Source organism: Ranitomeya imitator, chromosome 4 (assembly GCF_032444005.1).
Source record: "Ranitomeya imitator isolate aRanImi1 chromosome 4, aRanImi1.pri, whole genome shotgun sequence".
Taxonomy (NCBI): domain Eukaryota; kingdom Metazoa; phylum Chordata; class Amphibia; order Anura; family Dendrobatidae; genus Ranitomeya; species Ranitomeya imitator.
In genome coordinates this window covers 629,887,572-629,959,660 of record NC_091285.1, presented here as the reverse complement: position 1 = coordinate 629,959,660, position 72,089 = coordinate 629,887,572, and the positions used below count along the sequence as shown (strand labels likewise).

At 46.3% G+C, this 72,089-nt stretch overlaps 2 protein-coding genes across 3 annotated transcripts; both read left to right on the top strand.

Annotated features, from left to right (window-relative positions):
* Positions 1 to 22,187: 22,187 nt before the first annotated feature.
* Positions 22,188 to 45,274, top strand: TMED4 (transmembrane p24 trafficking protein 4). Of its 2 annotated transcripts, XR_011320851.1 has the most exons (6): positions 22,188 to 22,408; positions 34,927 to 35,027; positions 37,069 to 37,194; positions 38,404 to 38,550; positions 42,512 to 43,933; positions 44,260 to 45,274. XR_011320851.1 is itself a non-coding variant. In XM_069766704.1 (5 exons), exons 1-5 carry the CDS (start codon positions 22,246 to 22,248, stop codon positions 42,659 to 42,661), a joined length of 687 nt encoding a protein of 228 aa, XP_069622805.1. In that variant the 5' UTR covers positions 22,188 to 22,245; the 3' UTR covers positions 42,662 to 45,274. The 2 variants fall into 2 exon arrangements, 1 of the variants encoding a protein (XP_069622805.1); XM_069766704.1 differs by having other exon boundaries at positions 42,512 to 45,274.
* A 4,294-nt stretch (positions 45,275 to 49,568) lies between these two features.
* DDX56 (DEAD-box helicase 56) lies at positions 49,569 to 69,099 on the top strand. Its single transcript, XM_069766702.1, has 14 exons — positions 49,569 to 49,688; positions 53,803 to 53,964; positions 54,048 to 54,202; positions 54,289 to 54,459; positions 54,590 to 54,680; positions 55,218 to 55,459; positions 56,325 to 56,456; positions 57,421 to 57,534; positions 57,625 to 57,719; positions 62,230 to 62,306; positions 62,843 to 62,932; positions 65,160 to 65,265; positions 67,410 to 67,504; positions 68,826 to 69,099. Exons 1-14 carry the CDS (start codon positions 49,638 to 49,640, stop codon positions 68,910 to 68,912), a joined length of 1,668 nt encoding a protein of 555 aa, XP_069622803.1. The 5' UTR covers positions 49,569 to 49,637; the 3' UTR covers positions 68,913 to 69,099.
* Positions 69,100 to 72,089: the final 2,990 nt, after the last annotated feature.

Here is a 72,089-nt window from a genome sequence, read left to right as displayed (position 1 = left end):
GGCGTAGTACTTCTCGCATGTGCAAGTACCAAATGCACTGCGCTGCTGTAGAAAAAGAGCGTGCTCGTCGCTATTCAGCGGTTTCTCAGTGGGCGCGGCCATCTTCCTGAGGCCGCGCGTGCGCAAATGGAGTCCCCTGCTTCCCGGGGCTTCAGGAAAATGGCCGCGGGATGCCGCGCGTGCGCAGATGGACATCGCGGCAGCCATTTTCTTGAAGCCGAGGTCTGCTCTCCTTGGTGTCCTGCTGGCTAGGGAGGGGCTGGTGAGGACCCAGCGGTCATGGTGCACATTGGCACAAATGACAAAGTTAGAGGTAGTTGGAAGGTCCTTAAAGATGATTTGAGGGAATTAGGCTGCAAGCTGAAAGCAAGGACCTCCAACGTGGTATTTTCCAAAATACTGCCTGTACCACGTGCCACGCCAGAGAGGCAACGGGAGATTAGTGAGGTTAATAAGTGGCTCAAGAATTGGTGTAGGAAGGAGGGGTTTGGGTTCCTTCAGAACTGGGCCGACTTCTCAGTTGGCTACAGGCTCTACGCTAGGGACGGGCTGCACCTCAATGGGGAGGGTGCAGCTGTGCTGGGGGAGAAAATGGCTAGAAGGTTGGAGGAGTGTTTAAACTAGGAATTGGGGGGGAGGGTATTCGTTTTATAGGAGGGGAAGATAGTGCAGATAGAGACCTGGGCACAAATAAGGAAGTTGGGGGTGGCGGTGGCATGGGGGGTGGGGTTAGAACAGTTAATAATTTAAGAAAGAATAGAGGTGCAGAGAGATACATAAAATGTATGTATACTAATGCCAGAAGCCTTGCCAACAAAATGGACGAATTAGAACTAATGTTGTTGGAGCATAATTATGACATGGTGGGGATATCTGAAACATGGCTGGACGAGAGCCATGACTGGGCTGTTAACTTGCAGGGCTATAGCCTGTTCAGAAATGACCGTACAGATAAGCGAGGGGGAGGGGTGTGTCTGTATGTAAAATCATCCTTAAAACCCATCCTGCGTGATAATATAGGTGAATTTAATGAAAATGTAGAATCCCTGTGGGTGTAGATAAGGGGAGGGGGAAAAAAATAATAAATTACTGATAGGGGTTTGTTATAAATCTCCAAAAATAATGGAAGCAATGGAGAATATCCTCGTAAAGCAAATAGATGTAGCTGCAACTCAAGGGGAAGTAATTATTATGGGGGACTTCAACTACCCTGAAATAGATTGGGGAACATAAACCTGCAGTTCCAGCAAAGGTAATCGGTTTTTGACAACTATGAGAGACAATTACCTTTCACAACTGGTTCAGGACCCAACAAGAAGGGGGGCACTGCTAGACCTAATATTAACCAACAGGCCAGACCGCATAGCAAATATAAGGGTTGGGGGTCACTTGGGAAATAGCGATCACAAAATAATAAGTTTTCATGTATCCTTTAAAAAGATGTGTAATAGAGGGGTTACAAGGACACTAAACTTCAGGAGGGCAAATTTCTAACGGATGAGAGAGGATCTTGGTGCAATTAACTGGGATGATATCCTGAGACACAAAAATACACAAAGAAAATGGGAGACATTTATTAGCATCCTGGATAGGACCTGTGCACAGTATATACAGTATGGGAATAAACATACTAGAAATAGGAGGAAACCAATATGGCTAAATAGAGCTGTAAGGGGCGCAATAAGTGACAAAAAGAAAGCATTTAGAGAATTAAAGGAAGTAGGTAGTGAGGAGGCATTAAATAAATACAAAAAATTAAATAAATTCTGTAAAAAGAAAATCAAGGCAGCAAAGATTGAGACAGAGAGACTCATTGCCAGAGAGAGTAAAAATAATCCTAAAATATTCTTTAGCTACATAAATAGTAAGAAACTAAAAAATGATAGTGTTGCCCCCCTTAAAAATAGTCTGGGTGAAATGGTGGATGAGGATGAGGAAAAAGCCAATATGCTAAATGACTTTTTTTCATCAGTATTTACACAAGAGAATCCCATGGCAGACAAAATGACTAGTGATATAAATTCCCAATTAAATGTCACCTGCTCAACCCAGCAGGAAGTGCGGCGGCGTCTAAAAATCACTAAAATTGACAAATCTCCAGGCCCGGATGGGATACACCCTCGAGTACTGCAGGAATTAAGTACAGTCATTGATAGACCATTATTTTTAATCTTTAAAGACTCCATAATAACAGGGTCTGTACCACAGGATGTATAGCAAATGTGGTGCCAATATTCAAAAAGGGGACAAAAACTGAACTCGGAAATTATAGGCCAGTAAGCTTAACCTCTACTGTGGGTAAAATCCTGGAGGGCATTCTAAGGGACGCTATACTGGAGTATCTGAAGAGGAATAACCTCATGACCCAGTATCAGCATGGGTTTACTAGGGACCGTTCATGTCAGACTAATTTGATCAGTTTCTATGAAGAGGTAAGTTCCGGATTGGACCAAGGAACCCAGTGGATGTAGTGTATATGGACTTTTCAAAAGCTTTTGATATGGTGCCACACAAAAGGTTGATACATAAAATGAGAATAATGGGGATAGGGGAAAATATGTGCAAGTGGGTTGAGAGCTGGCTCAGGGATAGGAAACAAAGGGTGGTTATTAATGGAGCACACTCGGACTGGGTTGCGGTTAGCAGTGGGGTACCACAGGGGTCAGTATTGGGCCCTCTTCTTTTTAACATATTTATTAATGACCTTGTAGGGGGCATTCAGAGTAGAATTTCAATATTTCCAGATGACACTAAACTCTGCAGGGTAATCAATACAGAGGAGGAGAATTTTATATTACAGGATGATTTATGTAAACTAGAAGCTTGGGCTGATAAATGGCAAATGAGGGCTTTAATGGGGATAAATGTAAGGTCATGCACTTGGGTAGAAGTAATAAGATGTATAATTATGTGCTTAATTCTAAAACTCTGGGCAAAACCATCAATGAAAAAGACCTGGGTGTATGGGTGGATGACAAACTCATATTCAGTGGCCAGTGTCAGGCAGCTGCTACAAAGGCAAATAAAATAATGGGATGCATTAAAAGAGGCATAGATGCTCATGAGGAGAACATAATTTTACCTCTATACAAGTCACTAGTTCGACCACACTTAGAATACTGTGCACAGTTCTGGTGTCCGGTGTATAAGAAAGACATAGCTGAACTAGAGCGGGTGCAGAGAAGAGCGACCAAGGTTATTAGAGGACTGGGGGATCTGCAATACCAAGATAGGTTATTACACTTGGGGCTATTTAGTTTGGAAAAACGAAGACTAAGGGGTGATCTTATTTTAATGTATAAATATATGAGGGGACAGTACAAAGACCTTTCTGATGATCTTTTTAATCATAGACCTGAAACCGGGACAAGGGGGCATCCTCTGCGTTTGGAGGAAAAAAGGTTTAAGCATAATAACAGACGCGGATTCTTTACTGTAAGAGCAGTGAGACTATGGAACTCTCTGCCGTATGATGTTGTAATGAGCGATTCATTACTTAAATTTAAGAGGGGACTGGATGCCTTTCTGGAAAAGTATAATGTTACAGGATATATATACTAGATTCCTCGATAGGGCGTTGATCCAGGGAACTAGTCTGATTGCCGTATGTGGAGTCGGGAAGGAATTTTTTTCCCCAATGTGGAGCTTACTCTTTGCCACATGGGTTTTTTTTTGCCTTCCTCTGGATCAACATGTTAGGGCATGTTAGGTTAGGCTATGGGTTGAACTAGATGGACTTATAGTCTTCCTTCAACCTTTAATAATAACTATAATAACTACTGTGGGGGGCTCTCATACATTATACGTACATCTGTGGGGGTCCTCATCAAGTGTGGGAGCCATTATACAGCATGGGAGCTAATGTGGGGGCCATTATACAGTCGGGGGCTTACTGTGGAAGCGTTTATACAATGTGGAAGCTAGTTCAAAGGCCATTATACAGTTTGGGAGCTAGTGTGGAGGATCATTATACTGGATTTTGGGGGAACAGTAGGGACATCATACAATGCTTAAAGGTGCTGTAGACCCATCATACTGTGTATAATGGAGCTGTAGGCCCTTCATTCTGTGTACAATGGAGATGTGGGCCCACCATACTGTGTATGAGGGAGCTGTGGGGGCATCATACTCTATATAAAGGCGCTGTGGTTCAACCATTCTGTGTATAGAGAAGATGTGGGGTATGATACTGTGTATAGCAGAGATGTGGGCCCATCATACTGTGTACAATGGAGCTGTGGGCCCATCATATGTGTATGGGGGAGCTGTGGGGACATCATACTCTACATAAAGATTCAGTGGACATTGTTAAATGTTACGTGGGCACTTAAGAATTATTGTTATGGGGCCCTTAGAGTATTGTGGCTGTTAAAGGGCCAAAATGTGAACACTTTTCTAGGGCATTTGCACACGGCATTAATATTTTCTAGGGTGCAATTTTGCCATCTAGAGGGCACAAATGTGGCAATGTAAGGGGCAAAGTGGTCGGCATTACTACTGTATGTGGGACAGTAAGGGGACTACTGGAAATGCGCAATAATAAATACACATATGGCAGCAGCAGCAGCGGCTCAGTATTGGGGTATCAGTAGGATGAGGCATTTGTGCAGGTTGGGAATAGATGGGGACGGTGCTGGAAATGAGAGAATTCAAACGTGTCTTAGCTGTAATCTCTGTAGACGAGTAGTGGCTGCAGAAGTTGTCATGTCGCTCTGAGAGAGATGGAAAAGACGAGAAAAGTGAACGACTCCATCAGAAAGAACGTCACTTGTAAGTTACTATATATAACTATACTGAAATCACTTGTTTTACTCTTCGTCACGACAGCACCCCACATGAGAGAGAGGGATCCGCCCATAGGAACAGGAAACCTACAGAATAAAAGGAGGCGGTCCCCTCTCCTCCTCAGTTTAGGTTTCCTGTTCCTATGGGAATCCCAGGACGTACCTACAGAAGATCCCTGGGCCATGCACCCGCCTGCATCAGTCTCTGTAAGGAACGGCAGGGGCTGCGGTTCCAGTAGCAGCGGCGGGGGAGCCACTGTGTTCAGCCTCCCCCCTCGTCTGATCGATGGCCATGGTCCGGGTTCGGTGCCGCTGGTCCGCCCGGCTCCATGAGGACGCGCGCGCTCAAGCGGCCGGCTAAATGAAGCAGCCGCCGCATGGAGAGATGAGCGGCGCGTCTAACCCGGAAGTCGCTGGAGCACTTCCGGGTTCGGGCCGGGGAGGCAGGAGATTTGACGCCATATTCAAAAGCTGCAGCGCTACTGTCGGACGGTGTGTGGATGTGAGTATGGCTTCACCGGCCGACGAAACGCACCTTGTGGTACCAGAGCGCTCTCCTAGTAAGGAGAAAAGCGCCAGGAGCAGCACTAAAGATGGGGGTCGACAGGAGCGATCTTCCACCAAACAAAAAGGTCCCTCAAAGAATCCGCCTCCAGATCCGGTACCTGTCAGCTTCTCTGGGTGAGTTTAAAGACTTCTCTACCTATATGCTGATGTATGTTCCTCCTACAGTTAGGGCCAGAAATATTTGGACAGTGACACAATTTTCGCGAGTTGGGCTCTGCATGCCACCACATTGGATTTGAAATGAAACCTCTACAACAGAATTCAAGTGCAGATTGTAACGTTTAATTTGAAGCGTTGAACAAAAATATCTGATAGAAAATGTAGGAATTGTACACATTTCTTTACAAACACTCCACATTTTAGGAGGTCAAAAGTAATTGGACAAATAAACATAACCCAAACAAAATATTTTTATTTTCAATATTTTGTTGCAAATCCTTTGGAGGCAATCACTGCCTTAAGTCTGGAACCCATGGACATCACCAAACGCTGGGTTTCCTCCTTAATGCTTTGCCAGGCCTTTACAGCCGCAGCCTTCAGGTCTTGCTTGTTTGTGGGTCTTTCCGTCTTAAGTCTGGATTTGAGCAAGTGAAATGCATGCTCAATTGGGTTTAGATCTGGAGATTGACTTGGCCATTGCAGAATGTTCCACTTTTTGGCACTCATGAACTCCTGGGTAGCTTTGGCTGTATGCTTGGGGTCATTGTCCATCTGTACTATGAAGCGCCGTCCAATCAACTTTGCAGCATTTGGCTGAATCTGGGCTGAAAGTATATCCCGGTACACTTCAGAATTCATCCGGCTACTCTTGTCTGCTCTCATGTCATCAATAAACACAAGTGACCCAGTGCCATTGAAAGCCATGCATGCCCATGCCATCACGTTGCCTCCACCATGTTTTACAGAGGATGTGGTGTGCCTTGGATCATGTGCCGTTCCCTTTCTTCTCCAAACTTTTTTCTTCCCATCATTCTGGTACAGGTTGATCTTTGTCTCATCTGTCCATAGAATACTTTTCCAGAACTGAGCTGGCTTCTTGAGGTGTTTTTCTGCAAATTTAACTCTGGCCTGTCTATTTTTGGTATTGATGAATGGTTTGCATCTAGATGTGAACCCTTTGTATTTACTGACATGGAGTTTTCTCTTTACTGTTGACTTAGAGACAGATACACCTACTTCACTGAGAGTGTTCTGGACTTCAGTTGATGTTGTGAACGGGTTCTTCTTCACCAAATTAAGTATGATGCGATCATCCACCACTGTTGTCATCCGTGGACGCCCAGGCCTTTTTGAGTTCCCAAGCTCACCAGTCAATTCCTTTTTTCTCAGAATGTACCCAACTGTTGATTTTGCTACTCCAAGCATGTCTGCTATCTCTCTGATGGATTTTTTCTTTTTTTTCAGCCTCAGGATGTTCTGCTTCACCTCAATTGAGAGTTCCTTTGACCGCATGTTGTCTGCTCACAGCAACAGCTTCCAAATGCAAAACCACACACCTGGAATCCACCCCTGACCTTTTAACTACTTCACTGATTACAGGTTAACGAGGGAGACGCCTTCAGAGTTAATTGCAGCCCTTAGAGTCCATTGTCCAATTACTTTTGGTCCCTTGAAAAAGAGGACGCTATGCATTACAGAGCTATGATTCCTAAACCCTTTCTCCGATTTGGATGTGGAAACTATCATATTGCAGCTGGGAGTGTGCACTTTCAGCCCATATAACATATATAATTTTATTTCTGAACATGTTTTTGTAAACAGCTAAAATAACAAAACTTGTGTCACTGTCCAAATATTTCTGGCCCTAACTGTATGTCCCCTTCCTTTAGTCCAGGAAAAAGGCACACAAATCCAAGCACAAAGAATGTGCTTTATGTATACAGCCCCTACCAGATTCCTATATGAAGAAGTTATGCTCAGATTGCATCATACTGACCTTACGTCAAGAAAACATTATGACTCCATCTGACGTTAGAGCCATGATTCGGGAAGAGATGCAGGGACTGACGCAGGCTAGTAGCACTAGTTCCCGCCAACCTAGCAAGTCCCCATCTCCGGAAAATCCAGAATCAGATGAGATGCATAAGTCCTCAGATGAGTCAGAATCTCAGCCAAGTTCATCCGAAGATGAAGGAGGGTTATGTCTGCCTAACAGCAGCGTGGACAACTTGGTGAAAGCAGTCAGAAACACGATGGGGTGTCCGGATGAAAAAGGGAAAAAGTCAGCTCAGGACATTATGTTCACGGGGTTAGGACAAAGGAAACGTAGGTCCTTCCCCGTTGTTACCACTGTAAAAGAGTTAATTAAAAAGGAGTGGGACAAACAGAGCGCAAGAGGATTTTTACCATCATCCTCTAAAAGGCGATATCCCTTTAGTGACGAGGAGCTGAATACTTGGTCAAAAGTGCCAAAAGTAGATGCAGCCGTAGCCTCAACCTCGAAGCAATCGGTCTTGCCTGTGGAGGATTCAGGGATGCTAACTGACCCATTGGACCGTAAAGCAGAGGCCTTGCTTAAAAAATCTTGGGAGGCCAATACAGGGGCATTCCGACCAGCCATCTCTGCTACCTGTACGGCGAGATCGCTGCTGGTTTGGATGGAACAACTGGAGGAGCAGATCAAAGGTAGAACTGCAAGAGACTCCATTCTACCAAAGATCCCTCTAATGAAGGAGGCTGTAGCATTCCTGGCAGACGCCTGAGTAGATTCGCTACGCCTAGCAGCCAGGTCAGCCGGCTTAATAAATACAGCCCGGCGAGCACTCTGGTTGAAGAACTGGAAAGGGGACGCACAAGCAAAGGCAAAGCTTTGTGCGCTCCCCTGCCAGGGTGAGTTCCTTTTCGGAAAGACTCTGGATGAGATCTTAAATAAAGCAGGAGAACGGAAGAAGGGTTTTCCTAATCAATATCTTCCGTCTTACAGGAGAGCATTCAAGAGACGACCCTTTTCCAGGAAACCGTTTGAGCAAAGGGATCGCTGGGAAGCGAAAGACCCTAAGCAAAAAGGAGCTCTGTTTACCGGATCTTACAAATCAAAACGTGGCAAGTACCGCTAACCTTGAAGTGGGCGGCAGGTTAAAATTTTTTCTATCCAAGTGGGAACATATAACATCCAGCCGTTGGATTCTGGACATTATAAGAGATGGTCTAAAATTAGAATTTTTTAGAATCCCTTGGGATTCTTTTATAATAACATCACCAAAGGGACAAGAACAACAAGAGGCTCTAGAGTCCGAGATCATATCTCTTCTATCTAAAAAAGTGTTGGTGGAGGTTCCCCAAGATCAAAAAGGAAAGGGATTCTACTCCCCTTTGTTTTTGATCAAAAAACCAGATGGTTCATTCAGAACCATCATAAATCTCAAAAAATTAAATTCCTTTTTATATAATCGGACTTTTAAAATGGAATCTATTAGTTCTGCCATCAAGCTCTTGTTTCCTAGGTGTGTCATGGCCGGAATAGACCTAAAAGATGCCTACTATCATCTTCCCATACATGCCGAACACCAGCAGTACCTAAGGGTAGCGGTCATCCTGGCAGGACAGGTTCGTCACTTTCAGTATGTAGCAATGCCCTTTGGGCTTTCTATGGCTCCCCGCATCTTTACAAAGGTGATCCTGGAAGTGATGGCTCACTTACGCCAGCAGAACACTCTCATAATACCCTACCTGGATGATTTTCTTGTTATCGGAAATTCCATATCCCAATGTGAAATGCGGTTATCTAATGCGATCTCATCCTTGCAGGATCTAGGTTGGATCGTGAATTACGAAAAATCCAGGTTGAATCCAGACACCATCCAGATATTTCTGGGAATTCAACTAGATTCAGTAAGTCAGAGAAGTTTTCTGCCACAGTCAAAGAGAATAATTATACAATCAAAGGTGTCAGAGGCAATGTCAAAACCCTGCATGACCCTGAGAAAGGCCATGTCCTTACTAGGATCACTGTCCTCATGTATACCAGCTGTGCTGTGGGCTCAATATCATACCCGTCAATTGCAGTATGAAATATTATCACCATGGATGATAAATCCCTCTAAAACAATTATCACTGACGCCAGCCCTGTGGGTTGGGGCGCACATATGGAAGATAGTCTGATCCAAGACACCTGGAATCAGGCAGAGCTGGTGTGTTCTTCAAATTGGAAAGAGTTAAAAGCAGTAGAATATGCCCTAAGTCATTTTCTTCCACAGGTTCAGGGAATGCATGTGAGAGTTCTGTCGGACAATTCCACCACAGTGGCGTACATAAACCGTCAGGGAGGTACGCGATCAGGAACCCTGATGAACGTAGCAGCAAACATCCTCCAGTTGGCAGAGTTTCATCTTCCATCCTTAACAGCCCTGCACATCAAGGGGGCAGAAAACACCAAGGCGGACTACCTCAGTCGAAACAGGCTACGACAAGGGGAATGGTCGTTAAACAAGGACATATTCAACATGATAACAAAAGCATGGGGCGTACCCCAAATAGATCTGTTCGCCACAAGAGACAACAGACAGGTAAAGAGATTTGCTTCCCTGAACCTCATGGATCACCCAGACATGTTGGACTCTCTTCACCATCCTTGGAGCTTCAAGCTAGCGTACGCCTTCCCTCCAATGTCTCTGATACCTCTAGTGATCAGGAAGATCAGGAGGGACCAAGCCAGAGTAATCCTGATTGCGCCCTTCTGGCCAAAAAGACCATGGTTCTCATGTCTCCAGAGCATGTCTCTATGCGATCCATGGATCCTTCCTTTACACAAGGAACTGCTGTCTCAGGGCCCATTTTTCCACCCGCAAGTGAAAGGTCTTCACTTGACGGCGTGGAATTTGAGAGGCAGTTATTAAAGTCAAGAGGGTTCTCAGAACAACTGATTAACACCCTGATGTTGAGTAGGAAAAGATCTACCACCCTATTATACAGTAGGGTATGGAAAAAGTTCTTAGATTTTCATACAAGACCATTCTCTAGGCAGATTCCGATAGTTCCGATTCCTACAAAAAGGTAGAGAATTAGGTTTATCGGTGAACACCCTAAAGGTTCAAGTCTCAGCTTTAGGAGCCTTGTATGGAGACAACATAGCAGCTAACAAGTGGGTCTCCAGGTTTATCAAATCCTGTGAACGTTCCAATCCGGTCCATATTCCCCGTCTACCTCCGTGGGATTTGAATTTAGTCTTAGAAGCCTTAACTGACTCCCCATTTGAGCCACTAGATGCCATACCTCTAAAGGTCCTAACATACAAAGTCGCCTTATTGGTAGCCCTAACCTCAGCTAGAAGGGTTAGTGACATTCAGGCCCTATCGGTAGACCCACCTTTCTTAATGGTATTTCAGGATAGAATTGTCCTAAAACCTGATCCCTCATACCTCCCTAAGGTAGCATCCATCTATCACAGATCTCAGGAAATAATTCTGCCTTCCTTTTTTGATACACCTGTAACCCCAGAACAACATAAGTTGCACACCTTAGATGTCAGAAGAGCCATCCTGACGTATTTAGAGAGGTCTCAGACATGGAGGCAGAGTAGGGCTCTGCTTGTCTCCTTTCAGGGCCGCAAGAAGGGACATGGGATCACAAAAGCTACCATTTCTCGATGGATCAGAGAAGCTATCTGTCTGGCCTACACATCGAGAGGCGAAATCCCGCCAGTGGGGATAAAAGCGCATTCCACGCGGGCCATGGCTTCCTCTTGGGCGGAACATGCGGATGTACCGATCCATATGATATGTAAGGCCACAAGCTGGTCCACACCTTCTACCTTTTACAACCATTACAGACTTGACCTTTCTGCTTCCTCTGATTTGACCTTTGGTAGAGCTGTTCTTAGTACAATAGTCCCACCAAAATAATGAATCTCTGAAAATCTCTCATGTGGGGTGCTGTCGTGACGAAGAGTAAAAAGCCGGATTACGTACCGGTAATGCTCTTTTAATGAGTCCACGACAGCACCCATGTATTACCCTCCCTAAATTCTGCACAGTTCTTTCCTTTAAGTTCAAAAAAGTAATGGTTGTATAGGGTTAAGAATTTTATGTTACTGAATAAGAATGAATACTAACACTTTGCGGTTCCCTTTTTATACTCTGTAAACTAAACTGAGGAGGAGAGGGGACCGCCTCCTTTTATTCTGTAGGTTTCCTGTTCCTATGGGCGGATCCCTCTCTCTCATGTGGGGTGCTGTCGTGGACTCATTAAAAGAGCATTACCGGTACGTAATCCGGCTTATCTTCCGCAAGACTGGTATCTACCACTACATGTTGCCATTTGGAGGTAATATCAGTGCACCACAATAGTTGTAATCAGGGTTACCGGTTAGGGGACCACTCAAATGTTTTGCCCCTCCCCCCCCCCCCGAGCTAAACCCCAAGCTACATCTCTGCTACATGCATATTAATCACCATCTTCATGCCTTGATAGGTCAGAGAGGGGCCACTCTCTACCATTGTAGAATACCACAGCAGCAGCCTGTGGTTCCACAGAATATCCAGACTCTGCTCCACAGTGAACATGATGCAGGGCTTTGCTGTGAGTAACCACTGGGCTGGTTTCACATTTGCGGTTGTGTCCGCAGCGTTCATGCCGCATTTTTCCTCATGCGTCTTGTATTCCTATCTTTAACATTAGGGACGCAGGTGCATGGGATTGGATGCGTTTTGTCGCGTTTGACGAAGCATTTCGTTGTCTGCGGCTTGGTGCGGTAAACGCTACATGTTGTAATTTCAGAGGCGTGAATTTGCCACCTCGAAACGTATGCGGTTGTTAGTGGAAGGAATGCAGCGAAAAAACGCATTACAGTCTCTGAGAACGCATGCGTTCGCAAGCACATGCGTTTGTTTGCGTTTGTGAATGCATGCGTTTGACCACAGGAAAACCTGTCTAGACACTGATTAGCCACCCCCCACATACAAACTGATAAAAGGAGGGAGTGGTAATTTGCAGGTCACTACTCAGCAGACTGGGAAGAAGATCAGACGCTGGGAAGAACCTGTGAGGAATCTCCACTTTGGACTATGTGAGTATAAAAGCCAATGTCTGTATTTTCTTTTTTCTCTCTATATATGTCCTAATAATTTTTGTGTCTTCTTTCTTGCTGCATGCATCAGAATGTTGTTGTCGTCGTCTTCTTCTGAGGCTTGGGCCTGAACAAGGTGGAAATGACAATGAAGTGACAGTTCAATGGTTGGGCTGCTCGTTAGCCATTATGTGATTGTTGGAGAACCACACAGGCTTTGACAACCTCATGGACTATCTCCATTTTTAGATTAATGGCTGTCCCAAGATTGCGCCATTTTGAGACAACGCTGGAGAGAAGAAATTAATGGCGGCTTCAGCACCACGCTGGGGGGACAGCGCTTACTATAGCGCTGTCTCCTGCACGGCACACGGACTGCACACGGACAGCATCCGTGTGCGGTACGTGTTTTACACGGGCCCATTGACTTTAATGGGTCCGTGTAATACGTGCGCTCCCACGAACACTCACATGTCTCCGTGTTTTCCAAACGGATACACGGTCTGTAAAAACATGCTGACATGTGCAGAGACACATTGATTTTAATGTGTCTACGTGAGTCAGTGTCTCCGGTACGTGAGGAAACTGTCACCTCACGTACCGGAGCCACTGACGTGTGAAACCGGCCTTAGGCTATATTCACACTTAGCGGTTTTTACCGCGGAACCGCCGCGATTTTGATGCTGCGGGTCCGCAGCAGTTTCCATAGCGTTTACAGTAACATGTAAACCCTATGGAAACCGCAAACCGCTGTGCACATGCTGCGGGAAAAACCGTGCGGGAACGCAGCGGTTTACAACCCGCAGCATGTCACTTCTTTGTGCAGAATCGCTGCGATTCTGCACCCATAGGAATACATTGAACCGCTTACTTCCCGCATGGGGCTGTGCCCACGTTGCGGGAAGTAAGCGGATAATGTGCGGGTGGTACCCGGGGTGGAGGAGAGGAGACTCTCCTCCAGGCCCTGGGAACCATATTTGGGGTTAAAAAATAAAAAATCTGGTTATACTCACCCTCTGATGTCCGGAGCTCCTGGGCGCTGCACGCGGCCGTCCGGTCAGAGTTGCTGTGCGACCAGGACCTGCGGTGACGTCGCGGTCACATGACCGTGACGTCACGAAGGGTCCTTCTCCCACAGCATCTTAGGAACCGGACCGCCGGGTGCAGCGCCCAGGAGATCCGGACATCAGAGGGTGAGTATAACCAATTTTTATTATTTTTAACATTACTATTGATGCTGCATATTGCTGCATATGCAGCATCAATAGTATAGGCGGAAACCCGCAGCGGAAAACGCGGAACAAACCGCGATAAATCTGCAGGGAAAACCGCAGTTGTTTTGCCCTGCAGATTTATCAAATCCGCTGCGGGAGAACCCGCAGGGACCCGACGCAAGGTGTGAACATAGCCTTAGTGTGGGGTATAAAATCCTGATGACAGGTTTTCAGCTTTAGGCTATGTGCACACGTTGCGGATTTTCCCGCGGATCCGCAGCGTCTTTGACACTGCGGATCTGCAGCAGTTTTCCATGTGTTTTACAGTAGCATGTAAACCTATGGAAAACCAAATCCGCTGTGCACATGCTGCGGAAAAAAATGTGTGGAAACGCAGCGGTGTTTTAGCCGCATGTCAATTCGGATCTGCAGCTTTTCTGCACCCATTGACTTGCATTGAGTCAGGCACATCCGCAGCAAAACCGCAGATGCAAAAAAGATCTGCGGATGAAACACTGCAGATCGGGAGGAGGGAAGTGTATGGGCTGAGACTGTGTGCGTGTCTGTGTGCAGACGGGGTCTGCGTGTCTGTGTATGTGTGGGGTCGGCGGGGTTGTCTGTGGGTCTGCGGGCTATCTGAGGGTGTGCGGGTGTCTGCCGGGGGTGGGTGTGTGGGGCTGTCCGGGGGTCTGCGGTGCTGTGTGTGTGTGTGCGCGCAGGCATCATCCGATGGGACTACTACTAGTCCCATCCAGCTATGCCTGCTACAGTGAAAGTGATTGACACATTAGCCAATGATGGGACAGTAGTAGTCCCATCATCCGGCTAATGTGTTGAATGTAAAAAAAACAAACAAAAAACACATACACACATATACAGTACATATAATATACAATACATACAGCACATGCAACATACAGTGCAGCGCCCCAGAGACCTGGCCGTTGCAGTAACGTCGCTCTGCCACTAAGGGGAGTGATGGTACGTCTGATGGCACTAAAGGAGTTCATCTGACCAGGTATCACAAGCACACATTACACTTCACACTCCGGCCACTAGGGGAGCAAAAGGTTTTACTTATTAGGCCCCTCCTATTTTCCTATTTTGGAATATAGCGTATTCCTTCATCAGGGATGGACCGTCTTGAGTTTCCTCTGCCTATATAGCCCAGGGAAGGCATGTGACCACACTATCTATTAAAGGCGAACAATTCAATTTCACTGTTTAAACCCTTTGGTATTAGGGTGTCCAGTTCAAATATCATTTTGGTTTCCTCCCTGGACATTTGTTGAATATAATTCCCCCTTCGCCAGCTTTTGTGTACAACCTTGAGACCTGCAATAGAAGTACCACTGGTTGTACCGGTATGATAGATGGAAAAATGCTTTGACAGCGGCTGCCCTTGGAATTTCTTATGAATATTCCTTAAATGTTCATTGATCCTTACTTGAAGGGGTCGCTTTGTTCGGCCTATATTTTATTACAAGGGCACTTTATAGAATAAATGACCCCTACTGTATTGCATGATATGCAGTCTTTTATTTGCCATTCCATATCTCTATTGCGGAGTGAGAACTGTTTTTTTGTTTTCAATAGTCTGCAAGGTTTACATCTCATGCAAGGAAAAAAAACGTGATTCTTAGACATAGAGGGATATTTATTCGGGCCATAAACATGTGGAACCGTAGGGGCTATTCTGTTCCCCAAACTATTGGCCTTTCTATAGATGAATAGAGGGTGCTCAGGAAGTTTGTCACCCATGACTTTATCCTCCTTGAGAATGTCCCAATGCCTCTTTACTATTTTTCTAAGGAGATAGGTATTGGCATTATATTGTGTGATGATAGGGACTGTTTCTAGTGATGACTGCCTATCCCTTTTCTTCTCTTGGAGTAAGTCAGATCTCGGTATCCCCTCTACTATTTCTTTCACTCTAGATAGAGAATCCGGGAATAACCTTTATACGTAAATTTTTTAGTAAGGATCTCCGCTTCACGATTAAAGTCTTGGGCTTGAGAGCAATTTCTATGTGCCCGAATTAGCTGACTTTTTGGGACATTCAATAGCCACTTGGGGAGATGGCAGCTGTTTGAAGAAATATAGTTGCTCGCATCTGTTGGTTTGTGAAATGTTCTAGTATGAATTCTCCCATTTTCAATAAAAATGTTCAAGTCTAAAAAATTTATAGATTTAGTACTGGTGGTTCCAGAGAATTTTAAAAAATATGACTTTTTTATTTAAATTATTGATAAAATCTGATAATAAATTTGGACCACCAGACCAGATAAAAACAATATCATCAATGAAGCGTTGCCAGAGTACCAGGTTCGCAACCAGGGGTCCACCGCCATATATAGATTAGCGTAACCCGGTGCGAACCTGGTACCTATAGCAGTCCCCCACTGCTGGAAGTAGTAGTTCGCTTCATATTTAAAATAGTTGTGGGTCAATATAAAATGACTAGACAGTGTGGGCACTTTTTAAATTCCTTTTACAAATAAACCACCCATATACAAGTTCTGGGAGGCTGAGGAGTACGAGGATCCAGCGCAGATAATTCATTTTGTTATTATAGTTATAGATACAGGAGAGTGGCACTGTATATTTTTTCTGCTGCAGGACTCGGAGGATCTGAAGAGCTACTGGTGCTTTTATCTTAAACTTTTAACTTTGCAGTAAGTAATAAAAATGCAAACATTCTCTCTCATTATTCTGGCATTTGGCAAATGTTAATATTTATGGTAATCCTAATTGACCTAAAACGGGAAAGGTTTATTGATTTAATGTCAGATACTGAGAAAAACACGCAGAAGTGTCTTTTTATACAGGGTATGTAAACTTCTAGTTTCAACTGCCGGGGGGAAAAGGGGAGAGGTGAGTATTTGTTTATTTTTTTATGAATTTGGCACTTTATGGGGCCCATTATACTGTATAGAGGACTATGTGATACCTATAGTATAATACTGTATGGAAGGCTATGTTTTGCCCATAATACTGTTTGGAGAACTATGTAGTACCCATAATATTGTATGGAGGACTATGTGCTGCCCATAATACTGTATTGGGTCCCCATAATACTGTTTATAGAACTATGTGGTGACCATTATACTGTATGGAGAACTATATGGTGCCAATTATACTGTATGGAGAACTATATGGTGCCAATTATACTGTATGGAGAACTATATGGTGCCAATTATACTGTATGGAGAACTATGTGGTTCCCATTATACTGTATGGAGAACTATATGGTGCCAATTATACTGTATGGAGAACTATATGGTGCCAATTATACTGTATGGAGAACTATGTGGTGCCCATTATACTGTATGGAGAACTATATGGTGCCAATTATACTGTATGGAGAACTATATGGTGCCAATTATACTGTATGGAGAACTATGTGGTGCCCATTATACTGTATGGAGAACTATATGGTGCCAATTATACTGTATGGAGAACTATATGGTGCCAATTATACTGTATGGAGAACTATGTGGTGCCCATTATACTGTATGGAGAACTATATGGTGCCAATTATACTGTATGGAGAACTATGTGGTGCCCATTATACTGTATGGAGAACTATGTGGTGCCCATTATACTGTATGGAGAACTATATGGTGCCAATTATACTGTATGGAGAACTATGTGGTTCCCATTATACTGTATGGAGAACTATATGGTGCCAATTATACTGTATGGAGAACTATGTGGTGCCCATTATACTGTATGGAGAACTATATGGTGCCCATTATACTGTATGGAGAACTATGTGGTGCCCATTATACTGTATGGAGAACTATGTGGTGCCCATTATACTGTATGGAGAACTATGTGGTGCCCATTATACTGTATGGAGAACTATGTGGTGCCCATTATACTGTATGGAGAACTATGTGGTGCCCATTATACTGTATGGAGAACTGTGTGATACCTATAATACTGTATGGAGGACTATGTGGTGCCCATAATACTGTTTGGAGATCTATCCATTTATTTATTTTTGTTGGGTGGGGAGGGCGCAAATAGAACTTCTGCTATAGAGCCCCATGATTTCTAAGTACGCCCCTACCTCTGTGTAGTGTGTTTGACATTCTTGCTAACCAATAAATAAGAAAAATTACTTACCGTATATACTTGTGACCGCTCAACGCTGGAAGAAGCTATCAGCGCCTGGAGAGTCCATCAGGGAAGCTGCCAGGGACTGCACTGGGAGCAGGTGAGTATAATGGGGAGGGTGAGCAGCATTGCACGATATTCACCTGTCCTCGTTCCGCCGGGCGCTGCTCCGTCTTCCACGTCCTCTGTAGTGACGCTCAGGTCAGAGGGCGCGATGACATGGCTAGTGCACGCCCTCTGCCTGAACGTCAGTGCAGAGGATGCGGAAGACAGAGCGGTGCCCGGCAGTGGAACGAGGACAGGTGAATACTGCAAGTGCCGAGTGCCTGAGTGATGAGAGATGAGTATGTCATTTTTTTTTAATCGCAGCAACAGCATATGGGGCAAATATCTCTATGGAGCATCTTATGGGGCCATAATCAACATTTGTGCAGCATTATATGGGGCAAATATCTCTATGGAGTATCTTATGGGCCCTTATTAACCTTTATGCAGCACTGTATGGGGCAAATGTGTCTATGGAGCATTTTATGGGGCCCATCATAAACTTTATGGAGCATTATATGCACATGAACATTTCCTCTCTGAACCCTGCTCACACAGGTAATATACAGGTGATCAGCTTTTTAAATACATCAGATAGGGATTGCATACATCAGTTAGGACTGCTCTATATGGGTATACCTTGATGTTTGGTGGAGCAGCTTAGTACACATTTTTTGCAAAAAAACGTATCAACCAAATACTCTGTTTTTTACATCTTTTTACTAGCACTTGCGGATTACTGTGATTTTTTTTTAAACTGAGTGTTTTTGGTTTTACCATGCTCTTTTGTGTCTTCAATATGAATATACAAAAACACTTAATCTACTGATGTCTCAATTAATTTTACTATTATTGGTATCTATTTTTATTTTTGAAATTTACCAGTAGCTGCTGCATTTTCCACCCTAGGCTTATACTCAAGTCATTAAGTTTTCCCAGTTTTCTGTGGCAAAGTTCGGGGTCTTGGCTTATACTTGAGTATATACGGTATCTTGAGAGGAATTTTAAGAGCAACTAAAGTGCAAAGTTTCTTGTTTGTACAAGCACTTTGCAACTTTAGCCATCTATGTACTGTTACAATGTTCCTGAGCTGCTTTACATGTATTTCCATACCATTCCATGACCACTAGATGTCTCCTCTGTGTAAAGGATTTATTTACCATATATTGATTTCAGCAGGTCAAAGTTTGCATCTTACTGCAGTTTTCAGGAATTCTGACCCAGTGGTACATATTTATGAAAGAGTAAAAAAAAAGATAGCTCATTACAAAAAAAGGATCTCATTAGAAAATACGTTTGCGCATTTTGAAAACATATTTGCAAATTTCCAGATCTCTCGCTTTCTCATTACTGCTCTGTGTAAATAGTCAACATCACCGCCTGGTGCTAGCACTAACAGCTCACTGTTACCAATCCCCCTGTCCAAGGGTTGTGTCCCTACACACTGACACTGTCCAACCATCACTGACAGTATCAGATTCTGTAGGGATTCAGCCTATTGTCAAGGGGAGGTGCAATGGTGTAGTTAGAGTCAGGTGGGCCCCGATGCAAGATTTTATCTGGCCCCCCCCCCCCATGTTAGTAAGATGTATGGGCCCTCCCTTGTAGCATTCTAAATCCTATACAGACATACAAGTTGCACCTCCTGCCCCATTATGGAGTAATGTCCCCCATCCTGATTATATATATATATATATATATATATATATATATATTTGTGGTAGGTTGACTCACACAGCAGCTCTCAGAGCTATGCACTGGAGCGCTTGGTGTTAAAGTTTGTGGCGTGCTTATTGCTTCATAAACCACAAAGCAAAATAGTAACTCAAAGCACCCTTTTCTGGCACAAGTGGAGCTCCAGCCTGTAGACTTCCTTGTCTCCAAACACATAGCAGAGAAAAAATAACATGCGACTGAGACCAAGCTTTCTGACACTTGGCAGCAAATTTCTCTCTAGAATCCCTTGATAGTCTTGAGATTTCATTGTACCCTGCACAGATTCTAGACACCCTGTGCCAGATGCAGCAAGGCAGCCCCAGAACATAACAGAGCCTCCTCCATGTTTCCCAGTAGGGACAGTGTTCTTTTCTTGATATGCTTAATTTTTCCATCAGTGAACATAGAGCTGATGTGCCTTGCCAAAAAGTTCCATTTTTGTCTCATCTGTTCATAGGACATTCAACCAGAAGCTTTGTGGCTTGTCAACATGTAGTTTGGCAAATTCCAGTCTGGCTTTTTTATGATTTTTTTTTCCAACAATGGTGTCCTCCTTGGTCGTCTCCCATGAAGTCCACTTTGGCTCATACAACGATGGATGGTGCGATCTGACACTGATGTTCCTTGAGCTTCAAGTTCATCTTTAATCTGTTTAGAAGTTTTTCTGGGCTCTTTTGTTACCATTCGTATTATCCGTCTCTTTGATTTGTCATCAATTTTCATCCTGCGGTCACGTCCAGGGAGGTTGGCTACAGTCCCATGGATCTTAAATTTCTGAATACTATGTGCAACTGTAGTCACAGGAACATCAAGCTGCTTGGAGATGGTCTAATAACTTTTACCTTTAACATGTTTGTCTATAATTTTCTTTCTAATCTCCTGAGACAACTCTTTCCTTCGCTTCCGCTGGTCCATGCTGAGTGTTATACACCCCATGTCACCACACAGCACAGTGAGTATCTGTAGCCCTATATACAGGCCACTCACTGATTCCAAGATTGTAGACACCTGTGATGCTAATTAGTGGACACACCGCTATTTAACATGTCCATTTGGTCACATTATTTTCAGGGGCACCATCATTTCTGTCCAGGCCTATTTCATGAGTTTTTTTTTTTTTTTTACATTCTGTGGAAGCATGGCTGAAAAGCAATGTCTGACTTTCATTTGATCATTTTCATAGATCTTTTATTTATTATTACTTTTGTCAGATTCAAGCTATTTCTGTGACCGTTGTAGGTTTTTCTGTCATTAAACGAGGGGTACCAACAATTTTGACCATATGTAACAGCTCACTTATTTACCCCTTCACGGTCAGGAATTTTTTTGCACTTTTATTTTTTTCCTTCCATTCTTCCAAAAGCCATAACTTTTTTATTTTTCTGTCATCCTAACGAGAGCTTGTTTTCATGGAATAAATTGTAGTTTTACCAGTTTTAATAGGTTGTTTTTTTAGTTTCCTTGGCTGCCTCGACCCTTCAATCACTTGATTGTATATAATATGCGGCAATACTACAGCCTTGCAGTACACGGTTAAATTGCGGTTCTATTGTGAAGTTCATTTGCAGGCTGGACTTCATAGAAGGAACAACATAGCAGCCATGGGACACTTCAGCAGACCCTTCGATGCCATTGTAACCCATCAGCAAACTCGGACTCCAGCGGCAACAAAGGCGCGGACGGACAGACACGGTGATGTCATCGCGCCGGAGCATGCACAGGATGTCAGTCACGATGCTCCACTGGGACCGGCTGTTCTGGAGGCCGCAGTAAAGAGAACGACCTAATGAATAGAGAGCGGTGGTGCAGGGAGACTGTGTCCTTCTGATGTACCGCGCAGTTGTGTTCTGTGCCCGCCGATACAGTATAGGATGGCAATTGCTCTGTGTGGACCCCTCAAGAGTACAGAACCCTGAGTGGGCGACCCCTCTTCCCCAGGTCCAGCGCTGAGTTTCTGCCGCTGATCCCGGTATCTGATATCGCCTGCAGCGCTGACATCACATCGACAACGCTGCATCCAATCAGTGAGTTCAGCGGCTTTTGAACAGATTGTGCCATCGACTTGGGCAAAGCCAGTTACTCACTGATTGGCTGCAGCGTTGTCGTGATGTCAGGGAGCTGGAAGTGGCGGCGAAGACTCAGTGTTTGACTGGGGGAGGGTGAGTAAAGAGCAGGGGACAAACACACAGATAGCTCCCCTCTGTGAGTCAGTAGTAATGGAAGGGGCTTGCTGTCTAGCTCAGTTCATTAGCTCAGCCAGCCCCCTTCTACGTATGAGGACATACATGGGGTCTTATATTGTAGCCAGCGGCTCAGTTTTCAGAAATCAGGTACTTTAGTAAGCCTTAATCACAATTATACACCTGTTTTATGTCGCCATCACTATTTTGGCACATGGGAATATATATTGTATTATATATTGTGTAATAATAATTATGAGCAGCAGTAAAAATGGCTGTTGCAGTAAAACTTCCACCTCCTACACTGCTCTGCACCATCATTAAGTAGCTGTATTAAAATGTTCTGCTTTTAATTAGAAATGTTCAGAAATGAGCAAAAACCTGCGCGCAGTGACGTCACTCAGTCGGATGGAAGATGGCGGCTCTGAGGTGACGTTGCCCTCCAGCCAGTGGTGACGTTGCCATAGTCCGGAACCAAGCCTCGCTTTCAGCATTGCTTAACCCCGCCCTTAGACAGCTTACAGCCAATCAGCAGCCGAAGATGCTTTCCGGACGGAGGCGTGACACGCAGGAGGCAACAGTGAGCGCACAGCCCAGTCCTATCACTACTGTCATGTCTCCCCGCGCCCCGGGTTGTGGGACCCTCAGACCCCAGCTAGTCCCGCTGCTCGTGCTGCTGCTGCACCTCGGCCTGGCCCGGGGCCTCTATTTTCACATCGGGGAGACGGAGAAACGATGCTTCATTGAGGAGATCCCGGATGAGACCATGGTGATAGGTGAGAGCGGCAGGTGCGGCTTGTGCTGAGCGCTGGTTAATACAGGGTTAAAAGCCCTGACAGGTGCCTGCAGTGTTGCTGTGGCAACGATTTTATATTTTTGTGGTAACAGTTGTAACAAACTCCGCTGCTATGGAAACAGATTTAAAAGTTTTTTGACTTTAAAGAGACAGTAACCGAAATGCTGCTGCTTGCTCCAGCTATGCGGGCGTTATGTAACACTAGATGGTGGCCCGATTCTAACGCATCGGGTATTCTAGAATATGTATGTAGTTTATTTATGAAGATTTTAGAATAATACATTGAATACACAGGATTCGGCCGGCCACGACCAATTAGCGAAGCGTGGTTCAAATCCCGCGCCAATTCGCGGCCGTACTGCGCCTGTCACTGATTGTTCGCGGCCAGCCACATAGTATATAGCACAGCCACGCAGTATATAACAGCCCACGTAGTAAATAGCACAGCCACGTAGTATATAACAGCCCACGTAGTATATAGCCCAGCCCACATAGTATATAACACAGCCCACGTAGTAAATAGCACAGCCACGTAGTATATAACAGCCCACGTAGTAAATAGCACAGCCACGTAGTATATAACAGCCCACGTAGTATATAGCCCAGCCCACATAGTATATAACACAGCCCACGTAGTAAATAGCACAGCCACGTAGTATATAACAGCCCACGTAGTATATTGCCCAGCCACGTAGTATATAACAGCCCACGTAGTATATTGCCCAGCCACGTAGTATATAACAGCCCACGTAGTATATAACAGCCCACGTAGTATATTGCCCAGCCACGTAGTATATAACAGCCCACGTAGTATATTGCCCAGCCACGTAGTATATAACAGCCCACGTAGTATATTGCCCAGCCACGTAGTATATAACAGCCCACGTAGTATATTGCCCAGCCACGTAGTATATAACAGCCCACGTAGTATATTGCCCAGCCACGTAGTATATAACAGCCCACGTAGTATATAACAGCCCACGTAGTATATTGCCCAGCCACGTAGTATATAACAGCCCACGTAGTATATTGCCCAGCCACGTAGTATATAACAGCCCACGTAGTATATTGCCCAGCCACGTAGTATATAACAGCCCACGTAGTATATTGCCCAGCCACGTAGTATATAACAGCCCACGTAGTATATAACAGCCCACGTAGTATATTGCCCAGCCACGTAGTATATTGCCCAGCCACGTAGTATATAACAGCCCACGTAGTATATTGCCCAGCCACGTAGTATATAACAGCCCACGTAGTATATTGCCCAGCCACGTAGTATATAACAGCCCACGTAGTATATTGCCCAGCCACGTAGTATATAACAGCCCACGTAGTATATAACAGCCCACGTAGTATATTGCCCAGCCACGTAGTATATAACAGCCCACGTAGTATATTGCCCAGCCACGTAGTATATAACAGCCCACGTAGTATATTGCCCAGCCACGTAGTATATAACAGCCCACGTAGTATATTGCCCAGCCACGTAGTATATAACAGCCCACGTAGTATATAACAGCCCACGTAGTATATTGCCCAGCCACGTAGTATATTGCCCAGCCACGTAGTATATAACAGCCCACGTAGTATATAACAGCCCACGTAGTATATAACAGCCCACGTAGTATATAACAGCCCACGTAGTATATTGCCCAGCCACGTAGTATATAACAGCCCACGTAGTATATTGCCCAGCCACGTAGTATATAACAGCCCACGTAGTATATTGCCCAGCCACGTAGTATATAACAGCCCACGTAGTATATTGCCCAGCCACGTAGTATATAACAGCCCACGTAGTATATAACAGCCCACGTAGTATATTGCCCAGCCACGTAGTATATTGCCCAGCCACGTAGTATATAACAGCCCACGTAGTATATTGCCCAGCCACGTAGTATATAACAGCCCACGTAGTATATTGCCCAGCCACGTAGTATATAACAGCCCACGTAGTATATTGCCCAGCCACGTAGTATATAACAGCCCACGTAGTATATAACAGCCCACGTAGTATATAACAGCCCACGTAGTATATTGCCCAGCCACGTAGTATATTGCCCAGCCACGTAGTATATAACAGCCCACGTAGTATATTGCCCAGCCACGTAGTATATAACAGCCCACGTAGTATATAACAGCCCACGTAGTATATTGCCCAGCCACGTAGTATATAACAGCCCACGTAGTATATTGCCCAGCCACGTAGTATATAACAGCCCACGTAGTATATAACAGCCCACGTAGTATATTGCCCAGCCACGTAGTATATTGCCCAGCCACGTAGTATATAACAGCCCACGTAGTATATTGCCCAGCCACGTAGTATATAACAGCCCACGTAGTATATTGCCCAGCCACGTAGTATATAACAGCCCACGTAGTATATAACAGCCCACGTAGTATATTGCCCAGCCACGTAGTATATAACAGCCCACGTAGTATATTGCCCAGCCACGTAGTATATAACAGCCCACGTAGTATATTGCCCAGCCACGTAGTATATTGCCCAGCCACGTAGTATATAACAGCCCACGTAGTATATTGCCCAGCCACGTAGTATATTGCCCAGCCACGTAGTATATAACAGCCCACGTAGTATATAACAGCCCACGTAGTATATTGCCCAGCCACGTAGTATATAACAGCCCACGTAGTATATTGCCCAGCCACGTAGTATATAACAGCCCACGTAGTATATTGCCCAGCCACGTAGTATATAACAGCCCACGTAGTATATAACAGCCCACGTAGTATATAACAGCCCACGTAGTATATAACAGCCCACGTAGTATATAACAGCCCACGTAGTATATTGCCCAGCCACGTAGTATATTGCCCAGCCACGTAGTATATAACAGCCCACGTAGTATATTGCCCAGCCACGTAGTATATAACAGCCCACGTAGTATATTGCCCAGCCACGTAGTATATAACAGCCCACGTAGTATATTGCCCAGCCACGTAGTATATAACAGCCCACGTAGTATATTGCCCAGCCACGTAGTATATAACAGCCCACGTAGTATATAACAGCCCACGTAGTATATTGCCCAGCCACGTAGTATATTGCCCAGCCACGTAGTATATAACAGCCCACGTAGTATATTGCCCAGCCACGTAGTATATAACAGCCCACGTAGTATATTGCCCAGCCACGTAGTATATAACAGCCCACGTAGTATATAACAGCCCACGTAGTATATTGCCCAGCCACGTAGTATATAACAGCCCACGTAGTATATTGCCCAGCCACGTAGTATATAACAGCCCACGTAGTATATTGCCCAGCCACGTAGTATATAACAGCCCACGTAGTATATTGCCCAGCCACGTAGTATATAACAGCCCACGTAGTACATAACAGCCCACGTAGTATATTGCCCAGCCACGTAGTATATAACAGCCCACGTAGTATATTGCCCAGCCACGTAGTATATAACAGCCCACGTAGTATATTGCCCAGCCACGTAGTATATAACAGCCCACGTAGTATATTGCCCAGCCACGTAGTATATAACAGCCCACGTAGTATATAACAGCCCACGTAGTATATTGCCCAGCCACGTAGTATATTGCCCAGCCACGTAGTATATAACAGCCCACGTAGTATATTGCCCAGCCACGTAGTATATAACAGCCCACGTAGTATATTGCCCAGCCACGTAGTATATAACAGCCCACGTAGTATATTGCCCAGCCACGTAGTATATAACAGCCCACGTAGTATATTGCCCAGCCACGTAGTATATTGCCCAGCCACGTAGTATATAACAGCCCACGTAGTATATAACAGCCCACGTAGTATATAACAGCCCACGTAGTATATAACAGCCCACGTAGTATATAACAGCCCACGTAGTATATAACAGCCCACGTAGTATATAACAGCCCACGTAGTATATAACAGCCCACGTAGTATATAACAGCCCACGTAGTATATAACAGCCCACGTAGTATATAACAGCCCACGTAGTATATTGCCCAGCCACGTAGTATATAACAGCCCACGTAGTATATAACAGCCCACGTAGTATATAACAGCCCACGTAGTATATAACAGCCCACGTAGTATATTGCCCAGCCACGTAGTATATTGCCCAGCCACGTAGTATATAACAGCCCACGTAGTATATTGCCCAGCCACGTAGTATATAACAGCCCACGTAGTATATTGCCCAGCCACGTAGTATATAACAGCCCACGTAGTATATTGCCCAGCCACGTAGTATATAACAGCCCACGTAGTATATTGCCCAGCCACGTAGTATATAACAGCCCACGTAGTATATTGCCCAGCCACGTAGTATATAACAGCCCACGTAGTATATTGCCCAGCCACGTAGTATATAACAGCCCACGTAGTATATTGCCCAGCCACGTAGTATATAACAGCCCACGTAGTATATAACAGCCCACGTAGTATATTGCCCAGCCACGTAGTATATTGCCCAGCCACGTAGTATATAACAGCCCACGTAGTATATTGCCCAGCCACGTAGTATATAACAGCCCACGTAGTATATTGCCCAGCCACGTAGTATATAACAGCCCACGTAGTATATAACAGCCCACGTAGTATATTGCCCAGCCACGTAGTATATAACAGCCCACGTAGTATATTGCCCAGCCACGTAGTATATAACAGCCCACGTAGTATATTGCCCAGCCACGTAGTATATAACAGCCCACGTAGTATATTGCCCAGCCACGTAGTATATAACAGCCCACGTAGTATATAACAGCCCACGTAGTATATAACAGCCCACGTAGTATATTGCCCAGCCACGTAGTATATAACAGCCCACGTAGTATATTGCCCAGCCACGTAGTATATAACAGCCCACGTAGTATATTGCCCAGCCACGTAGTATATAACAGCCCACGTAGTATATTGCCCAGCCACGTAGTATATAACAGCCCACGTAGTATATAACAGCCCACGTAGTATATTGCCCAGCCACGTAGTATATAACAGCCCACGTAGTATATTGCCCAGCCACGTAGTATATAACAGCCCACGTAGTATATTGCCCAGCCACGTAGTATATAACAGCCCACGTAGTATATTGCCCAGCCACGTAGTATATAACAGCCCACGTAGTATATTGCCCAGCCACGTAGTATATTGCCCAGCCACGTAGTATATAACAGCCCACGTAGTATATTGCCCAGCCACGTAGTATATAACAGCCCACGTAGTATATTGCCCAGCCACGTAGTATATAACAGCCCACGTAGTATATAACAGCCCACGTAGTATATTGCCCAGCCACGTAGTATATAACAGCCCACGTAGTATATTGCCCAGCCACGTAGTATATAACAGCCCACGTAGTATATAACAGCCCACGTAGTATATTGCCCAGCCACGTAGTATATTGCCCAGCCACGTAGTATATAACAGCCCACGTAGTATATTGCCCAGCCACGTAGTATATAACAGCCCACGTAGTATATTGCCCAGCCACGTAGTATATAACAGCCCACGTAGTATATAACAGCCCACGTAGTATATTGCCCAGCCACGTAGTATATAACAGCCCACGTAGTATATTGCCCAGCCACGTAGTATATAACAGCCCACGTAGTATATTGCCCAGCCACGTAGTATATAACAGCCCACGTAGTATATTGCCCAGCCACGTAGTATATTGCCCAGCCACGTAGTATATAACAGCCCACGTAGTATATAACAGCCCACGTAGTATATTGCCCAGCCACGTAGTATATTGCCCAGCCACGTAGTATATAACAGCCCACGTAGTATATTGCCCAGCCACGTAGTATATAACAGCCCACGTAGTATATTGCCCAGCCACGTAGTATATAACAGCCCACGTAGTATATTGCCCAGCCACGTAGTATATAACAGCCCACGTAGTATATAACAGCCCACGTAGTATATAACAGCCCACGTAGTATATAACAGCCCACGTAGTATATAACAGCCCACGTAGTATATAACAGCCCACGTAGTATATAACAGCCCACGTAGTATATAACAGCCCACGTAGTATATAACAGCCCACGTAGTATATTGCCCAGCCACGTAGTATATAACAGCCCACGTAGTATATTGCCCAGCCACGTAGTATATAACAGCCCACGTAGTATATTGCCCAGCCACGTAGTATATAACAGCCCACGTAGTATATTGCCCAGCCACGTAGCATATAACAGCCCACGTAGTATATTGCCCAGCCACGTAGCATATAACAGCCCACGTAGTATATTGCCCAGCCACGTAGCATATAACAGCCCACGTAGCATATAACAGCCCACGTAGTATATAACAGCCCACGTAGTATATAACAGCCCACGTAGTATATAACAGCCCACGTAGTATATAACAGCCCACGTAGTATATAACAGCCCACGTAGTATATAACAGCCCACGTAGTATATAACAGCCCACGTAGTATATAACAGCCCACGTAGTATATAACAGCCCACGTAGTATATAACAGCCCACGTAGTATATTGCCCAGCCACGTAGTATATAACAGCCCACGTAGTATATTGCCCAGCCACGTAGTATATAACAGCCCACGTAGTATATTGCCCAGCCACGTAGTATATAACAGCCCACGTAGTATATTGCCCAGCCACGTAGTATATTGCCCAGCCACGTAGTATATAACAGCCCACGTAGTATATTGCCCAGCCACGTAGTATATAACAGCCCACGTAGTATATTGCCCAGCCACGTAGTATATAACAGCCCACGTAGTATATTGCCCAGCCACGTAGTATATAACAGCCCACGTAGTATATTGCCCAGCCACGTAGTATATAACAGCCCACGTAGTATATTGCCCAGCCACGTAGTATATAACAGCCCACGTAGTATATTGCCCAGCCACGTAGTATATAACAGCCCACGTAGTATATAACAGCCCACGTAGTATATAACAGCCCACGTAGTATATAACAGCCCACGTAGTATATAACAGCCCACGTAGTATATAACAGCCCACGTAGTATATAACAGCCCACGTAGTATATAACAGCCCACGTAGTATATAACAGCCCACGTAGTATATTGCCCAGCCACGTAGTATATAACAGCCCACGTAGTATATTGCCCAGCCACGTAGTATATAACAGCCCACGTAGTATATTGCCCAGCCACGTAGTATATAACAGCCCACGTAGTATATTGCCCAGCCACGTAGTATATAACAGCCCACGTAGTATATTGCCCAGCCACGTAGTATATAACAGCCCACGTAGTATATAACAGCCCACGTAGTATATTGCCCAGCCACGTAGTATATTGCCCAGCCACGTAGTATATAACAGCCCACGTAGTATATTGCCCAGCCACGTAGTATATAACAGCCCACGTAGTATATTGCCCAGCCACGTAGTATATAACAGCCCACGTAGTATATTGCCCAGCCACGTAGTATATAACAGCCCACGTAGTATATTGCCCAGCCACGTAGTATATAACAGCCCACGTAGTATATTGCCCAGCCACGTAGTATATAACAGCCCACGTAGTATATTGCCCAGCCACGTAGTATATTGCCCAGCCACGTAGTATATAACAGCCCACGTAGTATATTGCCCAGCCACGTAGTATATTGCCCAGCCACGTAGTATATAACAGCCCACGTAGTATATTGCCCAGCCACGTAGTATATAACAGCCCACGCAGTATGTAGCCCAGCCCACGCAGTATGTAGCCCAGCCCACGCAGTATGTAGCCCAGCCCACGCAGTATGTAGCCCAGCCCACGCAGTATGCAGCCCAGCCCACGCAGTATGCAGCCCAGCCCACGCAGTATGCAGCCCAGCCCACGCAGTATGCAGCCCAGCCCACGCAGTATGCAGCCCAGCCCACGCAGTTTGTAGCCCAGCCCACGCAGTATGCAGCCCAGCCCACGCAGTATGCAGCCCAGCCCACGCAGTATGCAGCCCAGCCCACGCAGTATGCAGCCCAGCCCACGCAGTATGCAGCCCAGCCCACGCAGTATGCAGCCCAGCCCACGCAGTATGCAGCCCAGCCCACGCAGTATGCAGCCCAGCCCACGCAGTATGCAGCCCAGCCCACGCAGTATGCAGCCCAGCCCACGCAGTATGCAGCCCAGCCCACGCAGTATGCAGCCCAGCCCACGCAGTATGCAGCCCAGCCCACGCAGTATGCAGCCCAGCCCACGCAGTATGCAGCCCAGCCCACGCAGTATGCAGCCCAGCCCACGCAGTATGCAGCCCAGCCCACGCAGTATGCAGCCCAGCCCACGCAGTATGCAGCCCAGCCCACGCAGTATGCAGCCCAGCCCACGCAGTATGCAGCCCAGCCCACGCAGTATGCAGCCCAGCCCACGCAGTATGCAGCCCAGCCCACGCAGTATGCAGCCCAGCCCACGCAGTATGCAGCCCAGCCCACGCAGTATGCAGCCCAGCCCACGCAGTATGCAGCCCAGCCCACGCAGTATGCAGCCCAGCCCACGCAGTATGCAGCCCAGCCCACGCAGTATGCAGCCCAGCCCACGCAGTATGCAGCCCAGCCCACGCAGTATGCAGCCCAGCCCACGCAGTATGCAGCCCAGCCCACGCAGTATGCAGCCCAGCCCACGCAGTATGCAGCCCAGCCCACGCAGTATGCAGCCCAGCCCACGCAGTATGCAGCCCAGCCCACGCAGTATGCAGCCCAGCCCACGCAGTATGCAGCCCAGCCCACGCAGTATGCAGCCCAGCCCACGCAGTATGCAGCCCAGCCCACGCAGTATGCAGCCCAGCCCACGCAGTATGCAGCCCAGCCCACGCAGTATGCAGCCCAGCCCACGCAGTATGCAGCCCAGCCCACGCAGTATGCAGCCCAGCCCACGCAGTATGCAGCCCAGCCCACGCAGTATGCAGCCCAGCCCACGCAGTATGCAGCCCAGCCCACGCAGTATGCAGCCCAGCCCACGCAGTATGCAGCCCAGCCCACGCAGTATGCAGCCCAGCCCACGCAGTATGCAGCCCAGCCCACGCAGTATGCAGCCCAGCCCACGCAGTATGCAGCCCAGCCCACGCAGTATGCAGCCCAGCCCACGCAGTATGCAGCCCAGCCCACGCAGTATGCAGCCCAGCCCACGCAGTATGCAGCCCAGCCCACGCAGTATGCAGCCCAGCCCACGCAGTATGCAGCCCAGCCCACGCAGTATGCAGCCCAGCCCACGCAGTATGCAGCCCAGCCCACGCAGTATGCAGCCCAGCCCACGCAGTATGCAGCCCAGCCCACGCAGTATGCAGCCCAGCCCACGCAGTATGCAGCCCAGCCCACGCAGTATGCAGCCCAGCCCACGCAGTATGCAGCCCAGCCCACGCAGTATGCAGCCCAGCCCACGCAGTATGCAGCCCAGCCCACGCAGTATGCAGCCCAGCCCACGCAGTATGCAGCCCAGCCCACGCAGTATGCAGCCCAGCCCACGCAGTATGCAGCCCAGCCCACGCAGTATGCAGCCCAGCCCACGCAGTATGCAGCCCAGCCCACGCAGTATGCAGCCCAGCCCACGCAGTATGCAGCCCAGCCCACGCAGTATGCAGCCCAGCCCACGCAGTATGCAGCCCAGCCCACGCAGTATGCAGCCCAGCCCACGCAGTATGCAGCCCAGCCCACGCAGTATGCAGCCCAGCCCACGCAGTATGCAGCCCAGCCCACGCAGTATGCAGCCCAGCCCACGCAGTATGCAGCCCAGCCCACGCAGTATGCAGCCCAGCCCACGCAGTATGCAGCCCAGCCCACGCAGTATGCAGCCCAGCCCACGCAGTATGCAGCCCAGCCCACGCAGTATGCAGCCCAGCCCACGCAGTATGCAGCCCAGCCCACGCAGTATGCAGCCCAGCCCACGCAGTATGCAGCCCAGCCCACGCAGTATGCAGCCCAGCCCACGCAGTATGCAGCCCAGCCCACGCAGTATGCAGCCCAGCCCACGCAGTATGCAGCCCAGCCCACGCAGTATGCAGCCCAGCCCACGCAGTATGCAGCCCAGCCCACGCAGTATGCAGCCCAGCCCACGCAGTATGCAGCCCAGCCCACGCAGTATGCAGCCCAGCCCACGCAGTATGCAGCCCAGCCCACGCAGTATGCAGCCCAGCCCACGCAGTATGCAGCCCAGCCCACGCAGTATGCAGCCCAGCCCACGCAGTATGCAGCCCAGCCCACGCAGTATGCAGCCCAGCCCACGCAGTATGCAGCCCAGCCCACGCAGTATGCAGCCCAGCCCACGCAGTATGCAGCCCAGCCCACGCAGTATGCAGCAATGTGGGCATCATATCCCTGTTAAAAAAAGAATTAAAATAAAAAATAGTTATATACTCACCTTCCGTCGGCCCCCGGATCCAAGCGAAGCGTTTACCGATGCTCCTCGCGACGCTCCGGTCTCAAGAGTGCATTACGGTCTCGCGAGATGATGACGTCGCAGTCTCGCGAGACCGCTACGTCGTCATCTCGCGAGACCGCAATGCATGGACCGGCCACCGGAGCGTCGCGAAGAGCGGGAAAGGCCTGGGCTGGAACCGGAAGGTGAGTATATAATGATTTTATTATTATTTTTTAACATTAAATCCCACGCCAGTGTCGCTGATTGGTCGCACCGGCTGGGTGTATCTGTGACAGACGGACGGAAGTGACCCTTAGACAATTATATACTAGATCAGGAGGCTGATAACAGAGAGCAATAGACCTTTAAGCCTAGGGAGATTTTCCTTTTACTGACTGTTAGTGAATTATTTTTAACTGGTAGAGCTGTGAGAGGGATCGGGTGGGTCTCACTGATGCCATATTGGGGTACATATTAGGTTTTGATCGTTTTTCATTGTTTTGTTTTTTTTCTTTGTGTGTGAGGTGCTGTGATAAAAAGATGACAATTTTGGTGTTTTAATTTCCTTTTTTTTTTTACACTTGCTCTCTTGAGGGAAACAATCTTATATTTTCACGGGACTTTTACATACGCGGTCATAACAAATGCCTTTTTTCAGAATTTGACATTTTGTTTATTTTTAACTTGGGAAAATAAAGCGATTGCAATTAGTTTTGTCTTTTTTTCTTTTTAATAGTTCTTTTTTTTACTTTTCACTTTTTTTTTTTCTTCCCCAGTCACATAAGGGAATTGAACCTGCAATAATTTCTGCACTATATACTTCAATACTGTACTATGGGTGTGTAGTAAAAATCACGGCCTGCTATAAACCCCGTAGTTTGTGATTGGCATTAACGGGAGAACTAGCATGGCTGCAGTAGGGGTCTCCAGCAGGTCCCTTGCTGCTCATCAGCATCCCCCAATTGTGTGGAGTGGAGGTCGATGGGCAGGTAAACGGCCGCTGGGGCCGAGTCGTGGTGCATAAATGGCTGACAGTGACTGACAGCCACATTTTGGAGACTATTGGCAGCCATCAGTGCTAGCCCACCGCTGGTCGCTGCTGTCAGAGGCAGATGCTGGCTGTGTAGTACAGTTGCCATCTGTCCCGTGTGCACTGGGCCCAGCTCCACACACCCTGACTCACTCCATGACCCATATATCCATCATAGATCATTAAAGGGGTGGTCCGAAACGAATATTTATTTTAACCTTAAATGACTATTTAATCTCATAATCTAATCTTCTTTTTCAAATATATTTTAAATATAAAGTCCCTATTATACTTTCACAACTTTATTTATATTACTACTTCCTCTTTGATGCTTCATTTGAGAATCCCCAGTGCATGCTGGGACACTAAAAGGAGACGTCATCAGGGGGCAGAGGATGCGGTCACTGTCCCCTCCCTATAACGAAGCTTTATGGGTGACGTCCGTGGCCGGGATAGTCCCTACCTGCGCCGGACTTCTGCTCAATAGGATGAATGACAACAAATGTCCATTAGTAAAATAAACCCCTTATTTTAGAACAATATTTATTTGCTGTGAATGTGCGGATACTGCTACAGTGATAGGGGGGGATGTATTTGGTCGGTACAATGGTTTGGGGTCGCTGGTGTCACAACCACGTGAAGGCCAAGACTTGAGATTTCCAATACATCACCTTCAAGAATTGTTTGATTATTTCTGCCTAATATGTCACCCCCTTTGATAGAGGTAACGACGTGATCAGTTTTAATCTTATGGCTGATGGGTTTCTTTGTGTTCTTTATATTGCGGCCGCTCCTGTTTATCTGAGATTCCGTTATTGTCTCTATACTGACACATTGGGGGAGATCCATCGTGGTATAATGCAGTGTGCACCATCCTCATCGTCACACGTCAGACATGTTAGTGTCTCAGCACCTCCATCGATGACAAGTAGAGGGTCTGATGCCCCTCGTGTGAGCAGTGGTGGTAGTGATCTGTGCACCCACCGTTTATGGCACGGGTGGTCACACATGTTCTGCTGGATCCTAGTCACAGAAGTGAAGGTAGCGGTGGTCTCAGTAGGGCAGTTTTCAGGTTATTGTGGAAAGAAAGCACAGTCCAAGGTGAGCGAAGAGCTGGATTCATCAGTCTCGTTCTTTTTAATTGCAGGAAATTATAAGACTCAGCTGTGGGACAAACAGGCCGAGACGTTTCTGCCGTCTACGCCAGGTCTGGGCATGCATGTGGAGGTGAAGGACCCTGACGGCAAGGTAAATGGAGGCTGTTCTCGCTGCATCTTGTATATTACCCCTGTAAGACCATTGGAGATGCATGGAGACAAATTCACACGTCTCATATATTCTATGGTTCTTGGCTGCTATTCTCAGCCCAACCTGACCCTTGTTCTCCTGACAAGAACTAATGACCTCATACGCGTATGTCACGCTGATAATTCAGGTCAGAAGACCTTTCAGTCTAGCTGCGAGTGACAGCCTGAGCATGTATAATGGGGTCTCGTGAAGCTGCTGAAAGACAGCATTGATGCAGCTCCTTAGAAAAGACCCTGAAGTTGTAGCAGCTTTCTGTTCTATTAAACCTTTATTGCAAACTACGGTACTTGCTGTTAACCAATAACCACAAAAAATTATTTTGCTCTCATTTCTTATTTGACAGTCTCTCTCAGGACTGGGCTATAAGGCATCAGCACCTCATATATCTGTGTGGCCCTTCCCTAAGGCTATATATGATATTTTGTAGCAGGGTTGTGTTTGTCAGAGAGTCTGGCTGTGTGTGGGGTATAGATGATATTTTGAAGCAGTGCTGTGTTTGTCAGTCTGGCTGTGTGTGGGGTATACATGATATTTTGTAGCAGGGCTGTGTTTGTCAGAGAGTCTGGCTGTGTGTGGGGTATACATGATATTTTGTAGCAGGGTTGTGTTTGTCAGAGAGTCTGGCTGTGTGTGGGGTATACATGATATTTTGTAGCAGTGCTGTGTTTGTCAGAGAGTCTGGCTGTGTGTGGGGTATACATGATATTTTGTAGCAGTGCTGTGTTTGTCAGAAAGTCTGGCTGTGTGTGCGGTATACATGATATTTTGTAGCAGGGCTGTGTTTGTCAGAGAGTCTGGCTGTGTGTGGGGTATACATGATATTTTGTAGCAGGGTTGTGTTTGTCAGAGAGTCTGGCTGTGTGTGGGGTATACATGATATTTTGTAGCAGGGTTGTGTTTGTCAGAGTCTGGCTGTGTGTGGGGTATACATGATATTTTGTAGCAGGGCTGTGTTTGTCAGAGAGTCTGGCTGTGTGTGGGGTATACATGATATTTTGTAGCAGGGTTGTGTTTGTCAGAGAGTCTGGCTGTGTGTGGGGTATACATGATATTTTGTAGCAGTGCTGTGTTTGTCAGAGAGTCTGGCTGTGTGTGGGGTATACATGATATTTTGTAGCAGGTTTGTGTTTGTCAGTCTGGCTATGTATGGGGTATATATGATATTTTGTAGCAGTGCTGTGTTTGTCAGAGAGTCTGGCTGTGTGTGGGGTATACATGATATTTTGTAGCAGGTTTGTGTTTGTCAGTCTGGCTATGTATGGGGTATATATGATATTTTGAAGCAGTGCTGTGTGTGGGGTATACATGATATTTTGTAGCAGGGCTTTATTTGTCAGAGAGTCTGGCTGTGTGTGGGGTATAGATGATATTTTGAAGCAGTGCTGTGTTTGTCAGTCTGGCTGTGTGTGTGGGGTATACATGATATTTTGTAGCAGGGCGGTGTTTGTCAGAGAGTCTGGTTGTGTGTGGGGTATACATGATATTTTGTAGCAGGGTTGTGTTTGTCAGAGAGTCTGGCTGTGTATGGGGTATACATGATATTTTCTAGCAGGGTTGTGTTTGTCAGAGTCTGGCTGTGTGTGGGGTATACATGATATTTTGTAGCAGGGTTGTGTTTGTCAGAGTCTGGCTGTGTGTGGGGTATAGATGATATTTTGAAGCAGTGCTGTGTTTGTCAGTCTGGCTGTGTGTGGGGTATACATGATATTTTGTAGCAGGGCGGTGTTTGTCAGAGAGTCTGGCTGTGTGTGGGGTATAGATGATATTTTGTAGCAGGGTTGTGTTTGTCAGAGAGTCTGGCTGTGTGTGGGGTATACATGATATTTTGTAGCAGAGCTGTGTTTGTCAGAGAGTCTGGCTGTGTGAAGAGTGATATGGAGCATGAAGCTTTCTGTATCATCCATCTAGTAACAGATTTGCATCATATGACTTATTTACCATAGTATGAATCTAATTTCATCTTGATTTTTCTTTCTTGTAGGTCATCCTCTCTAGGCAGTACGGTTCAGAAGGCCGATTTACCTTCACATCTCACACCCCCGGGGAGCACCAGATCTGCCTGCACTCCAACTCTACCAGAATGTCCCTTTTTGCTGGAGGCAAACTGGTATACAATTCTTCCTGTGGACATCCATATCATCTATTTTTTCAGTTAGTGACACATGGGATTGAGAGCAGCCATGGCGTTGTGGTGTTCAGCCTTATCTCACAGTAATACGTCACTCTGTCTCTAGAGGACCTAGACAGCTTATTGCTTTTACCAGACCCCATGTAATTCTTCTTCTCCCCTGTGGAGGCGCTGCAGCTTCATTCTACCACAGATTACACCTGATTGCATTGGTATAGGGTTACCCCGCCCCCCCCCCCCCAAAAAAAAAATAACTGTAAAACATAGTTAATAATGCACAGCACAATGTATCACAAAATATTTGTTAAACGCACAAAAAGATACTACACTACAAAATTAATAACAGACGGAAGAGAGATGTTCACAAAGTTAAAGGGGTTATCCAGGATTTTGCTTCCCGGTGACTATTTCACCTGACTAAAGGTGGTCACAGACTGCTCCTTCTGGTGATTCTCCTACTTCCTGTGATGTCGACAGAGCAGATCGCTGAGCTGGTTGTCAATCAGCATGACATCAACCGAGCAAGAAGCAGGAAAATTGTTGTCAGGAGTCGTCCAAGATCGTTGCAGGGAGCACAGGCTGGTAGTTAGCCATTACTTGCCGATTGCTGTGCCACTTACTGGATGAAAGTCTTTAACGAGCCTCGTCGTATGGCTTACTTTTAGGATTGCTACATCCAATAGGTATCACTAGAGTTAGACTCCTCTCCCAATCAGACGATGATATTTGTATATTTTAATTACCAGAGGACCATTGCATGGCTTATAAGTCTCCTTACACTTCCCTGTCCACAAGGAGATGTATTATCCCTTATGATCCACAGAAAATGCATTTTCACCTCTTCCAGCGGTGCTTGGTTGGTGCTGCTGTTCCCGGTGGGTGACGTTATTGTCACGTCACTGCTGTGAAGAAATATTGAAGGCCGCAGTCAGTCAGTAGTTGCTGATTGGCTGCAGCGCTCAGGTGACATGAAAATGTCATGTGAACACAGGGAGATCAGACGCTAAAATGGCGCCTGTGCAGGAGGGGAGTATCGGCTTTTCTTAATTAACTCGGGGGACTTGGGCATTTAAAAAGGGGGCTGCCAAGTAGTGCACAACCCCTTTAATAATTCTGTATGTTCAGAAAGCTGATTTTGGGAATAACCCTTGATTACCTGGGCATGACAAGGACTTTCGTTCCTTGCAGAGAGTTCATTTGGACATCCAGATTGGAGAACACACAAACAATTACCCGGAGATCGCAGCAAAGGACAAACTAACAGAACTACAGCTCCGGGTTAGACAACTCCTGGATCAGGTGGAACAGATCCAAAAGGAGCAGAACTATCAGAGGGTAAGATGGCGGAGCCGCGGTGGGAAGTCCAAGCCAAGTTCTTTACTCATTTTCCATGGTTTAGACTCCATGGTTTGGTTCCATGGGTCGGAGCGTCACATTGCAACACCACTTCTAATGGTTGTCATTGGCTTCACTGTAAGTCGCCTGGGACTTGGGTACATTTTGCAGTTTTTCTTTGTCATTCCACAACCTAATGATTTCTCAGGGTTGGGGGGATCATCAGTGAGATAGAGTAGGCAATGTGGAGGTATATGGACATGGGCAAAATACTTCTACGATGCTACGACCCCTCCTGAGGACTAATCATGCATTTGCTTTATCCAGACGGAGAAGAGTAAGTGCTCCGGCGCCAATGCAGTCTGTGTGGCTCTTCTTTGCTTTATCCAGATGAATACGTGATTATTACTCGAGAGGGGTCCAAACGTTGTAAATTTATTTCGCCCATGTCTATATACCTCCACATTGCCAACTATATATCTGAACATTAAAATTACTTTCGTATCTTCTAACTTAGAGTGCAGTGGATTATTCCATAGTCATTGAAAATCTAAAGGCTCCCCCGTACACATTAGCCTAAGGCAGATTGGGCTTGGTAATACTCCAGATCGGCTGGTAGTCTAATGTACAGTACAGATCAAAAGTTTGGACACACCTTCTCATTTCAAGATTTTTCTGTATTTTCATGACTATGAAAATTGTACATTCACACTGAAGGCATCAAAACTATGAATTAACACATGTGGAATTATATACTTAACAAAAAAGTGTGAAACAACTGAAATTATGTTTTATATTCTGGGTTCTTCAAAGTAGCCACCTTTTGCTTTGATGACTGCTTTGCACACTCTTGGCATGCTCTTGATGAGCTTCCAGAGGTAGTCACCGGGAATGGTCTTCCAACAATCTTGAAGGAGTTCCCAGAGATGCTTAGCACTTGTTGGCCCTTTTGCCTTCACTCTGCGGTCCAGCTCACCCCAAACCATCTGGATTAGGTTCAGGTCTGGTGACTGTGGAGGCCAGGTCATCTGGCGTAGCGCCCTATCACTCTCATTCTTGGTCAAATAGCCCTTACACAGCCTGGAGGTGTGTTTGGGGTCATTGTCCTGTTGAAAAATAAATGATGATCCAACTAGACGCAAACCGGATGGAATCGCATGCCGCTGCAAGATGCTGTGGTAGCCATGCTGGTTCAGTATGCCTTCAATATTGAAAAAATCCCCAACAGTGTCACCAGCAGAGCACCCCCACAGCATCACAGCTCCTCCTCCATGCTTCACGGTGGGAACCAGGCATGTAGAGTCCGTCCGTTCACCCTTCCTGCATCACACAAAGACACTGTGGTTGGAACCAAAGATCTCAAATTTGGACTCATCAGACCAAAGCACAGATTTCCACTGGTCTATTGTCCATTCCTTGTGTTCTTTAGCCCAAACAAGTCTCTTCTGCTTGTTGCCTGTCCTTAGCAGTGGTTTCCTAGCAGCTATTTTACCATGAAGGCCGGCTGCACAAAGTCTCCTCTTAACAGTTGTTGTACAGATGTGTCTGCTGCTAGAACTCTGTGTGGCATTGACCTGGTCTCTAATCTGAGCTGCTTTTAACCTGCGAATTCTGAGGCTGGTGACTCGGATAAACGTACAGTTATATGAAAAAATTTGGGCACCCCTATTAATCTTAAGCTTAATGTTTTATAAAAATTGTTTTTTTTGGCAACAGCTATTTCAGTTTCATATATCTAATAACTGTTGGACACAGTAATGTTTCTGCCTTGAAATGAGGTTTATTGTACTAACAGAAAATGTGCAATCTGCATTCAAACAAAATTTGACAGGTGCATAAGTATGGGCACCCTTATCATTTTCTTGTTTTAAATACTCCTTCCTACTTTTTACTGACTTACTAAAGCACTTTTTTTGGTTTTCTAACCTCATTGAGCTTTGAACTTCATAGCCAAGTGTATGCAATCATGAGAAAAGCTACTTAAAGTGGCCACTTGCAAGTTGTTCTCCTGTTTGAATCTCCTCTGAAGAGTGGCATCATGGGCTCCTCAAAACAACTGTCTAATGATCTGAAAACATAGATTATTCGACATAGTTGTTCAGGGGAAGGATACAAAAAGCTGTCTCAGAGATTTAACCTGTCAATTTCCACTGTGAGGAACATAGTAAGGAAATGGAAGAACACAGGTACAGTTCTTGTTAAGGCCAGAAGTGGCAGGCCAAGAAAAACATCAGAAAGGCAGAGAAGAAGAATGGTGAGATCAGTCAAGGACAATCCTCAGACCACCTCCAGAGAGCTGCAGCATCAACTTGCTGCAGATGGTGTCACTGTGCATCGGTCAACTATACAACGCACTTTGCACAAGGAGAAGCTGTATGGGAGAGTGAGGCGAAGAAGCCGTTTCTGCAAGCACGCCACAGAGTCGGCTGAGGTATGCAAAAGCACATTTGGAGAAGCCAATTTCTTTTTGGAAGAAGGTCCTGTGGACTGATGAAACCAAGATTGAGTTGTTTGGTCATACAAAAAGGCGTTATGCATGGCGGCCAAAAAACACAGCATTCCAAGAAAAACACTTGCTACCCACAGTAAAATTTGGTGGAGGTTCCATCATGCTTTGGGGCTGTGTGGCCAATGCCGGCACGGGAATCTTGTTAAAGTTGAGGGACACATGGATTCCTCTCAGTATCAGCAGATTCTTGACGATAATGTTCATGAATCAGTGACAAAGTTGAAGTTACGCAGGGGATGGATCTTTCAGCAAGACAATGATCCAAAACACCGCTCCAAATCTACTCAGGCATTCATGCAGAGGAACAATTACACTGTTCTGGAATGGCCATCCCAGTCCCCAGACCTAAATATCATTGAACATCTGTGGGATCATTTGAAGAGGGCTGTCCATGCTCGGTGACCATCAAACTTAACTGAACTGGAATTGTTTTGTAAAGAGGAATGGTCAAAAATACCTTCATCCAGGATCCAGGAACTCATTAAAAGCTACAGGAAGCGACTAGAGGCTGTTATTTTTGCAAAAGGAGGACCTACTAAATATTAATGTCACTTTTCTGGTGGGGTGCCCATACTTATGCACCTGTCAAATTTTGTTTGAATGCAGATTGCACATTTTCTGTTAGTACAATAAACCTCATTTCAAGGCAGAAACATTACTGTGTCCAACAGTTATTAGATATATGAAACTGAAATAGCTGTTGCCAAAAAAACAATTTTTATAAAACATTAAGCTTAAGATTAATAGGGGTGCCCAAACTTTTTCATATAACTGTATCCTCAGAAGCAGAGGTGACTCTTGGTCTTCCTTTCCTGGGGCGGTCCTCATGTGATCCAGTTTCTTTGTAACAGTCTATTCAGTAGGACTATCAGCTGTGTATCCACCCGACTCCTGCACAACACAACTGATGGGCCCAACCCCATTTATAAGGCAAGAAATCCCACTTATTAAACCTGACAGGGCACACCTGTGAAGTGAAAACCATTCCCAGTGACTACCTCTTGAAGCTCATCAAGAGAATGCCAAGTGTGCAAAGCAGTCATCAAAGCAAAAGGTGGCTACTTTGAAGAACCTAGAATATAAGACATAATTTCAGTTGTTTCACGCTTTTTTGTTAAGTATATAATTCCACATGTGTTAATTCATAGTTTTGATGCCTTCAGTGTGAAATGTACAATTTTCATAGTCATGAAAATACCGAAAAATCTTTAAATGAGAAGGTGTGTCCAAACTTTTGCTCTGTACGGTATATGTGGCCATTCCTCAGTATGGGGATGGTGTATAGGTGGCTCTCTGATCTAATTCCTAGAGTAGCTGCTGTGTCCCCCCCCCCATTTATTACATCCATCCACACTAATAGGCTATAGTTCCACATGAGATCTCCAGAGTTCCATCCCTTTATGCTTATTAATACGAGCCGCGCATCCACTGATTCCTTTCTCTTTGTTGCAGTATCGTGAAGAGCGGTTCCGACTAACCAGCGAGAGCACGAACCAGCGCGTCCTGTGGTGGTCCATTGCCCAGACCCTCATCCTCATCCTCACTGGCATCTGGCAGATGAGACACCTTAAGAGCTTCTTCGAGGCCAAGAAACTAGTGTGAACCGTGTACCTCCATGCCCAGCTCTGCCTACTGTGTACCCGCCACGTGTGGACAAGAAGGAATGGTTATTATCCCCATCTGCTCGATACCAGTAGATATTCTCTTTATATGTACAGACCTACAAAAAAAAAGCCCAAACCTCAATGAAGACCGGTGGGTTCTAAGCTCCAATCGCTCAGGTCCTGGCTGCTGCCGTCACTTATATTTATAGGTCTCCACCATTCACTCCCGGCGGTGACAGCAGCAGCGTCTATATGGGGGGTAGGAAGGTTTGTAACAAATAAAAGTGAAGTGTTATCGGTTCCTGCAGTAAGTGAATGGAGCCCGATAATGAGGAGGTTCCAATTCTCGCATTCGTGTGTTTCCACTTCTCTAGACGGCCATTAAAGGGGTTGTCCGGCCGGCAAACAGTTTTCAGAATGGGTTACAATGATAACGGGATGTCGCTCTTCCTGATCTCTGGCTGTTCCTGTTCCGCCGCTTCCCCTTTCTCACCACTGCTCAACTGACCGGATCCCAGGAAGTGTCTGAATGGTGGTGGGATAGATAGGACTTTGTTTTTTATGTTTTCTTAGCTGAACAAGCCCCTTTAAAGATATTTTCATCCAAAAGCAAACCCCTTCAGGTAAGTATATGTTCAAGTAGTTATTCCATCTGCTTATGGGAACGCTGGGCGATAGCCAGTGTGGCTGCCAGTCCAGATCCTCAGCAGCCGTCACTAATCTCTCTTACATTCCTAGATTCTAGTTATTCCGAGATGTAGGGGCAGCCATTGCTTAGCTCGGCTATTATTGGGAAAGCAGTACACCTGTAACGATGGGTGGTTCTTTTCTTGTGGTACGTTTTGGATAGATTAGAAGGAAGAAACTGGATTTTCCGGGGAAGTGCTCTTTAAAGGGAATCTGTCCATAGGTTTTTGCTATGTGATCAGAGGGAGGGGCTGAGACACTGATTTCAGTGATGTGTCACTTATTGGGCTATGTGCTGTTGTTTCAATGCAATGAGTATTTCATCAGCAGGAGATTATCAATGTGGGACAATAGCTCACATGCATCCTGGTCCAACCCCAACACCGATTTAATAGCTTTCTGTTCGTATACAATGTACACATAAAGCTGTGGTGTGAGTGGGGGCAGCTTGTTGAGCTCTGCTACATCTAAAATCTCTGATTGTGCCACAACTGCTGTACCCAGTAACCTAAGCGACACATCGCTGGAATCGGGGTCTCTTTTCCTACATTGTGCTGCTCTCAGATGAGAAAGCAGGAATCTGGTGAAAGATTCCCTTTAAAGGGACACTGTCACCTGGATTTGGAGGGAACAATCTTCAGCCATGGAGGCGGGGTTTTTGATTCACCCTTTCCTTACCCGCTGGCTGCATGCTGGCTGCAATATTGGATTGAAGTTCATTCTCTGTCCTCCATAGTACATGCCTGCGCAAGGCAAGATTGCACCTTGTGCAGGCATGTACTACGGAGGACAGAAAATGAACTTCAATCCAATATTGCAGCCAGCATTCAGCCAGCGGGTAAGGAAAGGGTGAATCAAAAACCCCAAAACCCCGCCTCCATGGCTGAAGATTGTTCCCTCCAAATTCAGGTGACAGTGTCCCTTTAAATGCTATAGGGAAACTGGTGCAGAGGAAAAGTGGAGGAGCGGCTTGGTGAGAAATCCCATTATTGGCAGATATTCACAATTTGTACATTTAGTGATTTGCAGACTTGTCGGTATGTTAGTAATCTGTAGATAAAGGGCGTCGTCTGGTGCCGGCTTATATATTATTTCTACACTTGTCTACTAAATGATGTAAACTACAGACTACTAGTTTTAAAGGCAATTTCAGGTTTTTACTACCCAATGTGAGAGCAGCACAAGGTAGGGGCAGAAGCCCTGATTCCAACAATCTGTCACTTACTGGGCTCCTTCCTGTAGTTTTGATTAAAAACTGTTTTCTGAATGCTGGGCTCTGTATAATCCGCCCACACCCCTTATTGGCAGCTTTCTGTGCACACTGTGCATATGCAGAAAGCCGCCAATCAATGGTGGTGGGAGGTGGGATAGAACTGCATGGCAGCAGGTTTACCAGTCCTCTAGTGATAATCTTCTGCTGATAAAACAGTGATTGTATCAAAACTACAGGTAGCAGCCCAGTAAGTGAGACATTGCTGGAATCAGGGCTTCCGCCCCTGCATTATGCTGCTCTCAGGGTAGCAAAGACCTGGTGGCAGATTCCCTTTCATGGTACAGGAGGAATAAATGTCTGGGAGATCTGTGGCATTAACCCTTTGTTTACACAGTGCATATGTTTTTTTATTTTTTGCATCTAAAAGGGGTTTGTAAATGTCACTGCCGCGCTGCAGCTGTGCGATAGCTTTTCTTTAGCGGAAGTTTCTGCCGCCGGTGGTCCCAGCCTGACGCCTCCCCCCGCGGTCACACTGCTAGAGCACTGTTTGTACCTTACAATAATTAGGGTGACACTACATCCCCCCCCCCCTCGTCACGGCCCCCGGAACGATGTGTCTGATACTTTATTACTGGGGGATTACATCGAGGAATATTTGTCTCTTTCTGTGACTATTGACTTGTAATAAAGAGAATATTTCCGTGTCCCTGAGATCTGTGTCTGGTGTCCAGCGGTGATGTGTGGGGTCCACGTCTGTGGAGTGTGGGGTCCGCTGGAGGGAGCAGGGACGTGTGACGTGTGTGCGCCTGTGTAATGAGTGGTGTACACTGAATGGCCTCTTTATTAGAGACAGTTCTCCTGATTAAAGGTCTATAGAAATGACGTAACCGCAGCGTGCACCATAAGGCCGGGGTCCTGTGACTATTCTTCCCCAAATTGTGGCCATCCCTGGCGCTATCGCCCATCAGCACCGCAGACGTTATACCTCAGAGCTGCACTCCTATCGCTAGTTACACTGTGGGATTAAGAATAAGGCCTCGTTCACACGTCCTTGTTTAAACACATCAATGAAAAAAAGGTGCTGGGGTTATCAGTGTACGATCCCGGAGTCTGCCTTTAAAGGGAATTTGTTACCAGGCTTTTCCTGTCCCATCCCAGAGCAGCATGATGTAGGGGCAGAGACCCTGATTCCAGCGATTTATCACTTACTGGGCTGCTTTCTGCAGTTTTACTAAAATCTGGTTGCAAATCTACCAATTGAATGCTGAGCTCTATAACCCCACCCAATCCACTGATTGTTGGCAGCTTTCTGTGTACACTCTGCATAGGCAGAAAACTACCAATCTGGTGAGGGTGGAGTTATATAGAGCTTATGTATGGAAGACTACGTGGCAGGAGGTTTACTAGTCCTCTAGTGGTCATCTCCCGTTTAAGGCTTCATGCTGAAATGTGAAGGTTTGCTACCATACTGTTCCAGTTTTACTTACCCAGGATTGAATTTTCCACCCTGGATGGTTTTATATATATATATATATATATATATATATATATATATATATATATATATATATATATATAGGTTCATGTTGCCGCCATGAAAAAAGGACGTAAGAGCGCAGAAACTACGTCCGTAAAACTCGCAAAAAATACGGCACAATTATTCTCTATGCCCCTGCTCCTATCTGCCGTATTTTACTGATCAGTATTATACGGCTTTCTACGGCCGTACAAAATCGCAGCATGCCGCGTTTGTCACCGTACTGCGCAAGAAATACGCCAATGAAAGTCTATGGAAGCGTGAAAAATACGGATTTCACACGGACAAGCAGTGTGACTTGCGAGAAATACGCAGCGCTGTTAGAGAGAAAAGCCGGTAATTCAGTGCGGTGTACAGTAAAATCACACTGACAGCTTACAGTAGAATAGGTAGAATAAATGTGTACACATAGAATAGGTATATATATATATATATATGTCAGTGAGACACATATATGTATATATATTAATATTTATTCCAGCGCTATACAGCTTGAAAGCCGGTAATTCAATTACCGGCTTTTTCTTTCTCCTTCCTAAAACCCGACATGATTTGAGACATGGTTTACATACAGTAAACCATGTCTTCTCTCCATTTTTTTTGCAGATTCCACACTACTAATGTCAGTAGTGTGTATCTGCAAAATTTGGCCGTTCTAGCTCTTAAAATAAAGGGTTAAATGGCGGAAAAAATTGGCGTGGGCTCCTGCGCAATTTTCTCCGCCAGAGTAGTAAAGCCAGTGACTGAGGGCAGATATTAATAGCCTGGAGAGGGTCCACGGTTATTGCCCCCCCCCTGGCTAAAAACACCTGCCCCCAGCCACCCCAGAAAAGGCACATCTGGAAGATGCGCCTATTCTGGCACTTGGCCACTCTCTTCCCATTCCCGTGTAGCGGTGGGATATGGGGTAATGAAGGGTTAATGCCACCTTGCTATTGTAAGGTGACATTAAGCCTAATTAATAATGGAGAGGCGTCAATTATGACACCTATCCATTATTAATCCAATTGAATGAAAGGGTTAAATAAAACACAAACACATTATTTAAAATTATTTTAATGAAATAAAAACAATGGTTGTTGGAGTATTTTATTCTACGCCCAATCCAGTCACTGAAGACCCTCGTTCTGTGAGTAAAAAAACATAATAAACCAACAATATACTTACCCTCCGCAGATCTGTAACGTCCAACGATGTAAATCCTTCTGAAGGGGTTAAAACATTTTGCAGCAAGGAGCTGTGCTAATGCAGGCTGCTCCTCGCTGCAAAACCCCGGGGAATGAGGCTAAATATAGATCAATGAGCTATGTTTAGCTTCATTTGTGGTGAGGCGCCCTCTGCTGGATGTTCATAGATCGTGGGAAATTTCCTAGAAAGCTCCCAGGCTTTCTGGGGGCAGATGTTTTTAGCCGGGGGGGCCAATAACCATGGACCCTCTCCAGGCTATTAATATCTGCCCTCAGTCACTGGCTTTACTACTCTGGCGGAGAAAATTGTGCGGGAGCCCACGCCAATTTTTTCCGCCATTTAACCCTTTATTTTAAGAGCTAGAACGGCCAAATTTTGCAGATACACTCTACTGACATTAGTAGTGTGGAATCTGCAAAAAAAATGGAGAGAAGACATGGTTTACTGTATGTAAACCATGTCTCAAATCATGTCGTGTTTTAGGAAGGAGAAAGAAAAAGCCGGTAATTGAATTACCGGCTTTCAAGCTGTATAGCGCTGGAATAAATATTAATATATATACATATATGTGTCTACAGAGATAGAGATAGAGCCCGATATGTCATGGACTCCTATACCCCACCCTGGAAACATCCCCTATCCTCTAAAAGGAATTTGATATTCCCTGGACCTCTATATGCCCCCCCTCCCCCACCCCCGTATTTTTACCATATGCTTTGGCAATGCTAACATGTACTTAGTCCTGCCAATAAAGCTCATTTGAATTTGATAGAGATAGAGATAGATTTTTTTCTTTTTGGGACACATGGATCACTTCTATAGCGGTATGTTGGTTTTGCAAGCCTGCGAGAAAACCACGCAGTACGGATGCCATACGGATTACATACGGAGGATGCCATGCGCAAAAAACGCTGACACACCCTGCCTACGGAGGAGCTACGGACCACTATTTTCGGGACATTTCAGCGTATTACGGCCGTAATATACGGACCGTATTTTCATACGCTGAGTGTGAAGCCGGCCTAACTTCACCCAACAGCTCGTCCATGGAGAAGGCAGAGGGTTATTATCACCTCTGCCCTCCTGGTCACTGTACACACAGTGCTGAGCAAGTATATAGATACGGAGCAGTAACATGGCTTCCTCCTACCGTCCGGAGATCACATGGTCACCAGATTCCAAAAGTGAAAAGGATCTGCTGGATTGTGGCACCGCAGGCTTTATATGCCCTGTAACGGGGGCTAATATGGTCACTCCAGTTCCGATAATAAAAATGTATATAAATGTTGAATTGCCGTCCGAATGCGTTTTATAACCTTATGAGCAGAGGAAAATCTAAAATTAAAAACAGACGATGCAAGGCCGGTAGTGAAGAGCGACCGTGCTGGGATAAGGTGTTATCTGAGCATGCTCGGGAGCTAACAGAGTGTCTTCGGCGTGCTCGAAAAATATGTCCGAGTCCCCGCGGCCGCATGTCTTTGAGATCTGCAACACATGTAGAGATTGACTAACAAGCTGTCGAACAGGCGTGAGACATGCATCGCGGGGACTCGGACATATTATTTGAGCATGCTGAGATAACGCCTTATCCCAGCACGGTCCCTCATCACTAAAGGCCACCTCTCTGCTTCTAGTCTCCATCCCCTCCCGGCACAGCTAATAACTAAAAATGATTGTTACAGAAAGGGGAGCACAATTTGGAATGTATTTTAGTGCTTCTTTTTGGTAATAAAACAAAAAAAAATAGTGAAAAACAGACAGTATTTCCTTTTTTCTTAACATTTACCTTCTGATAATTAAAAAAATTTTTTTGAAAGAAATCCGAATATTAAAACTAAATAAAAGTTAGTTTTAGTGTGTGTGTGTGTGTGTGTGTGTGTGTGTGTGTGTGTGTGTGTGTGTGTGTGTGTGTGTGTGTGTGTGTGTGTGTGTGTGTGTGTGTGTGTGTGTGTGTGTGTGTGTGTGTGTGTGTATTATATTGAAATAATTATGGCAATTTCTTTCCATAATATATGAACAAACTCCATTCGCCGGGTACCATCTGCTTAAATTATTAAAATATTCCCAAAAATTAATTCCAAAGACTTCAGTTCAGGCTAGTGTTAGAATTTGTAGCTCACTCATTTCCTTTTTTCTGCTGTGAGTCCTCCAGCGAACTTCACTGAATTGTGACCGTCAATGGGAGACCAGGTGCATGCGCGCACAGTTACCACACGGTGGCGCTGCAGTACAGTCCATCCGTAAACCTAAAACTCTCTGGTCGTCTCCAGTCTCCGTGGTGTTGAGGCGGCGCTCTAGGCGGCCGGTTCCTCTCTATGGTGTCAGCCCTCCCCGGTTAGACACGTGGGTATGGCTACGGTTCGCTTCCACGAGCTGGGACTGGATCACCGGCTGCTAAAGGTGAGTAGAACCTTCGTGGGCTTATATCTGTAAGGGGGCGGAGCTTGTGGAACGTAGAACGCTCATAAAACACTGCATAGTCACGTGGGGTGCTGACCCCTATCTGCTCCCCCCCTAGTGGGACTACTGAGCCCATGATGCCCTGAGAGACGCATCTTCGTGCAAAACCAACAGGCTGAAATGAATTCTGCTCAATATTAATTATAATTATCACTTAATATTGAGCAGAATTAAAGGGGTTGTGCCACCATAAAGGATCCACTGAATTAAGCAGTAATTTACAGTTATTAAAAATGATGCTCCATTCGAAAAGTAACAATCCTTCATCTCCTGAAATGGGCCCTGTTGTTGTTCTGTCTGGGGCTTTATCCGTCCATCCCAGTGGCCGATCGTGTGCAGATCCTGTCATCATAAAAAAGCGTTCCTCCAGCGTGCGCCGTGTGTGAGAAGCCCCCGCCGTGTGCGCAGAGTGCTGGGAAGCGTGTAGTCCTGCAGAGGTCTGACATCTGGGTGAGATTCGGCTTCATATGAGCGCGACTGCAGACAGATGCTCCTCACAGCCACCTATATACCGTATTTTTCGGACTATAACACGCACCCCAAATTTTCAGAAGGAAAAAAGGGGGAAAAAAAAGTGTCAAATGGGGTTCCATCTTACAGTCCGAATTCAGCTTACCGGGGAGGGGTTTCGGCACTGGTGGAGGAGTAGTCACAAAGGTTGTTCGGTGGTCCAGGCTGGTGCAATGACCTTCGGGAAATCCCATCCCAGGCTGGTGCGGTGGTGCTGCTGCTCTGTGGGGCTGCGGGGCTCTGTGCTGCGTGGGGGGCTCCGCCGGCATTTCATCAAAGCCCGGAAGCCCCCCGCAGCTCCATTGCTGCGACGCGGAGGCCTCTGGAAAGATGGCTGCCGGTGGCCTCTGGAAAGATGACCGCCGGGGGGCGGCGCATGCTCCAGATCTCGGCGACGAGATCTCGTTGACTAGATTTGAATCTGAGCATGCGCCGCCACTGGCGGCCTTCTTTCCGGAGGCCACAGCGTTGCAGCAATGGAGCTGCAGGGGCTTCCAGGCTTTGACGAAATGCCGGCAGAGCCCCCCACGCAGCACACCACAGAGCACAGCTATAGCTGCATTGGGACTGCCGCCAGGATTTGTAAGTATATTGAAATCATAAGACGCACCCCCATTTTCCCCCCAAAAAAGTTTTGGGATAAAAGTGGGTCTTATGGTCCGAAAAATACAGTATATACCGTATGAGCCCCTATATACAGTATGAGTCCTCACATAGCCTCCTACATTCAGTACGAGCCTCCCGCATTCAGTGTGAGCCCCACATAGCTTCTTACATTCAGCGTGAGGCCCCACGTAGCCTCCCATGTACAGCATGTGCCCCGTGTAGCCTCCCATGTACAGTATGAGCCCCGACATAGCCTCCTGTGTACAGCATGTGCCCCACGTAGCCTCCCATGTACAGTATGAGCCCCGACATAGCCTCCTGTGTACAGCATGTGCCCCGTGTAGCCTCCCATGTACAGTATGAGCCCCGACATAGCCTCCTGTGTACAGCATGTGCCCCGTGTAGCCTCCCATGTACAGTATGAGCCCCGACATAGCCTCTTGTGTACAGCATGTGCCCCACGTAGCCTCCCGTGTACGGTATGAGCCCCGACATAGCCTCCTGTGTACAGCATGTGCCCCGTGTAGCCTCACATGTACGGTATAAGCCCCGACATAGCCTCCTGTGTACAGCATGTGCCCCGTGTAGCCTCCCATGTACAGTATGAGCCCCGACATAGCCTCCTGTGTACAGCATGTGCCCCGTGTAGCCTCCCATGTACAGTATGAGCCCCGACATAGCCTCCTGTGTACAGCATGTGCCCCGTGTAGCCTCCCGTGTACGGTATGAGCCCCGGCATAGCCTCCTGTGTACAGCATGTGCCCCGTGTAGCCTCACATGTACGGTATAAGCCCCGACATAGCCTCCTGTGTACAGCATGTGCCCCGTGTAGCCTCCCATGTACAGTATGAGCCCCGACATAGCCTCTTGTGTACAGCATGTGCCCCACGTAGCCTCCCGTGTACAGTATGAGCCCCGACATAGCCTCTTGTGTACAGCATGTGCCCCACGTAGCCTCCCATGTACAGTATGAGCCCCGACATAGCCTCCTGTGTACAGCATGTGCCCCGTGTAGCCTCCCATGTACAGTATGAGCCCCGACATAGCCTCTTGTGTACAGCATGTGCCCCACGTAGCCTCCTGTGTACGGTATGAGCCCCGACATAGCCTCCTGTGTACGGTATGAGCCCCGACATAGCCTCCTGTGTACAGCATGTGCCCCGTGTAGCCTCACATGTACGGTATAAGCCCCGACATAGCCTCCTGTGTACAGCATGTGCCCCGTGTAGCCTCCCATGTACAGTATGAGCCCCGACATAACCTCCTGTGTACAGCATGTGCCCCGTGTAGCCTCCCATGTACAGTATGAGCCCCGACATAGCCTCCTGTGTACAGCATGTGCCCCGTGTAGCCTCACATGTACAGTATAAGCCCCGACATAGCCTCCTGTGTACAGCATGTGCCCCGTGTAGCCTCCTGTGTACAGCATGTGCCCCGTGTAGCCTCCCATGTACAGTATGAGCCCCGACATAGCCTCCTGTGTACAGCATGTGCCCCGTGTAGCCTCCTGTGTACAGCATGTGCCCCGTGTAGCCTCCCATGTACAGTATGAGCCCCGACATAACCTCCTGTGTACAGCATGAGCCCCGACATAGCCTCCTGTGTACAGCATGTGCCCTGTGTAGCCTCCCATGTACAGTATGAGCCCCGACATAGCCTCCTGTGTACAGCATGTGCCCCGTGTAGCCTCCTGTGTACAGCATGTGCCCCGTGTAGCCTCCTGTGTACAGCATGTGCCCCGTGTAGCCTCCCATGTACAGTATGAGCCCCGACATAACCTCCTGTGTACAGCATGAGCCCCGACATAGCCTCCTGTGTACAGCATGTGCCCCGTGTAGCCTCCCATGTACAGTATGAGCCCCGACATAGCCTCTTGTGTACAGCATGTGCCCCACGTAGCCTCCCGTGTACGGTATGAGCCCCGACATAGCCTCTTGTGTACAGCATGTGCCCCACGTAGCCTCCCGTGTACGGTATGAGCCCCGACATAGCCTCCTGTGTACAGCATGTGCCCCGTGTAGCCTCACATGTACAGTATAAGCCCCGACATAGCCTCCTGTGTACAGCATGTGCCCCGTGTAGCCTCCCATGTACAGTATGAGCCCCGACATAGCCTCCTGTGTACAGCATGAGCCCCGACATAGCCTCCTGTGTACAGCATGTGCCCTGTGTAGCCTCCCGTGTACAGTATGAGCCCCGACATAGCCTCCTGTGTACAGCATGTGCCCCGTGTAGCCTCCTGTGTACAGCATGTGCCCCGTGTAGCCTCACAATGCTGTCACGGTTTCAGAAAACAGCAAAACAGCAGAGATGCTTACCTGCCTGGGCCTCCAAACAAATGCACTGTCAGGATGCAGTGGACCCATGTGGTGAAGATGGCGGCAACACAGGTGCAGAAATACTGATGACGCAGCCACTCACAACCTACCGATCCATGGAGGGGGTGGCTGCTTGGCATATAGATGCACAATAAAGACTTGTATGTGGCGCTGTTCACACTATGGGAATGCCCAGCATCCAGGTTATCAGCCTAGTAGCGACGCCCTTCTATTAGCTCAGGCGGCTGCCCAGCGCTATTAAGGTGCATCCCATGTGAACAAACACCACAGTTTACCAGACCGGACATTGTTGCACTGCAAGCCTTAACTATGCGCTCTCCGAGGCTGATAAGGGGCAGCTTTGACTTTGTGACGTCGGAGGAGCATCAGGGGAAAGAAGCTGTCCGGGATCAGGAGTCTACACTGCGCTTTAGGTGGACGGCCGCAGAGCAGGGCTTACAAGATCTATTAGAAGGAGTGCAGGCACTGAGCATGTGCGGCCGCTGCTACTAGACAGTAGAGGGGGGCAGTAACTTGGGTGAGGAGCAGTAGACAAAACAAGTAAAGCTAGAATGAATTGTGCTGTATAATCTTATACTTCTGTTTCTGTTTCTTGAAAGGCTGTTGCGGATTTAGGATGGGAAAAGCCAACGTTAATTCAAGAAAAAGCCATTCCTCTGGGCATAGAGGGCAAGGATCTACTGGCACGAGCAAGGACGGGGTCGGGGAAAACTGCAGCCTACACCATCCCCATAATACAGAACCTTCTGCAGGCTAAAATGGTGGGTATAGGGATCGATGTGATATAATAATGGCCTGTGAATATATGAAAAAGCCTTGCCATAATCCAAACTTCTCCATTCAGACGGTCTCCGAGCAGTCCGTGCAGGTTCTCATCCTTGTACCCACCAAGGAACTTGGCCACCAGGTTCAACAAATGGTCCGACAGCTGACAACCTACTGCGCGCGAGATGTTAGAGTTGCAGACATTTCCGGCCAGGCGGATATTTCTGCTCAGAGGTAAGAACCAGACTTGGAACCATCATTTGCCTCCACCAGCTTGGTGGTCTTCTTATTTTTCTAAAGAGGCTATCTGTTCCGATTAGACCTATTCTGATGGAGAAGCCGGACATCGTGGTTGGCACACCCTCTCGAATATTGATCCACATGAACCAGAAGACCTTGTGCTTACGAGAGAGCCTTCAGGTTTTGGTGATTGATGAGGCCGACCTGATCTTCTCATTTGGCTTTGAAGAAGATTTGAAAAGCCTCTTATGGTGAGTGGAACGGGTCCGGACCAGACGTAGTGCGGTAATGGGTCTAGTGTGTGCGCCATTAGTACTAGATTGATGTAGATGCTCCGGTGTGGTCAGTGTATCATTACTTGTGTTTTTCCTGTGTCTGTAGCCAACTACCAAATATCTACCAGTCATACCTGATGTCCGCCACATTCAACGAGGATGTCCAGGCCTTAAAGGAACTTGTGCTGCACAATCCGGTGAGGCTTTTGCACTGTATAAGGGGTTTTCTGAGGTGGTATTGTCAGAAGGGCCCCCTGAAGATACTGTAAGTGGATCACTAATTTTGAAAATCATTTTGTCTTACCCTGGATGTCTCCCTTCTGTATAACTTGATGTCCACTGCCTGTTGTCAAGTGTAATCCATATCAGCAGAAATCCCTGAGATGGAAGTGGTGCAGGCACAACAAAGAAGCAGGCTTTCAGCTCAGGTCAGGCTAGTTATTGGACAGTGTCAAACACCATGCATGTTGGGAAGTGAGGGACGAAAGTTCTGTCACCTATAGTGCTGGCAGAATGATGGTGAATTCTAGAATAGTGGATAGCAAATTATAGAGTGTGAGCATCGGGGCAGTTCTTAGACAGATTACACTAGTATATACAGTAAGACCATGGTTTTCGGATGAGTATGATGTCCGCTCCGGCATATAGATAGGAGTCCAGAATGTGGGACAAATTATTCCTGGCGTTGCGGCTCGTTCCTGTCTATGTAGTGACCTCCTGTGCTTCTTGCTTAGGTGACCCTGAAGCTGGAGGAGTCCCAGCTGCCGGACAGCTCTCAGCTCACGCAGTATCACATCCAGTGCGAGGAGGAGGACAAGTTTCTTTTACTTTACTCTCTTCTTAAACTCTCCCTCATCCGCGGGAAAACCATTATCTTTGTTAACGACGTGGAGCGGAGTTATCGGCTCAAACTCTTCTTGGAGCAGTTCAGTATCCCGTCCTGTGTGCTGAACTCTGAGCTGCCGGTGCAGTCACGGTGAGTCCTCGGCGCCCCCTGTGTTCTACAGGTATTGTCCGGTATTGCAGCCATATTTCATTTATTGAAGAGGACTTAGTATAATGGAATGCAGCCGATGGATTGGAGTAATCTGTGTTATTCACTACAACTATCAGCGATTTTAAAGGGGTTGTCTACTACTGGTGAAACCCTTCCTAAATTCTTATGTGTCAAAACAAAGCCTAACATATACTCACCTCCCACACCAGCGCTATCTCTGGAGTGTTCACCACGTGACCGGATTATATCATATGACCGCTGCCGCCAATTGGCAGGCACTGATCGCCTGCAGCCTTTACTACAGATGGTTGCTCTGACAGTATACTGAAAGGCTGCAGAGGCTTAAATGTTGACTTTTACTTTTTTTTTACATTTTACAATGGAACACTTTAGCCTTTAAGCAGGGGGGGTTCTCCAGTAGTAGACAACCCCTTTAATGTTGTGGCTCATCAGCATATATATATGGAACCCAAATACATGGCACACTCACTTCTGTAAGTCGATGAAGTCTGTCATGTAGTTCTTGTTCCCTCTTCTTTCCTGTGCAAGTGATTGAGTTTTATCAAGTTACAACAGCCGGCAAGAAGATCAGGCTGTTGTAACTTTTTAGAGGAGGAGGAGACTAGATTTGATTTATTGGGCTTTTGTTAATAAAATGAAGCAATGTCTGGAGACTCATTAGACTCTTTATTATAGCCAGCAGACTACAGAAGGCCAGAATTTGGAGGACCGGGTCTCCTCTGTCGGCAAGGAAGGGAGACAAGGGGAAACGTTATTTCATTAGGACTGCCTTGGCTCAGTCTCTTGGATTCAGGACGATATGACATTACCTTCCGTTTTGCAGGTGTCACATCATCGGACAGTTCAATCGAGGCTTCTATGATTATATCATTGCATCGGATGAACAAGCGTTATCGGACGCGAGTGTGAAAGGAAGGAGACCGGCCAGCAAGAAAAAGGGCGGCCGAGCAGAGAAGTAAGACGTAACTCCTATGTTCTCCTACTTGTGCATGTGCTGCAGCTCTGCCATTTGTTTCGTTTACGGTACAGTTAACCCTTTTTGGGTTAAAACAGCAGATCCATCTAATCTTAGATGGCTTTTTAACCCCCACCTGACCGATGATTTTTTTTGTTTGTTTTTTCCTCCCCTTTCGAGAGCCGTAACTTTTTTTTTTTTTTTCCATCCTCCTAGCCACATGAGGGTTTGTTTTTTGGGAGACAGGTGGTACAGTGGAATGACACCATTCATTTTATTATGAAAAAAAAGTGCAATCCCACAATTTTTTTTTGGGGGTAGGGGGTTTGGGTTCACTATAAGGTATAACTTACCTGGCAGTATCATTAAACAGATACCAAACATGTATAGTTTTTTAGTAATACCAAATGTGATTTGTTTTTTTGTTTTTTTTTAATAATTGTTTTATCTTTAATGGGGCAAAAGGAAGGTGACATGAACTTTGGTGTTTTCCTAATTTTTTTTTTTACATTTTACTGTATTTAATAGTCTCCTTAGGGAACTTGAAGCTGCGATCATCCGATCACTTGAGCTATACATTGTAGTGCGTGAGCACTGTTTATGTATAGGGAAAATCACAATCTCCTATGAACGCAGGAGAACCGTCATGACAAATGTGGAGGTCTTTAGCAGACCCCTGGCTGTCCTGACAACCCATCGACGCCGCCAACGTGTGTTAAATGCCGCTGTCAGAGATTAACAGGTTAAATCAGCCATCATCTGCTGGGAAAGATGTTGGCTCTCCATGCAAGCCCCCATCACAGTCAGGAACACGACTTTTGAAGTAACTGTACGTCATATGTCATGAGAGTTAAAGGGATTGCTCAACATATTTTTTTTTAAAGTTGCCCCTAAGTAGGTAACGCTATACCCGCACATAACAGACCATTTTCCCTCCTTGTCATCTGCGGCGTTTGTCTTTCAGAGGCCAGCACAGCGAGTATGGGGTATCTCGGGGCATCGACTTTAAGAATGTTTCCACAGTGGTAAACTTTGACTTCCCCTTGTCTGTCGACTCCTATATTCACCGGGCTGGAAGGTAAGTACACTGGTGTGACGGCGTCCTGTCATTTCGTCCAGTGCGCTGATTTCTTACTTAATGAGTCTCCTATTAATCTCGTCATTGCAGGACGGCTCGTGCCAATAACCCCGGCGTGGTCCTTACATTTGTGGCAAATACCGAACTTTCCTTACTAAAAGAGATTGAAGAGGCCTTGGGGGGAGGTATGCGGCTCTCTTCACTCTACGATCTGGTGTGCACCACTGTGCAGGTGCTGATACACAACATGGCTGACGTGCCTATATTGCCTCTAGGTGTATGTAATGACTGATCGAACACTGCGTGGATTAAAGGGGTTAAACTCTTAAAGAGAAAATATTTAGACTAAATATACGTAAAACTTACTAATAATTTACTTTTATTCCAACCTTCTGCTATCGTATGCGTGACACAGGACATCATCATCTGTGTGTGTGAAGGGGGCTGGCTGACTGCCTCATTTTATTAGCTAAGCCCATCCCCTTTTCTGTCAGGGCATATAAATAATGTAAGCCGTGAGCCAGCCTCCTTTATAGCACCGGTTACTTACCAGGGCTGAGGGCTGGTTATCATCACACTTTTGGCAATAAAAGTTTATTAGTAACTTCTCTAGGTATATGTGTGTATGTAATCAACAGGTTTACACAAAAAATTCTCTGTCACTTCATTGGAGGTCACAGGAGACCACCACTAGGAGGCTGACGTTAGGCAGAAAAAAAAGACCTCCCTCTCAGCAGGCTACACCCACCAACCGGAACCGAGCTAGCCAGGTTGTGTTTAGTGTCCGAGGTCTACACTCCGACCGGCTCTACCATCTTACTGTGTATTACTAAATCAAATACAGCTGGTGACTATGGACAAATGTGTAATTTCTCCCCGTCATCCCACCTAGAGCCCGAAAGAACAATGTAGCCTGATCCACATCGTACCTTATCGTGTCTGAGGCAGAATCTTATCCACTCCCACCCCAACACATCAAGAGTGTTTGGTGCAACCGCACAGATGGACAGGCGGGTGGGTTTTTCCTCGCGCTCTTTCTCCATGGCCCACCTTCAGTGCAGCTGCCTGTCTCCGGTGCTCTTCTTCCTTGCCTATTACAGCTGCAGGCGCCTGCGTTCCTCTGCTCCTCCTCTCTCTTTTGGCGTCATTTTACCATGGCTTGTATGGCCTTTCACCTGCAGTTCCCTGCTCTCCAACCATTGGGTCTCAGACATGGAATCTTTCTATCCCTTATCTGGACGACACTGTAATCAAGGCCCCTCTTATCAGGCTTGCTGCCAGACTCTACTCTCCACACTCTTTCCCCTCTCTGCTGGATCATCTGCAGATCGAAGTAGTCTCTAATCCCACCCCAGCACCGAGTATTCTTAGGTATGTAATTTGACACTGTTCCCCCAAAGGAAAAATGTCTCAGCCATCTTGATCGGGATTCAGTTTCTCTGTCAGCCAGCTCCTTGCCCTCTTTGACTGTGCATGATTGTGTTTGGCAAAATGGTGTCGGCGATGAAAGCAGTTCCATTTGCTCAGTTTCACACTCAACCTCATCAGCTGAAGCTGCTGTCGCAGTGTGACAGGACGGTCGCCTCCCTGCGTCGGCCTATAGCCCTGATCTCTGGGTCAAGATTTCTGACTTGGTGGAGCTCATCTCTCCTCATCTGTCACTGGAAATTTTTTGTCGATTTGGTGGATAGACATCGTGATGATAGACGCCTTTCTGTTGGGTCGTGGAGCAGTCATCTAGAATCTCCCGGAACAGGGCTGCCAAAAGGACAATGAATTCTCTTTACCCATCAACCTTCTGGGAATCAGAGCCATTTACTTAGCTCTCCTTCATTGGCAGGATCTCCTGACCCGCTGTCCTGTCTTCATTCAGTGCGAAAACACTGCCGTGGCATACACCAATCACCAGGGCAGAACACAAAGCCGATCAGTCATGTCCGAGGTATTCTGCATCCTGGTTTAGGCCAAACAGAATGTTACGGCTCTCTGCAGTGCACATCCCCAGGGTGGAATACTGGATCGCCGATTTTCTCTGCCTTGAGGGTCCCTCCTCTGGTGAATGGTCTCTGAGTCCAATGGTCTTCTCCCAGGTCCTCCATACCTGCTTTCTCAGGCCCCCCTCTTCCACCAGAATTCACAGTTTCTCAGTTTAACGGCATGGCTGTTGAAGCCGCATTCTTGAAGGCTGCAGGTTTCTTCTACCAGTTTATCCAAATTAAGGTCAAGGCAAGGAAACAGTCATCCTCTTGCATATACCATCAGACTTGAAAAGCAGTTTTTGATGGTGCAAGACCAATCCAGTTGGTCCCTTGTCCTTTTCTCTTACCTTTCTCCTGGATTTTTTTTTTGCAGTAAAGCCAATATTCCAGTTGTCTCTTGGCTCATTAAAGGGAACCTGTCACCCCCCTCAGGCGTTTGTAACTAAAAGAGCCACCTTGTGCAGCACTATTGCTGCATTCTGACAAGGTGGCTCTTTGGGTATGTTTCCACGTGCAGGAAACGCTGCGTGTCTGACGCTGCATAGAGCCGCAGCGTCCAGATGTTACAGCATAGTGGAGGGGATTGAATGAAATCCCGTCTCCACTATGCGTGGTAACACGCACGCGGCGGCCCTGCGACTCCGGACATGCGCGTCTTTTCAGATCGCAGCATGTCCGTATATCTTGCGGCGACGCTGCGTCGCCGCAAGATATAGCACAGGGCCCTATGGTGGGGAGCGATGATGCCGGATGTGTGCTGTGAACACATCCGGCATCATAGCGTTCCAGAAAGGGGGCGGGGCTTACCGCAGAGCGGGTTTGCCGCTCAGACGATGCCGCCGGCCATCCTGAACGTGGACACGCAGCCTTTTAGTTCGGGTCCCTGGCACTGCTGCAATAATCATTTATGAAATTTGTCCCTTATACCTGTGAAATTGTCCCGGGAGCAGGCCTTTCCCCCCTTATCCAGATGCCTCGCAGCCGTCACTCATGGCCTCTGGGCGCCGCCTCCTCTTCCTTCATTAGCGTCCCCGGCGCCTGTGCTGTTTTTTTTGTTTTTTTTTCGAGCATGCGCAGTTGCGCTGCCCTTCGAACTTACAGCGCAGGCACCGGGGACGCTAATGAAGTTAGAGGAGGCGGCTCCCGTCCCGCAGAGGCCATGAGTGACGGCTGCGAGGCGTTTGGATTAGGGGGGAAAGACCTGCCCCCGGGACAATTTCACTGGTATGAGGGACAAATTTCATAAATGATTATTTCAGCAGTGCCAGGAACAAGAACTAAAAGAGCCACCTTGTCAGAATGCAGCATTAGTGCTGCACCAAGGTGGCTCTTTTAGTTACAAACGCCTGGGGAGGTGACAGGTTCCCTTTAAAGGGTCAGGTCGCTGCCATTTCTATCCTTTTCAGAAGAGGTTGGCTTCTCGTTCTCGAATCAAAACTTTTACAGGGAGTTGCTCACCATGTCTGTCCCAATTGACCTCTCTTGGAGCCGTGGGATCTCCGTTTGGTCTTGTCTGTTCCTTAGGGTTCACCAATTCAGTCCATTCAGGACATTTACCCTTCTCTACTTTCCTGGAAGGTTTCGGTCCTTGCAGATCTCCTGTAGCTCTCCTTTCCTTGTGTTCCGCAAGGACAAGGTGGTCTTATGTCCAGGTCCATCCTTCCTTTCAAAAGTGGTTTCTTTTTTTCATCTCAGCTAGGAAGTTGTCCTTCTGTCCATCTCCCTCTCGTCCTGTGGAGCAGTCTCTACAGAGACTGGATCTTGTCAGAGCCCTACGGCTCTATATTTCCAAGACCGCATCTTTCAGACGTTTAGAGTCTCTCTTCTTGATTCCTGATGGTCATCGTAGAGGTCTTCCCTCTTCCAAGGCCACCATTGTCAGGTGAATCCATTGTGCCATCCTAGAAGAAAAGGCCACTACACACACGTTATGGGGGTCTCCTGGGCTTCATGCCTCTCCGTCACTGCTCTGTAAGGCCGCCACCTAGTCTTCAGTTCATACTTTCTCCAAGTTCTGTAGAGTCTATACCTATGCTTCACAGTGGACCAGTCTTAGATCTGAGAGTAGCTGTTTTGTCCCAGCCGAGGAACTGTCTCAGGACATCTAATGGTTTTTGGTGTCCTCCAGTGAAGCAATAAAGAATATAAATTTTTTTTTCTGGCTAGTGTCAGCCTCCTTGAGGCAGTAGAATACACCCATTGTTTCCCGTGTACCCTAGTGAAGGCTCCAAAAAAAGATTTTTATGGTGAGCACCCAAAATCTTCTTCTTTGAGTTAACCCCTTTTAGATAAAATATTATATTGCAGTATAAGCCACGGTCCTTCCCCATGCCTTTCCTAAAATATCTCGAGTGTGGTGTCTCGGAACAGTGGTGTGACTACAGGTGGATTAGAGACTTGCCGTTTCACCCAGGTCCTGATGGTTATGCAGGAGGAAAGATTCCAGTGGCAAAAAGGAGAATGGCGCTGATATAAAAGGGGAAATGCAGAGATGTGATTGGGCATCATGATAATATGTAGTACAGTAGACAAAGCACTCTCCAGTGGATACTTCCCTTATTATATTGATTCTTCACTATGTATGTCATTGTTTCTAAGGATAGGTCATGAAGTTTGCAGACCTGGAAAACCCCTTTAACTGTGTTTCTTATTGTTTTTTTTTTCATGTTCTCTGTGTTCTGTTACTGTAATATCCTCTCCTATGTTTCTCTTACAGGAAGCTCGGAGGAGTGCGTGCTACGTCCTTACAGGTTCCGAATGGAAGAAGTGGAAGGTTTTCGCTATCGCTGTAGGGTAAGTTGAGTATGGACATAGGGCAGACACAGACCTCCTGAGAAAGTGGAGGCCATACTTGAAGTTGGCAATATCAGATCTTTCCTATTGCTCCAAGTTTTATTTTCGCAGCGAAGAGAAATGAGTATCTCGCAGGGAAACTCGAATGTAAAAGTGTGACTTTTATGGGTTTGGGTCCTTTCTTGTGGACCTACTTGGGTTTTCTGTTAGAGGGTCATGTGGTCTATCAATCTGCATAAGTGTGTCTGATTCCCTTCTCCTCCTACAGCAGATGTTAAGGGAAGAAGGATTAGGCATATTGAATTTCAACATGCCCAAGCCCTTTTTGTTAGTTCCCACCAGAGGCCTGTATCCTTCAAACTGTGAACATGTATCTGGCTAAACCCAGTGAACATGTTAATGGGGGGGGGTGAGATGAATAAGTGGCCATACACACTGGTTCGCCTGGTAATTGTCAAAGTTTTAGGAATGTCCAAGGAATATAAGCTGGGGAGTTTGTGGTTGCTTTTATTATATGTGATGGCTTCTTCCTATAGGATGCAATGAGATCAGTAACTAAACACGCCATTAAAGAAGCTCGTCTAAAGGAGATAAAAGAAGAACTGCTCAACTCCGAGAAACTGAAGGTGAGAACTAATAATAATACTGATGATGTTACATCTTATATCCTCTTCTCAGCTTCTGTATAAGGCCACTATGGCAGTATAAGGCTGCATTCACTCCTCTTATTTTCTCAGACCGCACACGGCCCTACAGAGTTTCATTGACCCAAACACACATCAGTTTTAAAAATGTGTCCCCGGTCCGTGAGGCTCGGAACACGTCCAATTCTCATCTGTATTGCTGATCAGACTTGACTGAGCCCACACAAGGACCTTGAAAAGCCTCTTACAGAGACACTCCTTAGTTGCCCTGGCTGTGAGTTTCAGGTCATTGTCATGCTGTGAGACCCAGCCACCACCCATCTTCAATGCTCTTACTGAGGGAAGGAGGATGTTGACCAAAATCTCGCAATACATGACCCCATCCATCCTTAAATACTGTGCAGTCATCCTGTCCCCTTTGTAGAAAAACGCCCTCAAAGTATGATGTTTCCCCCACTATGCTTCACGGTTGGGATGATGTTCTTGGGGTTGTGCTCATCCTCCTTCTTCCTCCAAACATGGCGAGTGGAGTTTATACCAAAAAGTTCTATTTTGGTCTCGTGACCACATGACCTTCTCCCATGCCTCCTCTGGGTCATCCAGATGGTCATTGGTGAACTTCAAACTGGCCTGGACATGTGCTGACATGAGCTGGGGGGCGGGGAGGGCACACCTTGCGTGCCCTGCAGGATTTTAATCCATGACTGTGTAGTGTGTTGCTAACAGTATTGTTTGTGACTGTGGTCCCAGCTCTCTTCAGGTCATTGACCAGGTCCTCGTGTGTAGTTCTGGGCTGATTCCTGGCTTTTCTCAGAATCATTCTTACCCCACGAGGCGAGATCCTGCATGGAGAATTGCTTCTGCCCTTATCGCCCGGCTGCTCTTGTAGGGTGCACCTGAGGCTCCTCCGTGAGTCACAGCTGTTTGTCCTGTCTGAGTCACTTCCTGACCTTACCCAGGTCATTGCCTCAGTTGACCTGACTTCTGTGCCTCCTGCTGTAATGTTCTGCAGCATCTGGCACCGCACGTGCCTCTTATCAGCAGGTTACATTTCCCGGAGTCTGAGGTTTTCATTTTTGAAGACTTTAATTATTAATTTCATGTGTGAAACCCTGCAGATTGCGCTGAATATCCTCCCTTGTGTTGTGTGGGTCTCTCTTGACTTTATACCTTTTTTTTTTTTTTTCTTCTTTGTAGCCTCAGATTCGTATTAGTTTTCCCCCAGCTTTCACGGAAAGTGATAAAGTGACTTTTTAAAATGGCTTAGAAATCGCATCCAAATCGGTAACATAAGACCATTAAACTGACCCCACACTTACATAGGGACATGAGTGACATTTTGATCTCTGGGTGTCCGGGTGCTTATGCGCTTCGCAGTGACTAAACTGAAGGGCCAAAGGTGCTCCACTAAGCGTAGTTTCTGATAGGCTCTCCTTGGAGAAGTCCATACATGGCCGATTACCTTTACAAGGAGCTTTTCAGAAATTGAGGACCACAGTGGACGGTGAGGGTCTTCACACCCAGATCCCCATCAATTAAAACCTTTTAATATTTCATTCTGAAATGCAAGAATTCTCTATTTTGATGTGTTATCCCATAAGCAATTTTCACCAATCAACTACTCTTTAGTGATCCAGTCCCCAGGACCTCCATTGATCATGGGAACAGGGGTCGTAAAGGCCCCAGTTTGAATAGCATGGCGCTGCTCATGCAGCGGTGGTCGCGCAGGTACACCGACCCTTCCATAGACCCTTAGAAGTGAATGCTCCATTTACACAGGAGATTTTGGCACCCTGTGATCTCTGGGGGCCCATTGAAGGACAGATTAGTATTTTCCTGTCTCCTCTTGAGACAATTCAACCAAAGTTATGCAGTACTAGACGAAATATGTAATTTGTAGACATAGGGTCTACATAGGGTTAAGGTTAGGGTTAGAGGTAGGGTTAGGTTAAACTAAAATTGATTGTTGTGATTAGTTTCCAATCAGATCACTTCTGTTATTTCCTTCTCCACAGTGAATGTTTTTTGATCTGAAATCTGATTGGTTAATATGGCCAATTCTTGCCCGTTGTACGTCGAAGTGTCCACACGTGATGCCGATAATGGTTTCCATTCTGTGACCTATATTCTTATTTGTGACACTGCGAACATGTGGTAAATGCCATATTTTACTTTCCTAATCTCTCTTTTTTTCCTCTTCTCCCCGCAGACGTATTTTGATGATAATCCAAGGGATTTCAATCTCCTTCGACATGACCGACCCCTGCACCCTGCAATTGTGAAACCACATCTGAAAAATGTTCCTGAATACCTAAGTATGTGTGCTCTAAAATATCCGCAGGGGTAAAAATGAAGAATGGGTTCCTGTGTAACTGGGTGGTGTCATCCCATGGGAAAATCTGATAATTTCCATGTAACCTGCAAGGGACGTGTGAGTATACAGAGACATCCCCTATCCCCATCCTGTTCAGGACCCTCACCTAAGCCAAAGCCAAGAGCAAATCCAATTACAATTGCTGTGTATTTTTAATAACTGGGGGCACAAGAATATCCGCACAATGTATCCCATTGTATGTGATCACAGCCATTTGTTCCAGTGTCTCTGCCATTTATTTGTGGTTTTACATTGTGATGCCAGAATTGTCAAGGATTTTTGGGAATACAGAACAATGTAGTGTAAGCCTGGGGGCTCATCCATTATGTGTCTCAGCCCTACAATAATCCGAATTCCAGGTGATCGTATCGTGCAAATCTGTATTATTGTTATTGTGCATTTATTTCTAAACTTCACGTTTTTACGTCACATCATTAAAAACTTTATTTCCCTATTTTCTTATAATACAGTATCTCCATACTAAGCAGTTTTGAGACGTTTCAGTAATTTAACAAAAATTAAAAAAAATTCCCTGGGGCACAATAATGGGGTCTATACGTTGTGTTGGGCCCTGTTCGCTTGTAGTGTAAAGGCCCCTTCACATTAAGCGATGCTGCAGCGATACCGACAACGATCCGGATCGCTGCAGCGTCGCTGTTTGGTCGCTGGAGAGCTGTCACACAGACCGCTCTCCAGCGACCAACGATGCCGGTAACCAGGGTAAACATCGGGTAACTAAGCGCAGGGCCGCGCTTAGTAACCCGATGTTTACCCTGGTTACCATGCTAAAAGTAAAAAAAAACAAACACTAGATACTTACCTACCGCTGTCTGTCCTCCAGCGCTGTGCTCTGCTTCTCTGCACTCCTCCTGTACTGGCTGTGAGCCGGAAAGCAGAGCGGTGACGTCACCGCTCTGCTTTCCGGCTCACAGACAGTACAGGAGGAGAGCAGAGCACAGCGCTGGAGGACAGACGGCTGTAGGTAAGTATCTAGTGTTTGTTTTTTTTTACTTTTAGCATGGTAACCAGGGTAAACATCGGGTTACTAAGCGCGGCCCTGCGCTTAGTTACCCGATGTTTACCCTGGTTACCAGTGAAGACATCGCTGAATGGGTGTCACACACGCCGATCCAGCGATGTCAGCAGGAGTCCAGCGACGAAATAAAGTTCTGGACTTTATTCAGCGACCAACGATCTCCCAGCAGGGGCCTGATCGTTGGTCGCTGTCACACATAACGATTTCATTAACGATATTGTTGCTACGTCACAAATAGCAACGATATCGTTAACAATATCGTTATGTGTGAAGGTACCTTAAGCTTTGCATTAGTTTCTTTTTTCCCTGCACCGTTTTTTGTGTGCAGAAAACCTGCATTTTTACAGTACAAGTGCAATGGATGTGATTTAATATACCAATTGTGTGTTGAAAAACATATTTTTTTAGTGCATTTTCTTTCCTTTTGGCTTCTATGGGGAGCCTGAAAAATGTATGTAAAAAATAAAACAACTGTGCTTTTAAGTGCAGAATCCCAGTTTTTCTGCACTGAGGAAAAACGCTGCATCAAATATGCACCAGAAATGCATAAAAAAGGAAAATCTAGTAAAAAAAAAAAAGCATTTATCAGAGTAGATTTCTATTAGCTTATTTTGGTGCAGACACATACAGACACGTTTACACACGTGGTGGGTAGTGACTATCTATCTTGATCTTTCACATAGCACACAAGCAGAGAGGGATTCCTGCCCTCCTTTCCTTTTTGAAAAGGCAGATGAGCAGCAGGGGCATACAGGAAGGTACACAGCAGTACTGAGCAGAGTAGATATGAATCCAGCTCTGGAGTGATGTAAAAGGCTTCTTAGAAAGTTCAGTGCTATTGTTCTGTTTCTCCCTCTGCTGTTTCTCCCTCTGCCTGTTTCCTCTCCCTGCTCCCTGTACTATTGACTTCTGCAAAGTTTGTTGAAAATACAGTCCCCATTGAAGCAAAACAGACTGATTTTTTTTTTTTTTTTTATGCTTCTGTGTTACCCCTGTGGATTATATTCCTCTTCTCATTTGTTCTTTTTCACTCTCTTCTCTCATTGCAGTTCCACCTTCCCTGCGATCTGTTGCAAATCCTCTGCTACATAAAAGAAAGAAGAGAAGAGTTCACCCAGGTCCCTCCAAAGGACCACCCAAAAAGGTGAGCGCGCCTCAAGGGAAATGCCAGAAACATGAAATGTGCACTTTCTGTCTGTTGTACACAAATGTGACCTTGGAAAAAAGCTGAGCAGAGATTGCGAAATCTAAAAGGCTCGATGCTCAGTGGTCCCTTACCCCCCCGGCTCAATCTGCTGCACATTATTACCGGCAGTGCAAAGTTAGTTTCAAATGCTGTAGTGTAAAATGTCCGGCGCAGTGATTGTGGGGGAGACAGGCGCTGCCCCCGTAACATCTGTATATTGAAAATGATATTCTGCTGTAATGGTTCAGATCAGATCTAATTCTAGTCTTGGCATATTAACCCCTTTAGATGCCACGGTTTAAATTGACTGCATCATCTAAACGGTTAGATAGAGCGAGTTAGCTCCCTTTTGACACCCCTGCATTATTTTCACTGATTTTGCGATGGGGCCTCCATAACAGGCCATAGACTCAGTGGAGGAGATTTGTGATGTTCAACCACTAGATGGCGCTGCAAACCTTTTAGAATGGTCTATCAAGTTTGGGGGGGGGGGGGGTTCTGTCTGTTTTTTTTTATACAGACCCTGTAAAGTAGGATATCAGCTAGGTGTGACAACAATAGAATTTAGCACATTTTACCTGCATAGTTCCTTAGACTTGTTGAGGTGGTAAGAAACAATTATTCACTTCTCTCCACTCTGTAGCCATCGCCGGTGCTTGCCTGGGAGGATGGAGGTGCTGTCTATGGCCCTGGGGCCGGTGACAGGGAGGAACCTTATTACATCACTCCTCTCTATAGATTCATCCTTGTATCGATCTAGATATAATTTAAAGCATAGCTAAATGTTCTTTTTTATTTTGTGCAGCATAGAAAGTTATTAAACTTTGCACGCCACTTTAATGAGGAGACTGTCCTGTAAAAAAAAAAAAAAAAAATTGCATACAACGGCTCCTAGTCTATTACCTGCCCTCAGCTGCCCTGATATCAGAACATATTTGGATGACTGAGGCATTCACTATTTGCTTTTATTGTTTAACTTCTGAGACACCAGGCATCTCATTGTGTGTATGTAGACGCACCACCCACGCATGCACCATACACGCATGCATGCACCACACGCACGCATGCACCACACGCACACATGCACCACGCACCACACACACGTATGCACGCACCACGCACGCATGCACCACACACGCACGCACGCACCACACACGCACGCATGCACCACGCACGCACCACACTCACGCGCACCACGTCTCCTTCCTCTGTCCTGAATCCTATGACTTGTATTGTTCACGATCTAGAAAATAAAGCGAATTCTCTTCTCCCCATCCAGATGAGGAAGACCCAGAACCCACTACGGACATTCAAATACAGCAAAGGGAAAAAGAGAACAGCCACCAAGAAAAGTGCGGAGTCGTGAGCAATCCCTCAGGCCGGATGTGCTCCATAGGACTTGTTATTTAATGATCCCACAGTGGGACCCTGCGCTTTTCCCATTATGGGAGCTGTAATGGACGTGAATGATCTGGCACAGCAGGGGTATTCCTTGCGGTCTGGACAAAGAGGATTTCAGTCGTCGCTTTTGTAAATAAATCTTATCTGTTGTACGAGCCTCATTTTGTACCGACACTGGTCAGCATCATGTGCCAAATGTTTTGTGTATACAGGGTGTCTCCATGGTTACTGACCATAAACAAGGCCTTGTGTGGTCTGATCATGTTTTACTTCTCATATTTTGCTTCCTCTAACAAAATCTCTGAAAGTAAAATAGACATTGGATTAATAAGGAATGGCAGGATCTGACCACACAAGGGTGGGCTTGCAGTCTCTAACCAATGATATATGTACTCACCGGGACATTGCTAGATGCTATGGGGAGGTATCCCTGTATATCATGCTGCTGTAGAACTACAAGTGCCAGCTGTGTAATTATGATTATAGCAGAATGTCCAGACGGCTTTTTCGCTCCTTGGCTGGTGCACTCACTGATCTGATGATCTGACACACTTTGCCCCCTTTCTAGGGCTGGAAACGTGGTATCTCCTTGAGTCGTGTTGATAAGATGGGCCATACGTCTTATCTGCCCCATGTCCTATCTTCCAAGATCATCTTCGTCCCCTGGCTTCATGTCTTGCTTTCTCACCTTGTGCTAACCTGCTGGCAATGAGGAAGATTTCCAAGAGATAAGATAATGTGTCCTTGCCCTGCCGAGGCAAATGCATCAGTCGTGTCCCGATAAAGTCCGCAGCCAATGTGTGCTAATCACTAATGTATTCTGTTGGCTGCAATCCAAGATGTCCTTAAATCCTCAGTATTTTCTCAAGGAAAGATCTGTGGAATTTATCTTCAAAGCTGAAGTAGGCTACGTTCACATTTGTGTTGTGTGCGACGCAACGCACAACGCACGCAAAAACGCATGCAAAATGCTGCGTTTTGTGACGCATCTGTTCATTTTTATAGCGCAAAAAAATGCAACAAGCAGCGTCCTCTGCGCCCTGACGCTTGCGCCCAAAAAACGCATGCGTCACAAAACGCAACAAAAAACATGTCCATGCGCCCCTCATGGTAAATATAGGGGCGCATGTGTCTCCGCGGTTGTGCCCGATGCACCGCAAATGTGAACGTAGCCTTAGCGCACATTCACACACACACACTGAAAAAAAGTGCCACGTGTGAATTGCTGAAATCAACCCCAACTGTCATTACCCTGATTGCCAGCGCACCAGTCTGATGCGAGGTGCCACTATGGAGGCTGTGATGGCCGCAATAACGAGGGACCTTACCAGCCTGATAATACCAGCTCACAGCTGTGTTCTTTACCTTTGCTGGGTATCAAAAATAGGGTAGGGCTCCATGTCATTTTTTGTAATTATTCGATTAAACAAGGCTATACAACCCTTAGAGCCACATTAAAGGTTAGTTAATAGAAAACAAAAACCTAAAAATTATATTTATTGGATATGCATTAAATGGATGAAAACCTCAAAAAAACAGACACAACAAAGATAACATAGAATATATCTAATATATAAAGCTGAATGTGTGTATGTATGTGTGTATGTACAGTGCCTACAAGTAGTATTCAACCCCCTGCAGATTTACACATTTGGAATTAACTTGGCATTGTGACATTTGGACTGTAGATCAGCCTGGAAGTGTGAAATGCACTGCAGCAAAAAAGAATGTTATTTCTTTGTTTATTTTTAAAAAAAATTGTGAAAAGTCTTTTCAGAGGGTCATTTATTATTCAACCCCTCAACCCACCAGAATTCTGTTTGGTTCCCCTAAAGTATTAAGAAGTAGTTCAGGCACAAAGAACAATGAGCTTCACATGTTTGGATTAATTATCTCTTTTTCCAGCCTTTTCTGACTATTTAAGACCCTCCCCAAACTTGTGAACAGCACTCATACATGGTCAACATGGGAAAGACAAAGGAGCATTCCAAGGCCATCGGAGACAAGATCGTGGAGGGTCACAAGGCTGGCAAGGGGTACAAAACCCTTTCCAAGGAGTTGGGCCTACCTGTCTCCACTGTTGGGAGCATCATCCGGAAGTGGAAGGCTTATGGAACTACTGTTAGCCTTCCACGGCCTGGACAGCCTTTGAAAGTTTCCTCCCGTGCCGAGGCCAGGCTTGTCCGAAGAGTCAAGGCTAACCCAAGGACAACAAGGAAGGAGCTCCGGGAAGATCTCATGGCAGTGGGGACATTGGTTTCAGTCAATACCATAAGTAACGTACTCCACCGCAATGGTCTCCGTTCCAGACGAGCCCGTAAGGTACCTTTACTTTCAAAGCGTCATGTCAAGGCTCGTCTACAGTTTGCTCATGATCACTTGGAGGACTCTGAGACTGACTGGTTCAAGGTTCTCTGGTCTGATGAGACCAAGATCGAGATCTTTGGTGCCAACCACACACGTGATATTTGGAGACTGGATGGCACTGCATACGACCCCAAGAATACCATCCCTACAGTCAAGCATGGTGGTGACCGCATCATGCTGTGGGGCTGTTTCTCAGCCAAGGGGCCGGCCATCTGGTCCGCATCCATGGGAAGATGGATAGCACGGCCTACCTGGAGATTTTGGCCAAGAACCTCCGCTCCTCCATCAAGGATCTTAAGATGGGTCGTCATTTCATCTTAAATAAATAAATAATCTTTATTTTTATATAGCGCTAACATATTCCGCAGCGCTTTACACACATTATCATCACTGTCCCCGTTGGGGCTCACAATCTAAATTCCCTATCAATATGTCTTTGGAATGTGGGAGGAAACCGGAGTGCCCGGAGGAAACCCACGCAAACACGGAGAGAACATACAAACTCTTTGCAGATGTTGTCCTTGGTGGGGTTTGAACCCAGGACTCCAGTGCTGCAAGGCTGCTGTGCTAACCACTGCGCCACCGTGCTGCCCCGTGCTTCCAACAAGACAACGACCCAAAGCACATAGCCAAGAAAACCAAGGCCTGGTTCAAGAGGCAAAAAATCAAGGTGTTGCAGTGGCCTAGTCAGTCTCCTGACCTTAACCCAATTGAAAACTTGTGGAAGGAGCTCAAGATTAAAGTCCACATGAGACACCCAAAGAACCTAGATAAC

What these genes read in the sequence shown, in the direction of transcription:
- TMED4 (XM_069766704.1), top strand. Translation starts at nt 22,246, where the DNA reads ATGTCTCCCCGCGCCCCGGGTTGTGGGACCCTCAGACCCCAGCTAGTC. An exon ending in GGATGAGACCATGGTGATAG is followed by an intron (nt 22,409 to 34,926) that starts GTGAGAGCGGCA and finishes TTTTAATTGCAG; the next exon opens with GAAATTATAAGACTCAGCTG. An exon ending in TTTTTGCTGGAGGCAAACTG is followed by an intron (nt 37,195 to 38,403) that starts GTATACAATTCT and finishes CGTTCCTTGCAG; the next exon opens with AGAGTTCATTTGGACATCCA.
- DDX56 (XM_069766702.1), top strand. Translation starts at nt 49,638, where the DNA reads ATGGCTACGGTTCGCTTCCACGAGCTGGGACTGGATCACCGGCTGCTA. An exon ending in ACCTTCTGCAGGCTAAAATG is followed by an intron (nt 53,965 to 54,047) that starts GTGGGTATAGGG and finishes TTCTCCATTCAG; the next exon opens with ACGGTCTCCGAGCAGTCCGT. An exon ending in GTTTTCGCTATCGCTGTAGG is followed by an intron (nt 62,307 to 62,842) that starts GTAAGTTGAGTA and finishes TTCTTCCTATAG; the next exon opens with GATGCAATGAGATCAGTAAC.